Raw genomic sequence first — 72,089 nt, forward strand, 5'->3', positions numbered from 1 at the left:
GCATCTTTTGCCTTCAATATTATGAAAATGTGTATCACCACGATCGAGATCCAACAAACCATTTTCATTGGGTGTATGACCATAGAAGGTTTTATTCATGTAAACAGAACAACAATTATTCTCTAACTTACATGAATAACCGTATTGCAATAAACATGATCCAATCATATTCATGCTCAATGCAAACACTAAATAACATTTATTTTAGGTTTAACACTAATCTCGAAAGTATAGGGAGTGTGCGATGATGATCATATCAATCTTGGAACCATTTCCAATACACATCGTCACTTCACCCTTAGCTAGTCTCTGTTCATTCTGCAACTCCCATTTCGAGTTACTATTCTTAGCAACTGAACTAGTATGAAATACTAAGGGGTTGCTATAAACACTAGTAAAGTACACATCAATAACATGTATATCCAATATACCTTTGTTCACTTCGCCATCCTTCTTATCCGCCAAATACTTGGGGCAGTTCCGCTTCTAGTGACCAGTCCCTTTGTAGTAGAAGCACTCAGTCTCAGGCTTAGGTCCAGACTTGGGCTTCTTCACTTGAGCAGCAACTTGCTTGCCGTTCTTCTTGAAGTTCCCTTTCTTCCCTTTGCCCTTTTTGAAACTAGTTGTCTTTGTCAACCATCAACACTTGATCCTTTTCTTGATTTCTACCTTCGTCGATTTCAGCATCACGAAGAGCTTGGGAATTACTTTTGTCATCCCTTGCATATTATAGTTCATCACTAAGTTCTAGTAACTCGGTGATAGTGACTAGAGAACTTTGTCAATTACTCTCTTATCTGGAAGATTAACTCCCACTTGATTCAAGCAATTGTAGTACTCAGACAATCTGAGCACATGCTCACTGGTTGAGCTATTCTCCTCCATCTTGTAGGCAAAGTACCGTCAGAGGTCTCATACCTCTCGACACGGGCATGAGTATGAAATACCAATTTCAACTCTGGGAACATCTTATATGCCCCATGGCGTTCCAAACGTCTTTGAAGCCCCGATTCTAAGCCGTTAAGCATGATGCACTAAACTATCAAGTAGTCATCATATTGAGCTAGCCAAACGTTCATAACGTCTGCATTTGCTCCTTCAATAGGTTAGTCACCTAGCGGTGCATCAAGGACATAATTCTTCTATGTAGCAATGAGGATAAACCTCAGATCATGGACCCAGTCCGCATCATTGCTACTATCATCTTTCAACTTAGTTTTCTCTAGGAACATATCTAAAATATAGGGAAGCAATAACGCGAGCTATTGATCTACAACATAGATATGCAAATACTACCAGGACTAAGATCATGATAAATTTAAGTTCAATTAATCATATTACTTAAGAACTCCCACTTAGAAAGGCATCCCTCTAATCTTCTAAGTGATCACGTGATCCAAATGAACTAAACCATAACCGATCATCACGTGAAATGGAGTAGTTTTCAATGGTGAACATCACTATGTTGATCATATCTACTATATGATTCACGCTCAACCTTTCGGTCTCAGTGTTCCGAGGCCATATCTGCATATGCTAGGCTTGTCAAGTTTAACCTGAGTATTCTGCGTGTGCAAAACTGGCTTGCACCCGTTGTAGATGGACGTAGAGCTTATCACACCCGATCATCACGTGGTGTCTGGGCACGACGAACTTTGGCAATGGTGCATACTCAGGGAGAACACTTTTATCTTGAAATTTAGTGAGAGATCATCTTATAATGCTACCGTCATAACTAAGCAAAGTAAGATGTATAAAAGATAAACATCACATGCAATCAAAATATGTGACATGATATGGCCATCATCATCTTGTGCCTTTGATCTCTATCTCCAAAGCATCATCATGATCTCCATCGTCACCGGCATGACACCATGATCTCCATCATCTTGATCTATATCAATGTGTCGTCACATGGTCGTCTCGCCAACTATTGCTCTTGCAACTATTGCTATCGCATAGCGATAAAGTAAAGCAATTATTTGGCACTTGCATCTTATGCAATAAAGAGACAACCATAAGGCTTCTGCCAATTGCCATAACTTCAATAAGACATGATCATCTCATACAACAACTTATATCTCATCACGTCTTGACCATATCACATCACAACATGCCCTGCAAAAACAAGTTAGACATCCTCTACTTTGTTGTTGCAAGTTTTACGTGGCTGCTACGGGCTTAGCAAGAACCGTTCTTACCTACGTATCAAAACCACAACGATAGTTTGTCAAGTTGATGCTGTTTTAACCTTCGCAAGGACCGGGCGTAGCCACACTTGGTTCAACTAAAGTTGGAGAAACTGACACCCGCCAGCCACATGTGTGCAAAGCACGTCGGTAGAACCAGTCTCGTGTAAGCGTACGTGTCGTGGGTTTGTCACGGCAGATGTCCTTGTGAAAGGACTTAGTCGTGGAGCCATCGCTACGGGTTAGCTTTAATGGGTTGAACCGGACAAGGGGACACGGGGAATTTTATACTAGTTCGGCCCCTTCAAGGAAGGTAAAAGCCTACGTCTAGTTGTGATTGGTATTGCTAGGGTTTCGAAGGCCAGGGAGTGAATCCGCTTTGTCTGGCTCTCGAGTTGTTATCTGTCCCTAAACCGCTGTCGGGTCTTCCCTTTATATACATAGGTCGACGCCCGCCGGTTTACAGAGTCCCGAAGCCGGATCATAAACGTATCCAGTTCGATCTCTATCCTTCCTATCTTACAATACAAGTTACACAACTAAGCCGGTTTACATTTACAGGCTTTAACCTACCTTCGGGCCTTGGGCCTCCATGAAGCGCCATCATCCTTGCATCTTTGTGGGCTTCTAATCTTCAAGGAGTCAACCCGGCTACATAAGGCCGGTTTACCTCCAGTAGTAATATCCCCAACATTAGGCCCCAGATTGGTTTGAACTCATTCATGTCAATCTTCAATAATTAGAAAAATTCTTCCTCATATCTTCACCTCGATCTTGTAAACCGCCGTGACGTCATACTTTAAGATTATGATAAACCGTCCTGATGTCATCCACCCGTTGATGTCAAAGATTACCTTCATTTAATATGTCTTCAGCCATCGAGGCGACACCCTTATTAACTTATCCATTTTTGGGCTCCTCGATTCCCGCACTTGCCGTTTCATCTCTTCACCTTATAAATAGGGACAGCGAACCCCTTTTCTTTTCTTTCCGCTACCCATTCATCTCTTCTTCTTCCTCTCGACGACCTCGCACCTGAGCGCCGCCGCCATCTTCGAACTCCGCCTCTGCTCCGCCGTTGGCCGCTGCATCAACCTATTTGCATCAGAGTTCCACAGCGCCCTTCCGCTGCTTCCGCCGTCACAGTAATTCTTTTCCCCTTTCTTTCTTAGATCCATTAGGGTTTGCTTGTTCTTCGCTGTTCTTGAGGTTCATCAGAGCTTTCAGTGTTTCTCTTTCATGGCCTTTAGGTGAATACTTCATATCTGACATACTCCTTGTCGTAGCTAACCTTCCCTTGTCACCACAAACCCTTATGCGCAAAGAACTGATCTAGTCCTTCATAAGTTGCTTCGGTTCTACACCCCTTCTAGATCCAATTATTTTTACTTTTATGTCTTATCTTAGATCCGAAAATTTCATACGTCACTGTGAGATCTGTTTCTATGTCCCTGTGAGATCTGTTTCTCCTTGAACCAATCATAGGCGGTTTAACCTTGTATAAGCAGTCTATGCCATTAGCCCTCTGATAAACCGAAGGAGCATTTTACCTTCATAATTATGCTCCGGTTTAACAGTGTCTGAGTAATCCTGTGCTAGTATTACCTTTTTTCCTTATTGCATTAGTCTCCGGTTTACACCATTTCACATATCAGTATGTTTCTTACTCCCTTATCTCTTTCATATAATCATGCGTAATTTATAAACCGGCCTTTCATTTTCAGCTTGTTTGTTTCGCAATGGCCAAACAATTCACTGCCTGCAACTGGGCTCGTTCCCGGGTTACTGAGACTCAGTTGAATGAGATGGTTAGCATCGGTTCCCTGCCTAAGAAAACTGAAATCAAATGGCGAGTTCCAGGAATAGAAAATCCTCCAACCCCAAGGCAGGGCGAGGTGGTGGTCTTTGTTGATCATATAGGCCGTGGCTTCAAACCGCCAGGGTCAAAGTTTTATCAAGATGTGCTCGCCAGCTTCCAACTTCATCCGCAAGATATTGGTCCCAACTCCGTTTCCAACTTATGCAACTTCCAGGTCTTCTGTGAAGTATATTTACAAGAAGAACCAACTGCAGAACTGTTCCGGGATTTCTTTCACTTAAATCGGCGCACAGAGTTTGTAAATGGGCCGAACACAGAACTTGGTGGTGTCTCGATTCAAAAGCGGAAAGAAGTTGAATTTCCTGATGCCAAACATCATAGCTGTTGGGGATATTACTGCTGGGCGTAAACCAGCCTATCTGGGCCGGGTCAACTTCATCAGTAGTTCAAGAGTGCTAAAGCCCAAGAAGACAGATGAGGGCCTAAGGCCTGTAGTCGGTTTAAGACTTGTAGCTGTAAACCGGTATTTGTATATAAACTTGTATTGTAAGTTAGGAATAAGGAGAGACCAACCCGGATACGAATATGGGCCGGTGTTGGGACTTTGTGAACCGACGGGCGTCACCCATGTATATAAGGGGGCGACCCAGCGGCGGTTCAAGGACAACAGACAACAACTTGAGACTTAGGCGAAGCCTGTTTGCTCCCTAGTCATCGAAACCCCATCAATTCCATCACAACTAGACGTAGGATTTTACCTTCATCGAAGGGGCCGAACTAGTATAAACTCTCTTGCGTCCCTGTGTCCGCTTTAACCCCTTCAAGCTAACCCGTCGCGATGGCTCCACGACTAAGTCCTTTCTCTAGGACATCTGCCGTGACAAAACCACGACAGTTGGCGCCCACCGTGGGGCTATCACATGATGGTTTCAAGTTCTTGGAGGGCCGCTTTGAAGGACTCAAGTCCTACACCGTAGGCCGGATGACTAAGAGTCGTCGCGGCAAGCTCTACATCGACGATGCAGGCTGGGGCCCCGAGGCCGGCTCAGTTGAGTACGGGTACCGGGTCCCCTTTGGTGGCATTCACGTTTTCATTGGCAAGATCGGTGAACCGGGCCCTGAGCCGGACATCTGCACCGACCTCATCGAGACAGCTCAGCATGCGCGATCCGCCCGGGTTAAACCGGCCATTAAGCATGCCTTCGTGGGAGTCATCCATGGAGGAAGTTATGAGGATGGATCGGAATCTCACAGCGAGACCGTCGTTTGTTCCGATGACGAGTCATCGACCGGGGAAACCGAATCTCTTTATCAGCTACAAGATGGCCGGATTGGGGGTTGTTCCGATGGCGACAGTATTCCGGACCCCTCTGATCTGCCCAACCGAGTTGGAATATTCATGGCCGGCACACAAGCAGCGCTTCATTCTTTGACTGATGCGGCAACAACCTCCGGTTCAGCAGCGGTAATGGCTGCCGGGGCAGGAGGCCCTGTGCGCCCGCCGGCTCAAGTTCTATCAGAGCTATTTGATGCATTGGCTGTGCTTATGGCGGAAGCTAATCCGGCGGATCAGGACGTCCACAACACGGAGATTGCAAAGATAAAGGAACAGATCACCCAGGCCAAGGCGGATCTGGCAGCTGAGGACACCAGGATGGCCACAGAGCGGGTCGCTTTAGACGCACAAGCCTACAGGCTCATGTTGGACCAGAGCGCGTCGCAGGAAGTCATGAGGAGGAAGTACCGATCCCGTTTGCCTCCGGTTTTTGAGGCCAGAGACCTTTTCAACACCCCAAGAGCAGGAACCAGCAATCTGCTGGAGGGAAACCGAGCGGAAGCTCCTGGGACCGGTGCACCGGTTCAGCCTCGTCAGATGGACCTGCCTCGTCAAAACGCCGTTATACCTCAGGCTGTTTTAACACCTCCGGGTCACTACTCCAACCCAATGGACAATCTCGTCGCCGCTGCTGCACGGCTGGAGGCCATTCCAATTGAAGGTGACTCGCCGCAGGCAGTAGAAACGCAATGGGTCAAGGAGCTTCTGAGGATAGATTTGGTCCAACAGGAAGCATACTCGTACAGCCGCGATCGGATCCACTCGACCCCCCGTCCAAGACGGCACTATAGCATACATATGGATGAACCGGCAGTGTCGAGTAATGAACGACGTGGATCACCCCGTGGCAACAACCCGGCAGGTGGTGCTGATAACGCTCAGGAAGTGGTGGACCGGGCCCGAGCACGCAGGGAGGCCGAGTTAGCCGCACAACATCAGGCTCGGCAGCTCACGCCGGTTCGTCTAACTATCTCGATCGAACCTGGTGTTACTTCTAGTTCTTTGGGGGTGCCTTGCCTTGTCCCCGCTTTACGCAATGTGCGCCTGCCCAAGGATTTCAAAGGCCCGCGCAAAGTACCAAATTACACGGCGGATCAACCTCCAGAGACATGGGTGGAGAGCTATGAGATGGCCGTGGAGATGCTTGATGTGGATGACGCGGCGTGTGTGAAATACTTCACCATGATGCTTGAAGGAACGACCCGTACTTGGTTAAAAAGCTTGCTGGCTAATTCTATCAGTTCATGGGCCCAGTTACGATCCCGGTTTATCAGCAATTTCAAGGATACATGTAAACAGCCTATGTCGATAGTGGACTTAGCTGCCTGCGTCCAAGAGGAAGGAGAATCGACGACTCATTGGGTGCGCCAGGTTTCACAAGTGTTGCATTCATTAGACCGCATCAACGCTGACACCGCTGTATTAACCCTAGAAGGCAACTGTCGGTTTGTGCCCCTAAAGCTGAAGTTGGGACGGATGAAGCGTCATTGCACTGACATGGGAACCCTCATGGCTGCTTTGGTAAAGTATGCTGATTCTGATAGTACCAAGGATCCCGAATCTGATGATGACAAGGCAGGGAAGGGAAAGAGGAACAACAACTCCAAAGGTCAGCGGCATCACTAGGCAGGCAATGGTGGTGGAGGCAAGCATAAAGCGGATGGTAACATGGACTTTGTGGCTAATACCAACACGCGGGACAATGGCCAGCGACGCAAGGGTAAACCGAAAAATTGCAATGGGGCGCCCAACCCTAACCCGGACCGCCTAAACTATCTACTGAGCCAGCCCTGTCCAAGACATGGGACGAAGGAGGCGCCAGCAAACCACCTTTGGAAGGATTGCTTCATTATGCAGGAGTTCAAGAATTCTAATGCTTTCCCGTATGATCACGGCTCCGGCGGTGGCTCAGGGTCCGGGCCGGGTTACGGTGGAGGAAATTCTGGTTCAGGATTTAATGGTAATCCGGGCGGACATAATAATCAAAATAGTCAGAACAACCAGGGTGGTTACAACCAACAGCAGCAACAGTCAGGTTACCAGAGCAACCCAAAGCAGTTGAGCAGTGGGCAGTACCATGTCTTCACCACTAGCTTGGACAAGCGAGACCGGAAGGTTCAGAGGCGGGCGGTCAACTCTGTTGAACCGGCCATACCCCGTTATCTACGCTGGTCTGAATAGCCAATCATATGGAGCAGAGAGGATCACCCTCCCCAGGTTGATAATCCGGGTCAGTTGGCTCTGGTGGTGGCGCCTCAGGTGGGAGGTTACAAGTTCACCAAGGTGCTCATGGATGGAGGGAGCAGCATTAATATCTTATACTATGAGACCTTCCGTCGTATGGGACTAACAGATAAAAATCTCAAACCGTCCAATACGGTGTTCCACGGTGTAGTACCTGGCAAATCAGCATATCCTGTTGGTAAGATAGCTTTGGAAGTGGCCTTTGGGGATGATCATGATTCCAGGTCGGAGACATTGACGTTTGAAGTGGTGAAAATCCAAAGTCCATATCACGCCCTATTTGGGCGACCGGCCTACGCCAAGTTTATGGCACGACCCTGTTATGTGTATTTGCAGCTCAAGATGCCGGGTCACAAGGGGACAATAACGGTTCACGGAAGCCGCAAAATCGCTTTGGAGTGCGAGGAAGGAGATGCGGCCTATGCAGAGTCGGTTTGTGCCACCGAGGAGCTGAAGTATTATAAGGACCATGTTGATCCGGCAGACATGACTCCATTAAAGAAGCCAACTACGGAGCATGATCCGGCCCTGAAGTTCAAATCGGCAGCAGAAACTAAGCTTGTTGACTTCGTACCTGGCGATTCGTCCAAGCAGTTCAGCATCAGTGCCAACTTGGATCCGAAATAGGAAAGCGCGCTCATCGAGTTCATCCGTGAGAATCGGGACATTTTTGCATGGAAGCCCTCTGACATGCCAGGTGTACCGAGGCAACTCGCTGAGCACACCCTTAATGTGGATCCTAAATACAAACCGGTGAAACAGTTCCTCCGCCGGTTTAACGAAGAAAGACGCAAGGCGATTGGAGAAGAGGTAGCCAGGCTCTTAGCAGCTGGCTTTATTGTTGAAGTTTTTCACCCTGAGTGGCTTGCCAATCCGGTGCTGGTCCTTAAGAAAAACGGCACCTGGCGCATGTGTGTGGATTACACAGATCTTAATAAAGCTTGTCCAGCAGATCCTTTTGCCCTCCCCCGTATTGATCAAATTATTGATGCTATGGTGGGTTGTGAGCGTTTAAGTTTTTTGGATGCATATTCTGGCTATCATCAGATCAAAATGGCAGTTAAGGACCAGGAGAAGACGGCGTTCATAACTCCCTTTGGAGCCTTCTGCTATGTGTCTATGCCCTTTGGGCTCAAGAGTGCCCAGGCAACTTATCGACGGTGTGTGCAAAATTGTCTTCACAAGCAGATTGGTCGTAATGTACATGCTTACGTGGATGATATCGTGGTTAAATCCAGGGAGAAGGAGACTCTGATTGATGTTTGAACGAAACCTTTGATAACCTGAGGACATACAAGATGATGCTTAATCCGGACAAGTGTGTCTTTGGTGTACCAGCGGGCAAGTTATTGGGTTTTCTGGTGTCCAATAGGGGAATTGAGGCTAATCCGGAGAAGATCACAGCCATCACCTCCCTGGCTAAACCGAAGTGTATCAATGATGTTCAACGCCTGGCAGGCCGGATTGCCACGTTAAGCCGGTTTATCAGTCGTCTTGGTGAGAAGGCAATCCCTTTGTATCAGATGTTGAAGAAGACGGATCAGTTTGTTTGGAGTTCCGCTGCTGATGAAGCATTTGAGGACTTAAAGCGGTAGTTGGCCAATCCGCCTGTGCTCGCCGCTCCCATTGACAAGGAGCCGTTACTGCTGTATGTTGCTGCTAATGCTCGGGCAGTCAGCGTGGCTATTGTGGTGGAGCGAAAGGAGGAAGGTAAGGAGCATCCGGTTCAACGTCTGGTCTATTATATCAGCGAGGTACTCATTGAGTCCAAGCAAAGGTATCCACATTGGCAGAAGCTGGTGTATGGAGTTTTTATGGCAAGCCGGAAGCTTAAACAATACTTCCAAGGGCACCCAATTACGATGGTCAGTTCTGCTCCTTTGGGGGATATCATCCAGAACCGGGAAGCAACTGGCCGGATTGCCAAGTGGGCTATAGAGCTTGGGCCGCACGGTTTGAAGTATGTGCGTCGGACGACGGTTAAGTCTCAAGCACTTGTTGATTTCATCAATGATTGGACGGAAATGCAAGCACCTGAAGAAAAGCCGGATCACACATATTGGACCATCCATTTTGATGGATCCAGGCAATTGGAAGGCTCGGGGGCTGGAGTCGTATTAACTTCTCCACGAGGTGATAAGTTTTGTTACGTTCTCCGCTTAATGTTCCTTTGTACTAACAATGCAACTGAGTATGAAGCCTTGCTCCATGGTCTCCGGATGGCTAAGGAGATGAATCTAAGTCGAGTTAAATGCTTCGGTGACTCGGACCTCGTGGCTCAGCAAGTGTCTGGCACTTGGGACTCCAAGGACCCACTCATGGCAGCATATCGTTGTGAGGTGGACCACGTGGACCGGCGGAAAAATGAAGCGACGGACGCCTTAAGCCAGCTGGGCTCTCGGCGCAAACCGGTCCCGCCCAATGTTTTTCTGGATGTGCTGCACAACCCGTTGGTCAAGATCCCTGGTGAAGCGGATTTGGCTATTCCTGATCCGGAGGCTCAATTGGTGGCAGCTCTTCATGTTATTCCGGATTGGACACTTCCTTACCTGCCGTACTGTGAGGCCCCAAGACCGGAGCTTCAGATGCCTTCCATGTTTCCGGGTTTCGTCGTGTGATTTGTTTGGTTCTTTGCATTCATCATTGCATCATGTGCATTGCATCATGTCATCATGCCATCATGTCATTTCTTTTCTTAACTCAACTAAATAAATTGTGTGGATCTTCGATCCATTTAAATCGAGGGAACTCACTTGGTGGTTTCTCTTTATAACCTATCCTCCCGATAGTAGGGAGCTATATTCAATATTTCTTTAATTTGATATTCACCATAACACACGTGCGAAAATAATCCTCATGCCTATTTCCACTTCGAGTTTGACCTTCACATCTTGTCCACAATTCTGTATCTCTTTTATCGAGGTTCCTCTAAAAACCGAACATTTTTGGACCTTCCAAACCTCCACTTCCTATTCACCCATTTGAATTTAATTCAAATGTGTTTGAATCTAAACCTTGCATCCATGCCCACTCCTATTTTCTTGGATTAGACTCATTTTTTATGAGTTTGAGAATATATTCTTTCTCCTGCCATCTTCTTTTCTCTCTTTTCTTTCTTTCTTTCTTGATTTTTTTCTTCTCTATTTTTTTCGTTCTAGAGTGACAGAGAGAGAGCCCAGCCTAGATCTCAGGGTGGCCCATCCTTTTTCCCCTAAGGCCTGGCTACAGCCTTAGGCCGGCCGGCCCAAGAACTAGCCAAGGCCCGACCGAACCCTAGCCTCCCTGTTTCCTCCCCCTTGCTCCCTCCTCGTCCCTCAACGCTGCCAGAGGGGATCAGTACGCACGCGCTGCACCCCTTTGCTCCCTCGCCGCCGCTCTCTCCCTCAATGCCCTTTCAGCGCCGCCGCTTGCCCGTTTCCCCTCGTCCTCCCTCCAGCATCGCGCTAGCACACGCCATGGCGCCTCCATCTTCGCGTCGCCTCTCTCCCTTTCCTCCCGTCGCCGTCTTCGGTGGGAGAAGGAGCTCCCTTCTGTTGCTCCGGCCGGCAGAGTCCAAGCCGCCGAGGAGCCGCGCCGCTCCTTCCCGTCCTCACACGTGCCAGGGGCCGAGCTCCTCTCGCTGCGCCTCTGTTGGCTTCGACATCGACCAGATGCGCCCGACAAGCTCCCCGAGCGAGCTCACCCACGGCCCCTGCGTTCCTCGCGACTCCACTGCCGCTCCGTCCTAACCTCGCAGGACTCCATCTGCAGCAGACGCCGTCCAGGGCCCTTGCTGATGTGCCCGCCTGGATCCTTCACCGGCGGCTAGAATCCGCTCGTCCGGCGCCTGCCTCGTCTGTCCCCGCCTCATGTTGCCCGTCTCGCCTCTGCCTCCTGTTTCTCTACATCGAAGCAGTGCAGAGGAGAACAAGCTCTTCGTCGCCTGCCTTCCTGCGTTGACCACCAAGACCCGAGTCTTTCGTGTTGCTTCATTTGGATGCGTCAAGTTCCTCTACTACCTGTGTACGACTACGGGGTTTCTCCAACTACGCCACCGGCAAGACCGACGCCTAAACGACTTCATACCGAAACGACAAGTCCTCTCCGAATGTGTGTACGACTACCGTAGCACTGAAGACTTTGGATGCTTGAACGAGTACCGAACGAAACACCAAGTACCACTATCGCCGAGTACGACTACTTCCGCGATGATACGAGAACAACTACCGTTGACCCTTGAAGCCTCCGTAGATGTCAAGTCCCTCGCCGTGATCCCGAACATCTACGGAAAATCGTGCAACTAAGAACGTGAACGACTACCACCGCCAATATCACGAGTACCTCTACCGTCGTCTTGTCCCCCTACTTCCACTACCGAGCGTCCCAAGAATGTCTACTTCCCCTGCACCGCATCGAACCCAAACCCCTCCGATAACGCACGCTTCAAAGGTATAACCGCTGAGATGACCTTCCAAGAATGAATGCATGTTGTATGAGATGCTCATGTTCGAACCGTGTCCGAGTTGTCATTGCACGTTCCTCCTCGGTTGCCATGCCGTCGACCCATGGGAAACCCGGTATCCAGGATCACCCCACCATCCTCGCATGATCCGTTCAACCACATTTTCTCTTGCACCGACATCTCAATGAGTTGTCGTGGCACCCCTTTTGTTCTGCCATGGTGACCAAATGCTTCATAATGCTCTTGTCAAACTTTTAATAAAAATTGCATAAACTTGCACATGTCATCCGCATCATGATAACAACTTCAAGATTGGTTAAAATTGTTGTTGCATTAAATTCCTAATGCATATGGGGTTTTACCGGAATTGTTGGTTGATGTTTCCGTCCCCATTTAAATTGTTTAGATGGTGTAGTTTTGTTATGCCTCACCTCTTGCCATGTTAACCAACATTTAATTTTGGTGGATACATAACCGAGAGAGAACTAAATAATGGACATGGTGTTTCGTCAATATGCAACTCGTTGCATATTGAGCTCCACTTAATTTGTAGTTTTGGTTGTTGCACTTTGCCATGTCTTGCATATTTAAACCGGACATGCATCATACTTGATCGTGCATCATGCCATGATTATGTGATGGTTGTTTACTAGGTTGTTTGCTCTTTTCCGGTGTTGCTTCTTCGGGTTGGTTCCGATAACGTCGCGTTTGTGAGGAACCGTTCGACTACGTCCGTTTGTCTTCTTCAGGGACTCGTTCTTCTTCCTTGCGGGATTTCAAGCAAGATGACCATACCCTCGAAATCACTTCTATCTTTGCCTGCTTAGTTGCTTGCTCTTTTGCTATGCCTATGCTGCGATACCTACCACTTGCTTATCATGCCTCCCATATTGTTGAACCAAGCCTCTAACCCACCTTGTCCTAGCAAACCGTTGTTTGGCTATGTTGCCGCTTTGCTCAGCCCCTCTTATAGCGTTGTTAGTTGCAGGTGAAGATTGGAGCTTGTTGCATGTTTGGAACATGGATATTTTGTTGGGATATCACAATATCTCTTATTTAATTAATGCATCTATATACTTGGTAAAGGGTGGAAGGCTCGACCTTATGCCTGGTGTTTTGTTCCACTCTTGCCGCCCTAGTTTCCGCCATATCGGTGTTATGTTCCCGGATTTTGCGTTCCATACGCGGTTGGGTAATAATGGGAACCCCTTGACAGTTTGCCTTGAATAAAACTCCTCCAGCATGGCCCAACATTTGTTTTACCATTCGCCACCTAGCCTTTTCTTTCCCTTGGGTTCTGCAGACTCAAGGGTCATCTTTAGTTTAACCCCCCCGGGCCAGTGCTCCTCTGAGTGTTGGTCCAAATTGAGCGATGTCCGAAGCTACCAGGGGCAACTCTGGGCTGGCCCACCCGACGTCTGGCTCATCTGGTGTGCCCTGAGAACGAGATATGTGCAGCTCCTATCGGGATTTGTTGGCACATCTGGGTGGCTTTGCTGGTCTTGTTTTACCATTGTCGAAATGTCTTGTAACCGGGATTCCGAGTCTGATCGGGTCTTCCCGCTAGAAGGAATATCCTTCGTTGACCGTGAGAGCTTGTGATGGGATAAGTTGGGACACCCCTGTAGGGATTTGAACTTTCAAAAGCCGTGCCCGCGGTTATGGGCAGATGGGAATTTGTTAATGTCCGGTTGTAGAAAACCTGAAGTTGACCTTAATTAAAATACATCAACCGCGTGTGTTACCGTGATGGTCTCTTTCCGGCGGAGTCCGGGAAGTGAACACGGTGTTGGAGTTATGCTTGACGTAGGTTGTTCTAGGATCACTTCTTGATCATAGTTTTATCGACCGTGCCTTGCCTTCTCTTCTCGCTCTCATTTGCGTATGTTTAGCCACCATATATGCTAGTCGCTTGCTGCAGCTCCACCTCATACCTTTACCTTACCCATAAGCTTAAATAGTCTTGATCGCGAGGGTGCGAGATTGCTGAGTCCCCGTGACTCACAGATACTTCCAAAACCAGCTTGCAGGTGCCGTTGAACCATGCAGATGACGCAACCAAGCTCAAGGAGGAGCTCGATGAAGATCTTGCCCTTTGTGTTGTTTCATTCTAGTTGATCAGTAGTGGAGCCCAGTCGGGACGATCGGAGATCTGTGTAGCATTTGGGGTAGTCTTCTTTTATTTTGGTTCCGTAGTCGGACCTTGATTGTATCTGGATGATGTAATGCTTTATTCATGTATTTGTGTGAAGTGGCGATTGTAAGCCAACTATGTATCTCTTTCCCTTATGTATTACATGGGTTGTGTGAAGATTACCTCACTTGCGACATTGCTTTCAATGCAGTTATGCCTCTAAGTCGTGCTTCGACACGTGGGAGATATAGCCGCATCGAGGCCGTTACAAGTTGGTAATCATAGCCTTCCCCGACCTTAGGAGCCCCCACTGCTTGATCATTTTTAGCAGCTGTTGTTGAGTCTAGAAAAATGTTTTGAGTCATTTAGGATTTTATATATCGGAAAGTTTAGGAATTCTTTTACTCCCCAGTCCCCTCATCGCTCTGGTAAGGCATCCCGACATAGAGTTTTGACTCTTCTCTTCTCAAATTTCACTTAAATTTTTTTAGGATCACGCGGGTATCTTGGAATCGTTCTGATGGTTTTGTGACGAGAACATTGTTCTTGGTGCCTCCTGTCACTTAGGGGTTGTGGCAGTGTCCCGGGGAGTTGAGCTCCGAGGTGTTGTCGTCACAATCTTATGGTTGCAGTTCTGGAATACCTGAGGTTAGTTTCGCCGACATCGAAAATCTCTTTTATGCAGTTGTTGGTGAGATAACCTCGACGCCACCCAGTACTGGGGCGGGAGTTCGGGAGTATTGCCATAACTCGTATGACGGATGCTTTTCGAAGGTTGAGGTAGACGATTTCCGAAGGTTTCTTGGTTATGTGTTGAAGGATGGATATAGCTGGATGTAGGATTTGTTAGTTTTGGGTGAGATATTATGCTTCCCTTGTATCCCCAACACCCGATTGCATAACCAGAAAGTTTCGGGAGTTTATAAGTGGGAATTCAAGTAGCTCTTAGGATATCTTTCCGTCAGATGTATGATATGGAATTGGGGTTCGACGTCTAGTGGTCCGCCTATTCACGGTTGGTTTTACAGTGGTCTCGTTGTGTCTTAAAGAGTCCTTGGCTATGCCGACTCGGGGATGCTTCGTATGTCATGTGCACTGCCTTGTACATGATGGTGCTGTACGATCGAGCCCGTGTAGGCCCCACCACGAAAACTTCCGACGAAATCTCTATCATATGTTTGTTCTGGCTTATTCTGCAAGCCAATCCTTTGTTTTTGTTTTTGAGTTGTGGTATTCGAGTTGCTTCAATGTCAAGTGTTGATTCGATACCTTCCCCAAATGGTGTTCTCATACTCCGATGTGAGTACTAATCCTTCTCGGTCATCGAGATTGTGCTGTCAATCCTTTTCAACCGGCGTGTTTTCTCTTCAAGTGGATCCGAACATTTCAACATCCGCAAGATCAAGTATCAGTTCTTCTCAACGGTGTTTGTTTCATCTGTCTCAAAGTTGCCTTTGTTTTTTCCCGCCCACCCACCCCCTTTTCTTTGAGGACTCGGATTTCTTTATCAAGTATCCTTTTTGTGAAGTCTCTCCATCCTTTTTCCGTCAATATTCTTAGCCGGTGATCATGAAGATACTAACAGAGTCTCAAGTTAATCATTCTTCATTCTTTTCTTCTCCGGTGGACCAATTTAAACTTTTGGTGTTGATCATATCCCTTTTTCCCCGTTTCAAATACCCTCTCTTGCTGGTGCACCTCTTTATCATTCACTTCGCACTATTCTTTTGTTCCAGAGTGCTAAAGATATCTCAGAAGATTCGTGTTTCCACTCTTAATCCGTTCAAGCTATTTTGAGGATGTTATCTCATTCAAGCCTTTTAATTCAACCGGTGCAATCTCTCTTTTTAACCATTCTAACGGTGTTTTCTCTTGAGTGGCCCCTAACCCACAGGTCTTTTCCCAGGATCTTACCTGACTCTTCTTATTCTCCCGGAGTTAGTCTCAAATTCATTTCAAAGTTTGACGTAAGAATGAATTATCATTAATCAAATGTCTTTCTCCAAGATCTTTCAAATTCTTTTCATCGTTGGCTCAACCTTTACATTCTTCATTCCAGATTGCCTCAACAATTCATGGTGGTGTTTCTCATCATCATTCTCAGATTTTGAAGACCGAAGAAGAGTTTTTCCTCCATATCTTGCTTCATTCTCTTCAAGATTTGTGGCTCTAGTTTGTTGCCATCCTCTCATAATATTTTCGATTGTGAGATTTCTTTCCACCCATCCGGAGTAATTCAGGAGTCTTTTCAGTTTGATTATCCGGAGCCCACCATCTAAGATTTATTCATTCCAGCTTTCAGCTCTCATACTCTAAATCTTACCGGTGCTTCGTTCAAGTGATCTCTAATCGACTCATGATCCCTTCGTTCTCATGTGTCTAAATCCTCTCAAGCATCTTCGTTCATTTTATAATTCTTCCCAGCGATTTGTGCCTTTTTCCAATTCCATCTTCAAATTCTTACCGGTGATTCACCCCTTTTACTTCATTCGTTTTCAATTCTTACCGGTGGCTCGTTCAAGATTTCTCTTCCTTTGTTATTATATCGATTCATTTGTTATTTCTATCCTACCGGTGGTTCGTTCAATACCTTCTCAAGTTGGCGCTATATCTCTCTTAATCTTTTCTAAGAGAATAAGTAGTATGCCAAATCCGTTTGCTCGTCATCAATTTAATTGGTGAAGGTTAAGCATAATGTAATTCTTATTCCTGTTTCATCCAAGTGATCTAATTTCTTCTTTCCGGAGTGGTTCATCATATCACATTCTCGGTTCGAGATGCTTTATCTTTTCTTTCCTGGAGTTCCAAGCTCTAATTATCATGGAGATCCATCTAAATCATTACAAGGTTTCACCTTGTGTTTCCAACTTCTCTTTATTTTCGTTATTCTTTTGTTTACCAGAGTTCTTCATGAAGGTTCTACATGATGGTTCATCAAGGATTTATATCCCTTCTCCAAGTGTTCAGTGAGATTCTTTTCTAAGGAGCTCAAGCATTCTTCATCTTGCTATCCGGAGTGCAATTCTTTCTTCCGTATTATTGGAGGTGGTATTATGTCATTCTTGATAATTGAGTTCATGTTTTCATGATTCACATGTTGTCAAGAATGAGATATCTTAAATCCATCAATCTCTTCATTGGAGTTATCTTGGGTTATTTTTTCACCTTAAGCTTTCCCTAAGGATTGTTGCTATTTATGGTGCTCATAAATGACCCAAGTTCTTCATTTATCCTCACGGTGAAGTAAGTTTCTCGTCTCCTTGTTGATATCTATCCAATCTTTGGTTTTGCTAGTGGCAGGTTGTCACCTCATAATTTGGGATGTATTCCATAAGACCATATCAAGCTTATTCTTCTCATTGTTGGTTTTCCAACAATTCCGTTTGACCCTTCCCCTGAAGATGCCTCTTCAAGCTCTTTTGTGGCAGAAGTTGGCATTTTCTTCTCAATTCCGCTTCAAGCTTATATGTATCTCAACTTTTGCCAAGCCAACTTCACGCTCAACGATGGCAGGTATTATGTATCTCAAAATTTTGGTCATATACTTAAAAAATTTCGGATGTTTTGATTTCATGTATGCAGACATCATATTCCGCCTGACGGTACAACCGCAGTGGCACTTTAAGATTTTTTATTACAGAAAGTACTTTGGAAAGTTCATCACCCAAAGAAAGAGCAAGTTGCAGTAATTATGCACGAAGGCATATCAGCATCAAAAGTATCATCTAGCCTATTACAAGGCAACATGGTGCCCACAATAAGATCATTGTTTTTCGCAAGGAAGAAGCAGTTTTAAACCGGCTTCCGGTTCAAGCTTGGCCATCACCCTGGCCTGATGGTTGTGGATCATCCCGCGCCGCTTCAGCTTCAGTTTCTCTATCCAGCGGCTGGAAATCAACAGTTGTCTAGTCGATTCCCATTAATGCTTGAAAGACAGCTTCATCATGGATCAACAATGACGGGTCAATATCGGGAGCGTAAGTATGCTTACGGATTGGAGGGATAAGATTTTCCGATTCATGAATTGGTGCAGCTATTCGCTTGTTCTGATTGTCATATTGGGCTTGATAATGAGACAAGTCTGCTTCTTCAGCCAATTGACAAGCTAGCGAACGCACCTCCCGGTTTATTGCTCACAGATCCGCTTCACCAAACTCTGACCCGTCTTCCTTCAAGCTGGGATAGCCCTGAGCCACTTCAATAGGATCAAAATCTGGCACCCAAGCTTTTGCCCGGATTAAGGCATTGATCGCACCAGTTCGAGCAGCAAATTTCTTCAGTTCTTCAACCCGGGCAAGAAGCACCGACAATTTCATCAGAGTGTCTTGAATCAAAGTGGGCGCCGGTTTGTTGTGGGATGCAGTACAGATGATACACTGTGCACCAGTGTACAGTTGTTCGATCAATGTATAGGCGGCTTTCAATTTCTTCCGCACATCTGACCCCAAGTGACCAATGCGTGTCCCTGAAATATCATAAAGGGTTAACAAACCGGCAGCTCTGTAAGAAGGCAGAATCAATTTAGAAGACAAACTGGCTTACCAAAGATAGCAGTGGTCATGGCATGCACGTGCCACTTTATGCTGGTCAGTTCACCCGCCACCAGTTTTAGTGCAGCCTCGGCATCCTCTGCTCGTTTGATTAAAGCGGACTTTTCAGTGGCCCAATCCGCCCGCTTCTTCTTGAAGCTCTCCTTAAGCTGTTCCATGGCGCTTAAAGCGCTGGCTAATTCCTCTTTTCTTTGGAGGCTTCAGCTTGTTGGGATTTCAGGTTTTCTTGGAGATCGGCGACTTGGCTTTCTTTCGTCTTCAGCTCAGCCTGCATGCAGACAGTTATATGCTTCAACAAAACGGTACAAGGATTGAAGTACCAACCACATAACAAGTTATGCACTTGGTACTTGGGGGCTAATGCATATTCGATCTTCATCTTTCAATTGCTTACAAAGTCCCCAGATCAATACAAGTATTCAACTTGGCACTTGGGGGCTAATGGCTATTTGCTCGTATATATTCTGATGCGGCAATCTCAATTACTTAAAGTACCGGTTTAACTACGCTAAGTTGAACCGGCCCTTGGGGGCTACATCAGCGAATTTCAAAGCATTAAGATTTATATTAGTAAGTCCCGGTTTGAAAGAAGGTTACAAACCGGCCCTTGGGGGCTAGGAGAGTCAGCAAGAATTGAAGCATACAAGCAGGAAAGAGCATATGGAAGTTACCTCATATTTATCTTTCATCATGTTAACCAGACCGGCTTCATAGTCACGACTAGTATATAGTCGGTTCAGGTAGCCGGAATGGATATCTTGGGCGTTCAGAGCAGCGTAAGTCGCCAGATCAGCATTCCACTTGCCTTTGCCAAAGGCAGCAAATTCTTCCTTGGCAGAATGTGTGGACAAAGCGACAGGATTGCTTGGCTCTGTATGGCCAATGCTAGTAATGACAACCTCATCATCCTTGGTATCGCCGGTTTGCACTGGGGCTGTTGGTTGTCAGTAGGCTTTGCTGGACCGGTGGATTTCTCAATCCGGATGGAGCTTGTGGGCTGATTGACAGGATTTGAGGTATCAATAGGTCTCTCTTCAGCAATAAGATCGTCGTCTTGCTGCGGTGGATCATTGGGTATATCCTCAGGAATAGCCGCTTCAAGATCTGGTGTCTTGCCCGGTTCAAGGACGGCATCTTCTTCGGCCGCTTTGTCCAGGCGAGCCTTCTTGCTTGGCCTAGGTTTGGCCCTGAAAGGAATAACAAAATCAAATACAGGACATGTTCCAAGGCGATGTGCTGCAAATATTATGATAAGTATAGCTTACCCAAGCACCGTTTTGAGCGGTGGCAGCTGAGTAGCCGATGACTCGCTAGAGGATGAGTGGGAAGTAACCTGGTAATCGGAGTCAGATGGATTAAGAGGTTGACGAAAGCAGCCCGCTTTAGGACAAGCACTGACAAGCAAATTTGAAAGTGCAACTATCCCTAGGTGGTTTTGGTAATTCATAACAACATATAGCTCATTGAGCTAATGCTATTCCGAGATGATTATTTCAGGAAAGCTCAATGATTGGCATGGCATGGATGTGAAAGTGGAACCCTCAAAATGCTAAGGACAAAGGATTGGCTCAAGCTCAAAATCTCAAGACTCTTCATTTTATATTTTAGTGATCCAAGATCACATTGAGTCTTTAGGAAAAGCCAATACTATCAAGGAGGGATGAGGTGTTGCTTAATGAGCCTCTTGCTTCATGTGCTTAGTGATATGCTCCAAAACCCTCAACTACTTTCCCATATCCACATATGACCTAAACCCTAAGCCAAACTCGGTCCTACCGATTCTTCCTATCCGGCGCCACCGAGTTTCACTTGTCATAAGCCACTGCCAAACCCTAGCATTTCGGTTCTACCGATAGGGATCTCGGTCTCACCGAGATGGGGTTGCAAACTCTCTGTTTCCCTTTCGTAACTTTTCGGTCTCACTGAAAGAGCGAATCGGTCCCACCGAGATTGCAATGTAAATTTAGTGTTTCCCCTTTGTAACTTTCGGTCTCACCGAAAGAGCAAATCGGTCCCACCGAGTTTGCCTGACCAACTCTCTGGTTAGCTAATTACCAAATTCGGTCTCACCGAGTTTGTGTAATCGGTCTCACCGAGATTACGTTATGCCCAAACCCTAACCATATCGGTTCCACCGAGTTGCATGTCAGTCCCACCGAAAATCTCTAACGGTCACTAGGTTTACATTTTCGGTCCGACCGAGTTTGTTGATTCGGTCCCACCAAGATTGGAAAACTGTGTGTAATGGTTGGATTTTGTGTGGAGGCTATATATACCCCTCCACCTCCTCTTCATTCGTGTGAGAGCTAGTGGAGAGAGCCATCAGAACACATACACCATTCCAACTCATATGTTCTGAGAGAGAACCACCTACTCATGTGTTGAGACCAAGACATTCCATTCCTACCATATGAATCTTGATCTCTAGCCTCTCCAAGTTGCTTTCCACTCAAATCTTCTTTCTACCAAATCCAATCCTATGAGAGAGAGTTGAGTGTTGGGGAGACTATCATTTGAAGCACAAGAGCAAGGAGTTCATTACCTACACACCATTTGTTACTTCTTGGAGAGTGGTGTCTCCTAGATTGGCTAGGTGTCACTTGGGAGCCTCCGACAAGATTGTGGAGTTGAACCAAGAAGTTTATAAGGGCAAGGAGATCGCCTACTTCGTGAAGATCTACCGCTAGTGAGGCAAGTCCTGTGTGGGTGATGGCCATGGTGGGATAGACAAGGTTGCTACTTCGTGGACCCTTTGTGGGTGGTTGCTTCTTCGTGGACCCTTCGTGGGTGGAGCCCTCCATGGACTCGCGCAACCGTGACCCTTCGTGGGTGGAGCCCTGTGTGGACTCCCGCAACCGTTACCCTTCGTGGGTTGAAGTCTCCATCAATGTGGATGTAGGATAGCACCACCTATCCGAACCACGGGAAAAACATCCGTGTCTCCAATTGCGTTTGAAATCTCCAAACCCTTCCCTTTACATTCTTGCAAGTTGCATGCTTTACTTTCCGCTGCCAATATACTCTTTGCATGCTTGCTTGAATTGTGTGATGATTGCTTAACTTGTCCTAAAATAGCTAAAATCTGCCAAGAACTAAAATTGGGAAAAGGTTAAGTTTTTATTTGGTCAAGTAGTCTAATCACCCCCCTCTAGACATACTTTCGATCCTACAAGTGGTATCAGAGCTTTGGTCTCCATTTGCTTTGATCTCCATAGCTTTTGGTGGTCATAGCCTTGGTTTCACAACCTAGGAGAGTATGGCGTCTAGCGAGGGAAATTATCACCGTAGAGGTCCTTACTTTGATGGTACTAATTTTGCTAGTTGGAAGCATAAAATGAAAATGCATATTCTTGGACATAACCCCGCCGTTTGGGCTATTGTGTGTGTTGGTTTGCAAGGTGACTTCTTTGATGGGAGAGAACCAAACCGTGAAGCTACCGCGGATGAGTTGAAGATGTTGCAATACAATGCTCAAGCTTGTGATATTCTCTTCAACGGATTGTGCCCCGAAGAATTCAACAAAATCAGCCGTCTTGAGAATGCAAAGGAAATTTGGGACACTTTGATTGATATGCACGAAGGTACCGACTCCGTCAAGGAATCCAAGTTGGATGTGCTCCAAAGCCAACTTGACAAGTTCAAGATGAAGGATGGTGAAGGTGTCGCTGAAATGTACTCTAGGCTTGCTCTCATCACAAATGAGATTGCCGGCTTAGGAAGTGAAGAGATGACCGATAGATTCATCATCAAGAAGATTCTAAGAGCCTTGGATGGAAAATATGATACCGTGTGCACATTGATCCAAATGATGCCCAATTACAAAGATCTCAAGCCAACGGAGGTGATTGGAAGAATTGTTGCTCATGAGATGTCACTTAAGGATAAAGAGGAACTTCACAACAAATCAAGTGGTGCCTATAAAGCCTCATGTGAAGCCCCTACATCTCGAGTGAGAAACAAGACTTCAATGAAGAATTGAGCTTAATGGTGAAGAACTTCAACAAGTTCTACAAGAGTAGAAGCAAAGATAGAAGCTTCAAGTCAAGGTCCTACAATGACAAAAGATCTTCTAGTCGAGAGCGAAACTGCTACAACTGTGGAAGACCCGGACACTTCTCCAATGAGTGTACGGCTCCCTACAAGAGAAGAGAAGATTCTCCAAAAAGAAGAAGCAAAGAATCATCACCAAGAGAGAGAAGGAGTAGAGATGATCGTTATGAACGAAGATACTCACGGAGAAGCAAGGATTCGGAAAGTAAGGAAAAATCATCAAGAAGCTACACAAGACGAAGACATCAAGCTCGTGTTGGTGAATGGGTATCTGGCTCCGACTCCGACAGCCACTCCGAGAGAAGTTATCACTCCGACTCCGAAGATACTCAAGATGAAGGTGTTACCGGTCTACCACTTGAGTCAACCAACTCCTACAACATATTTGACTCACCAAATGAAGGAATTGGAAGATGCTTCATGGCCAAAGGTCCTTAGGTAACACACCCCGAGTATGTTGATTTCAATAGTGATGAAGATGACTTGTTAGGAGATGATTTGCTTGTTGACAACTCTAGTGATGAATACTATGATGAAACGTCAATTAAACATGCTAATCAAGATAAAACGAATGACAATGATAAGGAGAAGATTGAGGCTCTAACTAAAGAACTAAACACTCTTAAGTTAGCTCATGAAACCATCTTCGAAGATCATCGAGAACTTTTAAGAGCTCATGAGAAATTACGCTTTGAAAAGCTCAATCTTGAGCAAGAGCATGAGTTCTTAAAAGCAATCAATGATGATCTCCGTAAGAAAAGTTCTTCTTACATTGCCAAGCGTTTACTCTTATCTACTTACATGCCTCAAGTCAAGTCTAGTAACAAGAACAAGAAAGATTCTTCCTCTAGTAGTAACAATGATCATGCTAAATCCAATATTGTTGCTTCTAGTAGTTCTCTTGATTTCACTAATGATTCTCTTAGCCAAGTTACACTTGAGCAAGAAAATAGTTTATTGAAGGGAATTATAGAGAAAGGAGTGTACAAAAGCCTTGCCGGGAGTAAGCAATTCGAGGAAATTGTGCGCAAGCAAGGAATGCACCGGAAGAATCAAGGTGTTGGTTTTGAACGAAAGGTCAATGCCAATGGAGTTGAGTGGGAAGAAGATCAATACCCCAAGACAAAGTTTGTCCCTCAACAAGAGAAGTATGATACTTCTTTCAAGGGGACACAAGCTCAAGATGATCTTCCACCACAAGACTACAAGCAAAAAGGCAAGGACAAGCTTCAAGAGGAAATCGACGCATTTGAAGAAGCTCCTAAGACCTTAGTCAAGTGGATTCCCAAGACTACTTCAAGTTCCACTTCATCAAGTACGACTACAACTCCAAGGATTCCCATCAAGATGATGGGGATCCAAAAGAAGAAGAACTAGAGAGTTCTTGAGGGTGACTCCGCCAACATACTTCACTCTTATCATTTTGGCGAGAACAAGTGCAATCAACTTCCACATCTTGCACTAGTACAAGGAGTCACAAACCCTCTTGTTGGTAAGACAAGGGACAAGGTAACCTAAAAGTCTTCATGGACATCATCTTGTGTGTGCATCACTCTATGTCTATGGATATCCTTGTTTGTTCCTTGTGGGACTAACCCATGTAGGTATTGAAAGTGGAATTCACTCAAATGGATAGCTCCAAGTGATCTACATCAACATTGAGCATCCACATCTTCAACATCTACATGAAGTCATCATCGACAAAACCCAAGGTTAGTTCATCCCTCTTAGGGGGGATATCACATCTAGGGGGAGCTTTACTCTAAGACTTGAGCTAAAGCAACTCTAAAGATGTGAACACAACAATGCTTTATGTAAAAGTGGTAACCCCACTTGAGCTTAAACGATGAGTATGACCTATGATCAAGTGTTGTCACTTGACTCCTAAGTCAATATACTCATATATAGATGACCTAGTCATCGCAAATTGCTTGATAGATGCTAGAATTGGTTGTGCATGCCTTGCCACATATTTCATTTTCCATCTTATTGTGTGAGCATGCTGGTTGCATATTTTACTCATTCGAGGACATCCACTTGTTGTTTTGATTGTTCGGTTTTATTTCTTTTTGCCAAGTGGATGGACAAGAATGCCTAAGAACCTCCTCTAGCTATCTATGCTTTTCTCGTCTCAAATTCTATTCATGCTGCATCACAAAATTTGATCAAGTCAGATTCGAACCACTCTGTGTGAGGAGCGCTCAGAGTCCCCGATTCGTCATAGACTTAAACTTCCAAAACCTCTTTATGATTCTCGGTCTGACCGATACCCTACTTCGGTCCTACCGAGATCATTAAGTTGATCTAGGTTTTCGATCTCGGTGCAACCGATTTGAACATTTCGGTCACACCGAGTTTCAGTAACTGCACGCAGTTATGAATCTCGGCGCCACCGAGTTGTTCCACTCGGTTACACCGACAGGGTCGGGCTATATATAGTCACGAGCAAAATTTTGGAAATTTCTCCGAACCCCTTCGCCCGCGCGATAGCCTGCTCTGCCTTCGTGGTCTCCGGATCGTCTTCTCGCCGCCAGCCGCCTCCAGTAGCTGGTCTTCGTCGCTGTCAACGGGAATTCTGCCCCCGCCGTTGCCACCGTAGCGAGTCTCCGCCGAACTAGGGTATGGACTCGATCACAGTGCTATTCCTCGTCCAATTCCTAGCACATTGTGTTCTTCATGTTTCTTGCCACGATTGAAACACTTCTATCCAGTCAAAATGCTTATAGATTAGGTTTGATTCAAAAATTTTAGGGTTAGGTTTCCGTCGAAACCATCTCGGACCCACCGAGTTGAAAAACTCGGTCCCACCGATTTGGCTTATGCCATTGCACAAGTGAGACTCGGTCTGACCGAGAATTACTTATCGGTGTGACCGATTTTGGAACTCAGTGAAACCCTAGCAGTCTCGGTGCCACCGAACTGTGACTCGGTCCAACCGAGTTCACTAGTTTAGGTTCCAAAACTGTTTCGGTATCATCGAGTTTGAAAATCGGTAGATCCGAGATTATTTCAGTGGGAAACTAAAACTAAGTTTTTGGATCATTCTTTTGCAAAAATCTCTGCATTTTGTGATGCTCATCCACTCTATCTCATCTATAATCTGTTCACAGGGTCAGCAGTCAGCTTGCAGCATGTCTGATCAAAGTGATAGCCAAAGTGATATGAAATTGGGGTTCAACGTCTAGTGGTCCGCCTATTCACAGTTGGTTTTACAGTGGTCTCGTTGTGTCTTAAAGAGTCCTTGGCTATGCCGACTCGGGGACGCTTCGTATGTCATGTGCACTGGCTTGTACATGATGGTGTTGTACGATCGAGCCCGTGTAGGCCCCACCACGAAAACTTCGGATGAAATCTCTATCATATGTTTGTTCTGGCTTATTCTGCAATCCAATCCTTTGTTTTTGTTTTTGAGTTGTGGTATTCGAGTTGCTTCAATGTCAAGTGTTGATTCCATACCTTCCCCAAATGGTGTTCTCATACTCCGATGTGAGTACTAATCCTTCTTGGTCATCGAGATTGTGCTGTCAATCCTTTTCAACCGGCGTGTTTTCTATTCAAGTGGATTCAAACATTTCAACATCCGCAAGATCAAGTATCAGTTCTTCTCGACGGTGTTTGTTTCATTTGTCTCAAAGTTGCCTTTGTTTTTTCCCGCCCACCCACCCCCTTTTCTTCGAGGACTCGGATTTCTTTATCAAGTATCCTTTTTGTGAAGTCTCTCCATCCTTTTTCCGTCAATATTCTTATCCGGTGATTCTCATGAAGATACTAACAGAGTCTCAAGTTAATCATTCTTCATTCTTTTCTTCTCCGGTGGACCAATTCAAACTTTTGGTGTTGATCATATCCCTTTTTCCTCGTTTCAAATACCCTCTCTTGCTGGTGCACCTCTTTATCATTCACTTCGCACTATTCTTTTGTTCCAGAGTGCTAAAGATATCTCAGAAGATTCGTGTTTCCACTCTTAATCCGTTCAAGCTATTTTGAGGATGTTATCTCATTCAAGCCTTTTAATTCAACTGGTGAAATCTCTCTTTTTAACCATTCTAATGGTGTTTTCTCTTGAGTGGCCCCTAACCCACAGGTCTTTTCCCAGGATCTTACCTGACTCTTCTTATTCTCCCGGAGTTAGTCTCAAATTCATTTCAAAGTTTGACGTAAGAATGAATTATCGTCAATCAAATGTATTTCTCCAAGATCTTTCAAATTCTTTTCATCGTTGGCTCAACCTTTACATTCTTCATTCCGGAGTGCCTCAACAATTCATGGTGGTGTTTCTCATCATCATTCTCAGATTTTGAAGACCGAAGAAGAGTTTTTCCTCCATATCTTGCTTCATTCTCTTCAAGATTCGTGGCTCTAGTTTGTTGCCATCCTCTCATAATATTTTCGATTGTGAGATTTCTTTCCACCCATCCGGAGTAATTCAGGAGTCTTTTCAGTTTGATTATCCGGAGCCCACCATCTAAGATTTATTCATTCCAGCTTTCAGCTCTCATACTCTAAATCTTACCGGTGCTTCGTTCAAGTGATCTCTAATCGGCTCGTGATCCCTTCGTTCTCATGTGTCTAAATCCTCTCAAGCATCTTCCTTCATTTTATAATTCTTCCCAGCGATTTGTGCCTTTTTCCAATTCCATCTTCAAATTCTTACCGGTGATTCACCCCTTTTACTTCATTCGTTTTCAATTCTTACCGGTGGCTCGTTCAAGATTTCTCTTCCTTTGTTATTGTATCGATTCATTTGTTATTTCTATCCTACCGGTGGTTCGTTCAATACCTTCTCAAGTTGGCGCTATATCTCTCTTAATCTTTTCTAAGAGAATAAGTAGTATGCCAAATCCGTTTGCTCGTCATCAATTTAATTGGTGAAGGTTAAGCATAATGTAATTCTTATTCTTGTTTCATCCAAGTGATCTAATTTCTTCTTTCCAGAGTGGTTCATCATATCACATTCTCGGTTCGAGATGCTTTATCTTTTCTTTCCTGGAGTTCCAAGCTCTAATTATCATGGAGATCCATCTAAATCATTACAAGGTTTCACCTTGTGTTTCCAACTTCTCTTTATTTTCGTTATTCTTTTGTTTACCGGAGTTCTTCATGAAGGTTCTACATGATGGTTCATCAAGGATTTATATCCCTTCTCCAAGTGTTCAGTGAGATTCTTTTCTAAGGAGCTCAAGCATTCTTCATCTTGCTATCCGGAGTGCAATTCTTTCTTCCGTATTATTGGAGGTGGTATTATGTCATTCTTGATAATTGAGTTCATGTTTTCATGATTCATATGTTGTCAAGAATGAGATATCTTAAATCCATCAATCTCTTCATTGGAGTTATCTTGGGTTATTTTTTCACCTTAAGCTTTCCCTAAGGATTGTTGCTATTTATGGTGCTCATAAATGACCCAAGTTCTTCATTTATCCTCACGGTGAAGTAAGTTTCTCGTCTCCTTGTTGATATCTATCCAATCTTTGGTTTTGCTAGTGGCAGGTTGTCACCTCATAATTTGGGATGTATTCCATAAGACCATATCAAGCTTATTCTTCTCATTGTTGGTTTTCCAACAATTCCGTTTGACCCTTCCCCTGAAGATGCCTCTTCAAGCTCTTTTGTGGCAGAAGTTGGCATTTTCTTCTCAATTCCGCTTCAAGCTTATATGTATCTCAACTTTTGCCAAGCCAACTTCACGCTCAACGATGGCAGGTATTATGTATCTCAAAATTTTGGTCATATACTTAAAAATTTTCGGATGTTTTGATTTCATGTATGCAGACATCATATTCCGCCTGACGGTACAACCGCAGTGGCACTTTAAGATTTTTTATTACAGAAAGTACTTTGGAAAGTTCATCACCCAAAGGAAGAGCAAGTTGCAGTAATTATGCACGAAGGCATATCAGCATCAAAAGTATCATCTAGCCTATTACAAGGCAACATGGTGCCCACAATAAGATCATTGTTTTTCGCAAGGAAGAAGCAGTTTTAAACCGGCTTCCGGTTCAAGCTTGGCCATCACCCTGGCCTGATGGTTGTGGATCATCCCGCGCCGCTTCAGCTTCAGTTTCTCTACCCAGCGGCTGGAAATCAACAGTTGTCCAGTCGATTCCCATTAATGCTTGAAAGACAGCTTCATCATGGATCAGCAATGACGGGTCAATATCAGTAGCGTAAGTATGCTTACGGATTGGAGGGATAAGATTTTTCGATTCATGAATTGGTGCAGCTATTCGCTTGTTCTGATTGTCATATTGGGCTTGATAATGAGACAAGTCTGCTTCTTCAGCCAATTGACAAGCTAGCGGACGCACCTCCCGGTTTATTGCTCGCAGATCCGCTTCACCAAACTCTGACCCGTCTTCTTTCAAGCTGGGATAGCCCTGAGCCGCTTCAATAGGATCAAAATCCGGCACCCAAGCTTTTGCCCGGATTAAGGCATTGATCGCACCGGTTCGAGCAGCAGATTTCTTCAGTTCTTCAACCCGGGCAGGAAGCACCGACAGTTTCATCAGAGTGTCTTGAATCAAAGTGGGCGCCGGTTTGTTGTGGGATGCAGTACAGATGATACGCTGTGCACCAGTGTACAGTTGTTCGATCAACGTATAGGCGGCTTTCAATTTCTTCCGCACATCTGACCCCAAGTGACCAATGCGTGTCCCTGAAATATCATAAAGGGTTAACAAACCGGCAGCTCTGTAAGAAGGCAGAATCAATTTAGAAGACAAACTGGCTTACCAAAGATAGCAGTGGTCATGGCATGCACGTGCCGCTTTATGCTGGTCAGTTCATCCGCCACCGATTTTAGTGCAGCCTCGGCATCCTCTGCTCGTTTGATTAAAGCGGACTTTTCAGTGGCCCAATCCGCCCGCTTCTTCTTGAAGCTCTCCTTAAGCTGTTCCATGGCGCTTAAAGCGCTGGCTAATTCCTCTTTTTCTTTGGAGGCTTCAGCTTGTTGGGATTTCAGGTTTTCTTGGAGATCGGCGACTTGGCTTTCTTTCGTCTTCAGCTCAGCCTGCATGCAGACAGTTATATGCTTCAACAAAACGGTACAAGGATTGAAGTACCAACCACATAACAAGTTATGCACTTGGTACTTGGGGGCTAATGCATATTCGATCTTCATCTTTCAATTGCTTACAAAGTCCCCAGATCAATACAAGTATTCAACTTGGCACTTGGGGGCTAATGGCTATTTGCTCGTATATATTCTGATGCGGCAATCTCAATTACTTAAAGTACCGGTTTAACTACGCTAAGTTGAACCGGCCCTTGGGGGCTACATCAGCGAATTTCAAAGCATTAAGATTTATATTAGTAAGTCCCGGTTTGAAAGAAGGTTACAAACCGGCCCTTGGGGGCTAGGAGAGTCAGCAAGAATTGAAGCATACAAGCAGGAAAGAGCATATGGAAGTTACCTCATATTTATCTTTCATCATGTTAACCAGACCGGCTTCATAGTCACGACTGGTATACAGTCGGTTCAGGTAGTCGGAATGGATATCTTGGGCGTTCAGAGCAGCGTAAGTCGCCAGATCAGCATTCCACTTGCCTTTGCAAAAGGCAGCAAATTCTTCCTTGGCAGAATGTTTGGACAAAGCGACAGGATTGCTTGGCTCTGTATGGCCAATGCCAGTAATGACAACCTCATCATCCTTGGTATCGCCGGTTTGCACTGGGGCTGTTGGCTTGTCAGTAGGCTTTGCTGGACCGGTGGATTTCTCAATCCGGATGGAGCTTGTGGGCTGATTGACAGGATTTGTGGTATCAATAGGTCTCTCTTCAGCAATAAGATCGTCGTCTTGCTGCGGTGGATCATTGGGTATATCCTCAGGAATAGCCGCTTCAAGATCTGGTGTCTTGCCCGGTTCAAGGACGGCATCTTCTTCGGCCGCTTTGTCCAGGCGAGCCTTCTTGCTTGGCCTAGGTTTGGCCCTGAAAGGAATAACAAAATCAAATACAGGATATGTTCCAAGGCGATGTGCTGCAAATATTATGATAAGTATAGCTTACCCAAGCACCGTTTTGAGCGGTGGCAGCTGAGTAGCCGATGACTCGCTAGAGGATGAGTGGGAAGTAACCTGGTAATCGGAGTCAGATGGATTAAGAGGTTGACGAAAGCAGCCCACTTTAGGGCAAGCACTGACAAGCAAATTAGAGACCTCTGAGCGGCATTTCCGAACCGGACTGTTCGGTAAACCGGCGGAGGTAACTACCTGGCCGCTGTGCCGAGTGGTGCAACGAGCTTCGTGCTGTTGGGTCTTCATAAGAAATTTGGGATCCAAATAAGCAAGAGTATGAGAAAATTTAACTTTCCGTTTTGCCTGACGGATTTTTAGTGAAGGCAAAGGTTCTGAATCGGAAGAGAGAATAATTACCTCTGCAGCATCAGCATGGCTGGCTTCGGCATCATCCTGACAAATATCATCATCAATAAGACACATGAAAAATAAGCCAAGTGAGTCAAGCCCTACCTCAAGGTCCGGATTATCCACATCATCATCAGGGGCCGGATTAGAGGATGCAGTGGTTCTTTTCTTGTGGGCAGTCTTCTTCACAGCTTTAGTCTTTTGCCGGGTTGCTCTTTCCGGTTTGTCTGGTTTTTCTGGTTTCTCCTGCGACAGTTTCTTGCTCCAAAACGGATCATTGCCCTGATTACACAAACACTGATATTAAACAATGACCAGATATATCAATAACAGATTCAGCAAAAAGAAAAACCAAAGTCTTACAGTTGGCGGTTTGTTGGTGGCACAGAAGGGAAGCAGGCCATTTTTAGCACAGATGTGTTTTGGTTCATTCAACATCTTATTCACAGCCTCTGTGATTTCTTCATGGTGAGCTGGATGTTGGAATGTCGCAGTGGGTCATCAACACTGCCAGTATACTCGCACATCAAACCAGAGTGCTGACTAAGAGGCAGTATGCTCCATGATATCCAACAGTGAGCGAGATCAACCCCTGTTAAACCATTGGCCATAAAGGCTCTGAGCTTCGACAGTTGAGGAGCATATTTGCTTCTCTCCTGAGCAGTCAACCTTTGCGGAAAGGGGTGTGTATTGCTGAGCTGCTCCGGACGAAAGCCAGGCAAGGGATTCTCACCAGCAGGGGAGGTGTCTTTGCAATAGAACCATGTCTGATTCCACTCTTTGGGGTGGCTGTGCAGTTTGGCGTGAGGGTATGTGACCTCTTTCCTTTTCTGAATCGCCACGCCACCCAACTCCGTATTGGAGCCGTCAGTAAACTCAGTACGGCGGTTTAGATGGAAAAGGTCTCTGAACAATTCCACTGTGGGCTCCTCTTGAAAGAACGCCTCACAGAGCACTTGGAAGTGACACATATTTGTGACAGAGTTGGGGCCAGTGTCTTGTGGATGGAGTTGGAAATCGGCTAAAACATCCCGGTAAAATTTAGAACCGGGCGGCTTAAAGCCCCGGGCTAAGTGATCTACGAAAACAACGACCTCTCCTTCTTGAGGTGTAGGAGGGCATTCTTTGCCAGGAGCCCTCCAATGGATGGTATCTTTGCTGCCTAAAGCGCCGATCAGGACTAAATCGTCCAGTTGAGCCTCTGTGACGCGAGAAGGAACCCAATTGCACTCATATACTTGCTTGGCCATGATGAAATCTACAAGGTAGAAGATCCCGGTTCAAAAATGCATTGATCAAGGTACATTGGTATGTGCAATGTTAAACCGGAGACAGATCTATCTAAACCGGAGTTTTATGAAGCAACAACATCTGGCGGTTCAACAAGGGGACTAATGGTATATACCGGTTTGGCAATTTTTTCTACAAGGTTAAACCGCCTGATCTAAGCATTGAAACAGCTGAGATTGCGGATGGATAAGTATGCAGAAACAGATTTCACAAGATTTCTCTACAGCGTTGGATCTGAAGCAAGTTCAGAAAATAAGAAAAATATTCAAAAGCTCAAAGCAGAACAGTATTGAATCAATGGGCAGAAATATATGTGAGATCTATGGTCTTGGGCATGAAACTAAAGGCGGATACTAAAAGCTACCGCTACACAGAGCAGGGGTTCACACATGCATACAGGAGCTAGTATATGAATAGGAACAGGTGATGAACACTGCAAGAACATGAAACCCTAGAACAGATCTGTGTTGAGAAGAGCAGAAGGCTTACCAGAGTTGAGGAAGACGCGGAAGGTTGCCGCGGTGCTCTAGTGCATTCAGGTTGATGCAGCGGCCAAGGTTGGTGCAGAAGTTGACGGCGGCGGCGGAGCTCCGAGGCTGGCGACGCGAGGAAGACAAAGAAGAAAGGCACGAAGGGGAGAAAAGAAATGACCCTTCGGTCCTATTTATAAGGCAAAAGGACATGTGTCAGGCGCGATAATCAAGGGGCCACGAAATGGAGTTGTCGCCTCGATTTCCGCAGATCTATTAAACAAGGAAGCATAATGGATAGCTTCGTTATGACAGGTGACGTCACTCCGGCTTACAACAATCAGAGAAGATGACATCATGGCGGTTTACCAATTTAAGAGAAGATGTTGAAGATGAAGTTTTTGTTAAAAGGATTGACATGAACCCGTTCAAATCAATCTGGGGCCTAATGTTGGGGATATTACTGCTGGGCGTAAACCGGCCTATCTGGGCCGGGTCAACTTCATCAGTAGTTCAAGAGTGCTAAAGCCCAAGAAGACAGATGAGGGCCTAAGGCCCGTAGTCGGTTTAAGACTTGGAGCTGTAAATCAGTATTTGTATATAAACTTGTATTGTAAGTTAGGAATAAGGAGAGACCAACCCAGATACGAATATGGACCGGTGTTGGGACTTTGTGAACCGACGGGCGTCACCCGTGTATATAAGGGGACGACCCGGCGGCGGTTCAAGGACAACAGACAACAACTTGAGACTTAGGCAAAGCTTGTTTGCTCCCTAGTCATCGAAACCCCATCAATTCCATCACAACTAGACGTAGGCTTTTACCTTCATCGAAGGGGCCGAACTAGTATAAACTCTCTTGCGTCCCTGTGTCCGCTTTAAGCCCTTCAAGCTAACCCGTCGCGATGGCTCCATGACTAAGTCCTTTCTCTAGGACATCTGCCGTGACAAAACCATGACAATAGCCATCCAAATGAATGGAATCAAACTTGGTTTTATTGCAGAGACACTTCCCCTGAAGATGAAAATCCCCTCCCCGACTTTCGTGATCACAGACTATCCAATACTCACCCCATGCCACAACGCCTGAGCTCTTCAGAAAGGGAGAAATACGCTCCTCAACTCGCCAAACTCCAGGCCTTTATGGCAAACGGTTTAATAGGCGTGGACTTTGTGCGCTGTTGGATATCCTGGAGTATCTTACCGCTAAGCCGGCGTCCCGGTTTAATGTGTGAATATACCGGTGAGGTTGACGACCCTCAACGCCATTGCAACATCCAATTATCTGAGGAAGAAGTCACTGAAGGTGTAAAGAAGATTCTGAATGAGTCAGAACTGATCTGTAGTCAAACCGGTCTGAGTCGCTTCTATGCCAAGAACAAACCGCCTGTTGTAAGCATTATACTTCCTCTTCATCTCTAATATATTTAACTTATGCAACTTGTAACCCTTCTTTTTTTTATGTAGGGTGATGACCCCTTCTGGAAATGGAAAACCTTAGAGAAAGCGGCAAAGCCGACTGGAGACAAAGCGGTCAAGCCATCCCGCCCAAAGACCAAAGCCGTAAAACGGATGTCAAAACTGAAAACGGCTGACCGGATTAATATGGAGCTTGATGATGATACTGATGATCCAGAAGTTGAGGTAGAACTTGACTCACTTGGCTCTCTTTTCATGCATCTCATTAACAATGATCTTCCTCAGGAGGACGCTGAAGCTAGTCAAGCTGATGACGTAGAGGTAATTACCCTTTCCTCCGGTTCAGACTCTATGCCAACACAAAAAACTCGCCAAGCAGTCCGGAAAGTAAGCTTTTCTCATCCTCTTGCTCACTTGGATCCAACATTTATTTTGAAGACTCAGCATCATGAAGCTCGCCAGACAACCCGACACAGTGGCCAACATGTCACTTCAGCCAGTTTATGTGATACTCCGGTTCGGAAGCGCCGGTCTGAGGTCTCTCCTACTTCTGACCATTCTTACCCCAGGACATGTTATTTCAGACAGCCTCTTAATCTGTCCGATTCAAATTATTAGGTGACACCTCCTTCATCTTCCGGTGAATCGACAGCAACTCAACCCCCCCTTTAAAAACTATGGCCGGGTGAGTTGTAAAAACCTTTCCTGTCAATGCGCCATAAATCCTTTGAATAGAAAGTTAATCTTCTTTTATTCTGTTTGCAGGGCCAAAGCCATACCCAGCAAGAAAGCTCGGGTCACCAATCCGCCAGAAGATCCTGTCGCCGAAGAAGAAGAACCAAGAGGTGAACCGGAACAGACTGGTGAACCGGAAGGCCCTCATCCTGAGGCTACTTTTGATGATCCACCCCTTGAAGGCCAACATACCGATGAACCAACATATGATGAGCCTGCCGCACCCGATACTGAACCGGCAGAACCAAACCGGGCTAGTTCGGTGAAAGACACTGAAATTCCAGTATCATCAACCAAAAATCCTGAAGGCCAAGGTGATGATGTTATTATTACTGGAATGGGCCACAGCTCTCCTGGCCATCCTGTCGTTTTGGCTCAGCATAGTGCCAAAGAGGAGCAAGCTGCCCGGGATAAAGGTAAATGGAGCAGCGACTTATCAAGCTATGCTCATCTTAACGCTGATGAGCTTCATTCTGGCTTCTTGAACCGTCTGCACTCAAACCGGAATTATGAAGCCGGTTTGGTGAACTTGATGAAAGAACGATATGAGGTAAATTCCTCTCCCTTTGTTGATTGATTTACAACTGAATTACTATCCCAAGTAGCCCCAAGGGCCGTTTATATGATTATTAATCATAAACCGGGTCTTTGTGACACTTTACACTTCTCATCATTGATCCTTGCAATGGCAGGTCTCTAATAAGAGATAAAACTCATCTTGAAATAATTAGATAATGTTCTGCGGCATAGCCCCCAAAGGCCGGTTTAACTTAGAAGGTTAATCCGGATTTTAATCTGCACCTCCGCTTTAGAATCGACGCACATTAGCCCCCAAGTGTCAAGGATAATGCTTGCATTCTCCTGGAGACTTGTACAAATTTTAGCATTTTTAGAACAAATAGGCATTAGCCCCCAAGTATGAAGTGTATAACTTGTTATATGCTTTATACTTAGCACATATATATGTTGTTTGTTGAATATACCGTCAATGTTGCAGGCTGAACTGAGAAGCAAATATGCCCAAAATTCTGACTTGCAAGAAAATGTGAAGTCTCAACAAGCCGAGGCTGCAAAAGCCAAAGAGGAGCTGGCCCAGGCCCTGGCCGGAATGGAAAAGCTGAAAGAATCCTTCAACCAAGAGAGTGCTGAATGGGAAGCCGAGAAATCCAGTTTAACTAAAAGAGCTGTAGAAGCCGAGGCAGCCCTGAAAGCAGTGGTTGAAGAACTAGCCGGTTTGAATCGCCAAATCAATGCTATGACCTCTGCTATCGTTGGTAAGTGTCTGCTTATGTGTGTTGCGCCAGTCAATGAATCTTATAACTGACCAAAATGTTGATAAAATCTTTAGCAGGCACTCGGATCGCTCATCTTGGTACATATATGCGGATGAAGCTCAAAGCGGCATATACATTGGTTGAACAGCTATACTCTGGGTCTCAGCGGGTTATTAGCACGGCAGCTTATAACAAACCGGCTCCAACTTTGATTAAGGAGACCCTTGAGAAGTTGGGCATGTTACCAGCCCGTATTGCCGAGTTGAAGAGAGCAGCTGCCAGAGAAGGAGCTTTAACCGCCCTTATTCGAGCCAAAGCCTGGATTCCAGACCTTGAAGCGGAGGATATCATTAAAGGATACCCGGGTGTTAAAGAAGACGGTTCAAACTTCAACAATGATGATCTTCGATGGCTGACCAAACAGATGCGAACAGCAGCCAGCAAGTTGGCTGATGATACCGATTTGTCCCATTTTCAACCGTTTTATGATGCAGAAGGGAAAAGACAGTCGGCCGACATCCATGAAGTCGAAGAACTTGTGCCCCGATTCGTAAGCACACTTACACCCCTAACATTAACCCTTCCAATCTTATCCATGAGGAAGAAGTGTTCCAAGCGTTAACTGGAATCGATTGGTCAACGGCTGATTTCCAGCGTCTGGGGAGGGATGAAGAAGTGCCTACACCAACTGACCCTCGACCGTCAAACCGTCACAATGAAGAATCCTGATCCGGTCGCCGGTTTATATGGCTACTGTGAAAAACAATGATACTATTTGAGCCGCTTTGAAGCTTCATGTAATAGGATATCTGAAACTCCGTTATCTGCCATGCCATCGAGCATGTTTCGTAATACTTTGTGACAATCTGTGCCGCCCTTTGGGATATATTTATGCATAACCCATGATGAATTGCGTTCCTGGGTACAACAACTTAAAAGTATCTAGCGGTTTACCGCTAGACGTGTTATGATGTCCAAGAAGTATATAGTACCTAGATGAATAATCAAGTGTTTGTACAAAAAGTAATGTACAGAACATACCTCATTGGTTGACCAAACGTGTATACGGCAAAGGTGTTAATACCAATCCGGAACGTTGATAACTCCATCTTCATAATGCCGGTCTATATATTAAACCGGACCGGGATAACCACCGGATTTTCTTTATAACACTGGCGATTTTGTCAAACCAGACCAGGTTAATGAACACCGGTTTATAATTGATCATGTGCCCACAACTTGTAGTTGAAAAGCAAGCCGGGTCAAGGACGCCGGTTTATCAAAAAATATTTATGATTTTCCACAAACAAAATTCAAATAGGAAAATATGCAAGGCTTTTTACGAGCTGCCAGGCTCCAAATCGAGGCTTTTCATGGGCTGCCAGGCCTCTGAGTTAAACCATTTAACAAAGCCTTTTAAGATGGGCCTCCAATTAACCAATCATCATTTTAACTGTGACAAGTTTAGGGTATGTGAAAGATTGACTTGTCAAACGTTCGATGGGTCATACCAGGATTACCTGGACAGGAGTGGCTTACTTGATGAAGGCAGGTTAACCCGGGTTTTTAGGTGAATACACCAGGCTTCCAAGCCGTGGCTTGATAGCCAATTACGAGGGTCCTTTCAAACTCTTTGTTGCTTTGCAAAAAGAGCCCCCAAGTAACTTTGTGAGCGGTGCTCAGTGTGTGCCCATGTTTGAGGTTGTACTGTGTACAACACTCTCTTTGGCTCCACAAATTTTTTCCCTTGTGGCTTAAATGCCTATCAAGAGGTGTAGCTATGGTGTGAGGACAACCAAGCCCCCTAGTGATATCCCTTCGTGGTTTAAAAACCGATCAAGAGGTGTAGCTGTAGTTCAAATATGACCAAGCCCCCTAGTGATTTTCTTGATATCTATGCAGCTGCTAAAGCCGGATTAACAAAAACTCCGCTTTGCCAGTTGACTTGTAAAAGCGCACACAAGATATAAAAAGAACAGATACAGTCATAAATATGTACAGATGAAGAGCCTATGGCTTCAAGTATAGTAAGGCCGAAGGAGAGCTATGTTCCATGGCCGCTTGGTCTCCTCCTCTGATTGACGTGAGTCTTCATGCTCTCGAACATCAATGAGGTAGTAAGATCCGTTGTGCAGATTTTTGCTGACCACAAAGGGTCCTTCCCAAGGTGGGGATAACTTGTGCATATCAGTCTGATCCTGGATGAGCCGGAGCACCAAATCACCTTCTTGAAAGGTTCTGGTTTTAACCCGGCGGTTGTGATAACGTCGGAGATCTTGTTGATAAATCGCCGATCGTGATGATGCAAGATCATGCTCTTTATCCAATAGGTCCAGTGAATCCTGACGTGCCTTCTCATTATCAGCTTCAACATAAGCTGCCACATGGGGAGAATCATGACGGATGTCTCTAGGAAGAACCGCCTCCGCTCCATAGACCATGAAGAAAGGTGTGTAACCCGTAGACCTATTGGGTGTGGTGTTGATGCTCCATAACACAGAAGGTAGCTCCTCAACCCAACAACCCGGTGTCCGCTTTAAGGGGACCATATGCCTTGGTTTGATACCCCGTAGAATTTCTTGATTTGCCCTTTCTGCTTGACCATTTGATTGGGGGTGAGCCACCGACGCTAGATCAAGCCGGATGTGCTCACGTTGACAGAATTCTTCCATCTCCCCTTTTGACAGATTGGTACCATTATCTGTTATAATGCTGTGTGGAAAACCAAACCGGAATATCACCTTCTTGATGAATTGAAACGCCGTGGCTGCATCACACTTGCTGACTGGCTCTGCCTCCACCCATTTAGTGAATTTATCAACTGCTACTAACAGGTGGGTCTTTTTGTCCTTAGAACGCTTGAAGGGTCCAACCATATCAAGCCCCCAAGTTGCAAACGGCCACGTAATTGGAATCATCCGCAACTCTTGAGCCGGAACATGCGCACGGCGGGCAAATTTTTGACATCCATCACATCTCTTGACTAAATCCTCTACATCAGCATGTGCCATCAACCAGTAAAAACCGTGGCGAAAAGCTTTGGCAACCAACGACTTTGAACCGGCGTGGTGACCGCAATCCCCTTCATGGATTTCTCGCAAAATCTCACAACCTTCTTGAGGAGAAACACAACGCTGAATTGCTCCTGAAATACTGTAACGATATAACTCCCCGTTGAGTATGGTCATGGACTTGGAACGCCGGATTATCTGTCGAGCCAATGTTTCATCGTCTGGTAACTCGCCCCGGTTCATGTAAGCCAGATATGGGATCGTCCAATCCGGTATGGCATGCAGAGCTACCACCAACTGAGCCTCCGGATCAGGAACATCCAAGTCTTCTTTGGCACTTTGATTGATGGATTATGCAACACATCAAGAAAGACATTAGGCGGGACGGGTTTACGTTGAGAACCAAGACAACTTAAAGCGTCCGCTTATTCATTCTTCCGCTGGTCTATATGGTCCACCTGATAACCTTTAAAGTGACCAGCCACTGCATCCACCTCTCGCCGATATGCAACCATGAGTGGGTCCTTAGAATCCCAAGTGCCAGACACCTGCCGAGCCACTAGATCTGAATCGCCGAAGCACTTAACCCGGCTCAAATTCATCTCCTTAGCCATCCGAAGACAGTGGAGTAAAGCCTCATATTCAGCTGCATTGTTAGTACAAGGGAACATTAAACAGAGGACATAACAAAACTTGTCACCTCATGGGGAAGTTAGTATGACTCCAACCCCCAAGCCCTCCAACTATCTGGATCCATCAAAATGAAGAGTCCAATATGTATTATCTGGTTTCTCTTTAGGTGCCTGTAACTCTGTCCAATCGTTGATGAAATCCACGCGTGCCTGGGATTTGATCGCTGTGCGGGGTATATATTTGAGTCCATGAGGTCTAAGCTCAATAGCGCACTTGGCAATCCGGCCAGTTGCTTCTCTGTTTTGAATGATGTCGCCCAGAGGAGCTGAACTGACCACTGTGATAGGATGGCCCTAAAAATAATGTTTAAGCTTCCGGCTTGCCATAAACACCCCATACACCAGCTTCTGCCAATGCGGATACCTCTGCTTTGACTCAATGAGCACCTCACTGATATGATAAACTGACCGTTGAACCGTATATTCCTTGCCAAGCTCCCTGTGCTCTACCACAATGGCTACGCTAACAGCCCGGGCATTACCAGCCACATATAATAATAATGGCTCTTTATCGATCGGCGCTGCAAGCACGGGCGGTTCAGCTAGCTGCCTCTTTAGATCCTCGAACGCTTTATCAGCTGCCTCGCTCTAGACAAAGTTATCTGTTTTCTTGAGCATCTGATATAAAGGGATGGCCTTCTCGCCAAGGCGACTGATAAACCGGCTCAAGGCTGTAATCCGGCCAGCCAAACGTTGAACATCGTTAATACACACCGGTTTAGCCAAGGATGTAATTGCTGCAATCTTTTCCGGATTAGCCTCAATGCCTCTGTTTGATACCAGAAAGCCTAAGAGCTTGCCCACCGGGACACCGAAGACACACTTCTCTGGATTGAGCATCATCTTGTAAACCCGGAGATTGTCAAAGGTTTCTCGTAGATCATCTATCAATGTCTCTTCCTTTCTGGACTTGACTACAATATCATCCACATATGCATGAACATTGCGCCCAATTTGTTTATGAAGGCAATTCTGAACACATCGCTGGTAAGTTGCCTGGGCACTCTTGAGTCCAAAAGGCATGGAAACATAGCAGAAGGCTCCAAAGGGAGTTATGAAAGATGTCTTCTCCTGGTCCTTAACCGCCATTTTGATCCGATGATAACCAGAGTAAGCATCCACAAAACACAAACGGTCACAACCCGCCGTAGCATCAATTATCTGATCAATGCGAGGGAGAGCAAAGGGGTCTGCAGGGCAAGCCTTGTTTAAATCTGTGTAGTCCACACACATGCGCCAAGTGCCGTTTTTCTTAAGAACCAGCACCGGATTAGTTAACCACTCTGGATGAAAAACTTTGACAATAAACCCTGCGGCCAACAGACGGGCTACCTCTTCACCTATAGCCTTACGTCTCTCTTCATTGAAACGGCGGAGGAACTGCCAGACCGGTTTAAACTTATGATCAATGTTGAGTGTGTGCTCAGCGAGTTCCCTCGGTACACCTGGCATGTCAGAAGGTTTCCATGCAAAGATGTCCCGATTCTCACGGATGAACTCGAAGAGCGCGCTTTCCTATTTGGGATCCAGGTTAGCGCTGATGCTGAACTGTTTGGATGAATAGCCAGGAACAAAGTCAACCATCTTAGTGTCTGTAGCTGATTTGAACTTCAACGCTTGATCATGTTCTATAGTTGGCTTTTTCAAAGAGGTCATGTCTGCCGGATCAACTTGCTCCTTATAGAATTTCAACTCCTCCATGGCACAAACCGACTCAGCATAAGCCGCATCACCTTCTTCACACTCCAAAGCAATCTTTCTACTTCCATGTACTGTGATAGTCCCTTTATGACCTGACATTTTAAGCTGTAGATAAACATAACATGGCCTTGCCATAAACTTAGCATAAGCCGGCCTCCCAAACAAGGCGTGGTATGGACTTTTGATCTTTACCACCTCAAATGTCAATGTTTCCGACCTTGAATCATAGTCATCTCCAAAAGCCACCTCCAGAGCTATCTTGCCAACAGGATATGCAGACTTACCAGGCACCACACCTTGAAAGACCGTATTTGACGGTTTAAGATCCTTATCTGTCAACCCCATACGGCGGAATGTATCATAATACAAAATATTGATACTACTTCCTCCATCCATGAGTACTTTGGTAAACTTGTATCCCCCAACTTGAGGGGCCACCACCAGGGCCAAGTGACCTGGATTATCAACCCGGGGTGGGTGATCATCTCTACTCCACAAAATAGGCTACTTAGACCGGCGTAAATACTGAGGTACTGCTGGCTCAACAGAGTTTACTGCCCTTTTGTGAAGCTTCTGATCACGTTTGCACAAACTAGTAGTGACACTAGTGCAGAACCGGGCAATAGCACTGGTTCGTAAGGCCCTTTAGTGCCGGTTCCATAACCGGCACTAAAGTGTGGTCACTAAAGCCCCCCCCTTTAGTACCGGTTCAGCACGAACCGGTGCTAAAGGGCAACCACGTGGCATGAGCCAGCTCCGGGGGCCGGGAGCCCTTTGGTACCGGTTGGTAACACCAACCGGTACTAAAATGTTTGGGGGGGGGGTTTTGGTTTTATGATTTCTTTTTCATTTAATTTTGTGTTTTCCATTTTAATTCTTTTTCGTTTGCTGGTATTTTACGATACTACACATTGTACACGTTATGCATATATATATATATATATATATATATATAAATAGAATTTCTAGTAGAACCAATCATATATATATCATCACAATGTCTCACAAACCACCATATTAATTCACACATACACACATGTATAGCTATATACAATTTCTCCTACATATGCATGTTGCCTTCGGAGCTAGTGGCATTAGCCTAATTGGTGCCTTCGGAGCACGATGACAATTGGAAGTGGTTCATGACCTGGTCGATGGGGGCGGTAGCGGGTAATAGTATTCTCCCTTCGGATTTATGACCTGGTCGAGCAAAAATCCCGCTATTTCCTCTTGAAGTGCTTCTACGCGCTCCGTTTCTAGGAGCTTGTCCCGCACCTCTTTGAACTGTTAAGAAGGAGATCAATATGCATGTGTATTAGTTGTGTGACTAGATATCGATAATGGTGTAAAAATTGTGAATAGTGTTCTGACAAGCGTACCCATTCCTGTCTTTGAGATCTGCTCCTTTCGGACGCCATCATGCGAATGTTCTCGCAAACGCAGAATGCACACAGATCAGTCCCCTGCGCCTGCTTCAGGGCCTTTATTACGAGAATGGAATTTAATTTGATCAGATAATAATTAATCAAGCATGATAATTAAAGAGATGGCAGCTAGCTAGCTAGCTAGTACTACTTAATTACTTACCTTGGGTCGAAACCATTTCAGCTGTCGTTTCCATTCGCCTTCCGTGACGCTGATGAACCTTGCCCAAGCCCTGCCCGCCGACAAAGAAAATGAATAAAGGGGTTATTAAATAGTTCATATCATGAAATGACGAACTAAATAGGCCGAGATATATAGTTAATAATGATTGAAATTACCTGTTGACTATCCCAAACAAGATGTTATAGTCACTATTTGCTTTGAGTAGTGAGTCCAGTATTTGAACTGTTCCGGCGTCAACTTTAATGATACACAAGATCCAGTGAAATCTGCATGCACACACGTTTGCATGTCTTAATTAAGCGGGCATATGTAAGCAAAAACATGTAGCTAGCTAGTAGGCAAAAACAGAGAATTTGTAGTACAAGAAAGTGTGACTCACTGGAAGTTGTAAGGAAGTAGTATATCTTCATTGTATTTGAGGCGCTTCAAGAACTCTAGCATGCTGTCCTCTACCTGCTTTTCATAATGCTTGTTTATTTTCCATGTGTATTCATTAACGGTGTTTGGGTCAATGAACCCAATGCCATAGCGTCCACCTTTTCTCATTTCATACATCTTCATCCTGCATAATACCACAGAAAAGAATATAGTGAGGATAATTACAGGTAATGATTGATCAAAAGGATCACTACAGCTAGCTTGAGACTTAAATTACAGAAAGAAATCACTTACAGACAATAGCAACTGACGATAGATTTGTCGAGTGCGTCTTGATTGTATAACTGAAATAGTTCAGAATACTCAACGGTCACAGCATCCTCATGGTAGTAATGATCCTTCTTGACTTGCACCATGAGGGACTCTTGATCGGATCTCTTGGTAATGTCCATGTACCATTGATGCAATTCATACATTCTCGTTGGGAGCTTCTTGACCTCTTCTGGCTTGACCAAAGGTTGGCCCCGGGCATATTTCTGTTTTATTTCCTCCTTTGTAAGCACAGGCATGTCCTCGATCTCGAGGAGTTGTCCAACAGTGATGTTGAGAGTTTCAGCCTGCATTATATGCTCCTGGGTTATTACCACATCGCCCACCTCGGGAACGTAAACTGTTTGCCCACAATAATATTGGGCGCGCGTACTATCACGTGTTGTTCGCGGCACAACAAGCGGGGGGATCGATTGCGCCGCCTGTTCTCCCAGCTGGGCAACGGTTTTCCCGCATTTTTGACAGCTGCTTGTTGTTTGCTCGAGCTCGAGCTCGCCTTCTTCTGTAGACGTTGTCGATGTAACTTCCTGATGTGGCGCTCATAGTCTGTGTCAACAGGCTTAGGAGCTGGTGGTTGAGCCATACCAATGAAGTGGTCAACTACTTCCACAGGCACTTTCTCCCTTGGCAGCGGTGGCAGTTTCGGTCCAAAATGGGCATCGACTTCTGCCCGCACTATGCTATTGGTTTGCTCCTCGGTCCTGTCGTAAGCCCTCTCAGGAAGAGGAGTAGTGAGGTTTGGACCATATTTATATCGCTTGCCTCTGCCTGTACTTCCTGTACTATGACCTCGACTCGTACCGCTACGCACCATAGCTGTGGGTGTCTCTTCTGCGATTGCTAAGGCGGCGGAGACGGCTGACGGGGCTGAGTTGGACGAGGAGGAGCGGCCTGAAGCTGTGCCGGACTTGCAGTGGCCTGAGGTTGTGCCGGACTTGGAGGAGGAGTGGACGTCTGACGCTGTGTCGGACTTGGAGGAGGAGTGGCCTGACACTTTGCCGGACTTGGAGGAGGAGGAGTGGCCTCACGCGTTGGTGGACTTGGAGGAGCGGGAGTCTGCTGACTCGGTGGTGGACTTCGACGAGGAGTCGGGTGACGCGGTGTCGGTGGCCTTCGAAAGATGATGCAATCCTTTCTCCATAGGATGATACGATGTTTGGCATCTCCGAGTGTGTGCTCCTCGTCACCTCCAGGAATGTCAAGCTCTAGCCCCGAATATTGGTCCACCACCTCATCAACCACGACACGAGCATAGCCTGCTGGAATCGGGTTGCAATGGAAGGTTGCATCGGGGGAATTTGTATAAGCAACGCCGTCCGCCACCTTCAAGGATATGTTCTTAATTTTGAAGTGTAGCTCGCAGTTAGTGTTCTCCGCGATATCATCCACGGGGTATCTATCCAGCATTGCGTCAAACGGGGCGGAACCCACGCTGCTTCTCGGCATGGATGGGGCGGTGGTATCCAATGCTGGATCATCCGCTAGCTGCTGCAGCTGCTGAGACCCCCTTTGCTGGCTAAGTGAGTCGATCTGCTCCTGCTGCCGCTGGAATTTGATTGCCAAGTCCGCGTGCGCTGATTCTAGGCCTTGAAGGCGTTCATAGTCGAGCTTCCTCTGCTCCTCCTCCATCTTCCTCTTCTTCTCCTCCGCAATCTTCTTTCTCGCACGGGTTCTGTAGTCGGCGTTCCAGTCCGAAAACCCCTCATACCACGGAATAGCGCCCATGCCTCGTGTTCTTCCCGGGTGTTCAGGATTTCCCAGGGCACGCGTAAGCTCGTCGTTCTCTCTGTTGGGCTCGAACAACCCGGATCGAGCCTCTTCTATTGCAACAAGTAGCTTATCTTCGGCTCCGTCCAGACATGCCTTCTTGGAAACTTTGCCTGTCTTCGGGTCCAACTCCCCCCATGCGCATAGAACCAAGTCCTGCACCTGGGGGGCCAGCTCAATGTTTCTGGAGTGACACTTGCATCCAGCATCTCTTTCTCAGACTTATCCCACTTAGGCATTCCCACCGCATAGCCACCTGGCCCCAGCTTATGGAACTTATCCTTTTTTGCGGCATTGGCCTTGTTTATTCTTGACCGTTCCTTAGATAATTCTGAATCCTTGAATTTCACGAAATCGTCCCAATGAGCACTTTGATTCTCTAGTGTTCCCTCGAATACTGGAGTCTTCCTTCCTCCCTTGACGTACTTGTCCCATTCACGATTCTTGTAGTTCTTGAATGCAACCACCATCTTCCTAAGAGCAGCGCCCTTGACTTTCTGCACATCTGCTTTTGTGAAATGATCTGGTAGGGTGAAATGTTCCATGAGAGTATCCCAAAGCAGACTTTTTTGTCTGTCGTCGACAAAAGTAAGATCTGGACGTGGCTTTGCTGGCTCTCTCCATTCTTGAAGGGAGATCGGGAGTTGGTCCTTCACAAGAACTGTGCACTGACGAACGAACTTGTCCGCAATCTTCTTAGGCGCTAATGGTTCGCCATTAGGTTTGATTGCCTCAATATTATACTTTACGCCCTCCTTCAACTTTTTGTTCGGGCCTCGTTTCGCCCTATTGCCTAAAGATTTGCTCGATCCGGATGGCTGAAAGAAGAAAGATCGATTCGTTAATATATCTTCAACTCATTTAAAACATGTGATGATCACCAGATGCCTGCTTATATAAATATATATACCTCTCCGGTGTTGTCATAATCGTAGTTCATGACTTCATCAATTCGGTCGTCACGATCGAATATCATATCACCCTCTCCGGTGTTGTTTAGAAATTCGGAGCAGTCATAATCTTCTTCATTCTGATCATCATCTGGCCCGCGTATTATATCGAACATGGTCTGTTCTCCCTCTCTGTTGGTATTGTCCGCTATAGCTTTTATTTAACTATGCCAAAAGAAATATAAAACAATTTAGTATTCAAATTACATCGTCTCGAATAATAGATATAATCTCGAATACATCGTATCGAATAATAGATATAATCTCGAATACATCGTCTCGAATAATAGATATAATCTCGAATACATCGTCTCGAATAATAGATATAATCTCGAATACATCATCTTGAATAATATATAATCTCGAATACATCATCTTGAATATTATATATCAAGTACATCACTGGCTAGGCGCGGGCGGTGGACACCCAAAGAGAAGGAACCCTCACAGGATCATAGCTGAAGTGAGATCCCTGAAGAAACTGCCAGGTATTGGAGAACCTGCCGCCCTCTAACACAACCATGTAGCGATGGACCTGCTCGTCCTTCTCCCTAACACGGCGACGTACCACCTCCGGCGGGGCCGGCTCCCTCCGCACCGAAACTGGCCCACACGAACGCCACCAAATGAGATCAGGGTCGACGACGGGACCCGGGGTCGGGTTCCTCATCAAGCGGCGCGCCCCTCCAGGCAGCACCTCCCAGTGCCAGCCCGGCAGAGCCCAGTCCCGGACATGGGTCAGTCGGACGTCGTCGCGGACGGGTCGACGGCGAGGATGCGGGCCGGGCATCGTCGAGAACAAATACTAGCTATATGCCCGCAAAAAGTAACATTTTTTTAATGATTGGATTTTGATAACTAAAATTTCTAACATTTCTATATAACTAACATTTCTATAACATTTCTAATATTTCTAGAACTAAAAAAAGAAAAATTTCTAACTTTTTTATAACTATTTCTATAACTAAAAAACAGAAAAATTTCTAACAATTCTAACTTTTTTATAACTATTTCTATAACTAAAAAACAGAAAAATTTCTTACAATTCTAAGATTTCTAACTATTCTAACAATTCTAACATTTCTAACAATTTCTAAAAAACAGAAAAATTTCTAACAATTCTAACTTTTTTATAACTATTTCTATAACTAAAAAACAGAAAAATTTCTAACAATTCTAACATTTCTAACTATTCTAACAATTCTAACATTTCTAACTATTCTAACAATTCTAACATTTCTAACTATTTCTAAAAAATAGAAAAATTTCTAACAATTTCTAAAAAACAAAAAAAATTCTAACTATTTGTATAACTAAAAAACAAAAAATGTATGTGTGTCTATGTGTGTGTGTGCACTCACCGGCGAGGCGAGAGGCGACGGGGGGCGGAGACAGGGACGGCGACGGGCGCGGCGACGACGGGGATGACGATGACGGGGACAGGGACGGGGCGGCGATGACGGGGACGGGGACGTACAGGCCGGGGCGGCGACGACGACGGGGACGTACGGCGCGGCGACGACGGGGACGGGGACGACGAGGGACGGGACGGGGCGGCGGTGACGACGGGGACGACGGGGCGGCGACGACGGGGACGGGGCGGCGACGAGGGATGGAGACGTACGGGGGGCGCGGCGGGCGATGGTACAGAGGAGAAGAAGCAGATGAGAAACTGAAATTTTTGTAAGTGTTGTTTATATAGGAGGGGCCTTTAGTACCGGTTGGAGCCACCAACCGGTACTAAAGGCCTGTTTTGGCCAAGCCAAGCGGCGGGAAGCGACCCCCTTTAGTACCGAGTGGTGGCTCCAACCGGTACTAAAGCCCCCCCCCCTTTAGTACCGGTTGGTGCGATGACCCGGTACTAAAGGTCGTGCGCTGGCGCAGGTGCAGTGCGGCAAGTTTAGTCCCACCTCGCTAGCCGAGGGGTGACCGCACTGGTTTATAAACCCCCGTGCGGTAGCTCTCTCGAGCTCCTCTCCAAAGCAGGCCTACTGGGCCTACATGTTCTGTGCTGCCCTGTTGGCCTACTGGGCCTTTGCGGGCCTGCATCCTGGCCCAACAACAGGTTGGGTTTCTAGTCGTATGCCGGCCGCTTTGGCCTAGTAGGCGAGCTTTTTTTTTAATTTTTTTGCTCTATTTATTTTTGAGTTGTTTTTTGTGTATTTAGAGTTTCTTTGTGAATATTTTTGCTTTAGGTACAAAAAATTACAAACTTTCTGTTAGTGCCCGTAGTTTTCAAATTTGAATAGTTTAAATTTTGAATTATTTGAAATTAGTGTGAATCACTAGTTTGTGAATAACTTAACTTTAAAAATCAGTAAAGGCATGAAAGAATTTGTTTGCACATAAAATTTCTTCGCGTTTCAAATGCCAAAACACATAATTAACTACCCTAACTATTACAGAGATTCCCTTCTGGGTGTGAAACACAGAAGAAAGTGATGATAGTGAAGCCGATCACATCCCAGATCTTTGGGTGTGAAACTTTTTCTTCGCGTGTGTCCCTTTGCGCCGTAACCATGGAAAATCTTCATCATTTAACGGGATGCTCGGGTCAATATTCACTGTGAATGGAGCAATTTCATCAAACTTTTCATAATCTTCTGACTTGTCTGTCTTGTCATCCACTCCCACGATGTTTCTCTTCCCAGAAAGAACTATGTGCCGCTTTGGCTCATCGTACGATGCATTCGCTTCCTTATCTTTTCTTTTTCTTGGCTTGGTAGACATGTCCTTCACATAGAAAACCTGTGCCACATCATTGGCTAGGACGAATGGTTCGTCTGCATACGCAAGATTGTTGAGATCCACTGTTGTCATTCCGTACTGCGGGTCTTCCGTTACCCCGCCTCGTGTCATATTGACCCATTTGCACCGAAACAAAGGGACCTTCAAACCACGTCGATAGTCAAGTTCCCATATGTCCTGTATATAACCATAATATGTTTCCTTTCCCGTCTTGGTTTCTGCATCAAAGCGGACACCACTGTTTTGGTTGGTGCTCTTCTTATCTTGGGCGATCGTGTAAAATGTATTACCATTTATCTCGTACCCTTTGAAAGTCATTATATTCGAAGATGGTAACTGGGACAGCAAGTACAGGTCATCTTCAATAGAGGTGTCATGCATGGTACGTGTCTGCAACCAGCTGGCGAAACTCCTGGTTTGTTCACGTGTAATCCAGTCATCAGACCGCTCCGGGTGTTTGGAGCGTAGCAAATTCTTGTGTTCATCCATATACGGAGCCACCAAGGCGGAATTCTGTAGAACTGTGTAGTGTGCTTCAGTGAGAGAATGTCCGTCCATACATATTATTTGTTCCCCTCCTAGCGTGCCTTTTCCATCCAGTCTGCCCTTATGCCGCGATTCAGGAACACCAATCGGCTTAAGGTCAGGAATAAAGTCAATACAAAACTCAATGACCTCCTCATTTTGACGGCCCTTGGAGATGCTTCCTTCTGGCCTAGCACGGTTATGAACATATTTCTTTAAGACTCCCATGAACCTCTCAAAGGGGAACATATTGTGTAGAAATACAGGACCCAAAACGTTAATCTCTTCGCATAGGTGAACTAGGACGTGCGTCATGATGTTGAAGAAGGATGGTGGGAACACCAACTCGAAACTGACAAGACATTGCACCAAATCATTCTCTAACCTTGGTATGATTTCTGGATCGATTACCTTCTGAGAGATTGCATTGAGAAATGCACATAGCTTCACAATGGCTAATCGAACGTTTTCCGGTAGAAGCCCCCTCAATGCAACCGGAAGCAGTTGCGTCATAATCACGTGGCAGTCATGAGACTTTAGGTTCTGGAATTTTTTCTCTGCCATGTTTATTATTCCCTTTATATTCGACGAGAAGCCAGACGGTACCTTAATACTGAGCAGGCATTCAAAGAAGATTTCCTTCTCTTCTTTGGTAAGAGCGTAGCTTGCATGACCCTGATGTATGCCGTCTTTTCCGTGCATACGTTGCTGGTCCTCTCGTGCCTCAGGTGTATCTTTTGTCTTCCCATACACGCCCAAGAAGCCAAGCAGGGTCACACAAAGATTCTTCGTCACGTGCATCACGTCGATTGCGGAGCGGACCTCTAGGTCTTTCCAATAGGGCAGGTCCCAAAATATAGATTTCTTCTTCCACATGGGTGCGCGTCCGTCAGCGTCATTCGGAACAGGTTGTCCACCAGGACCCTTTCCAAAGACCACCTTCAAATCCTTGACCATATCATGTACATCAGCACCAGTACGGTGGCGAGGCTTCGTCCGGTGATCCGCCTCACCTTTGAAATGCTTGCCTTTCTTTCTTACGGGATGCCTGCTCGGAAGAAATCGACGATGTCCCAGGTACACATTCTTCTTACAATTAGCCAAATATATACTGTCGGTATCGTCCAAACAGTGCGTGCATGCGCGGTATCCCTTGTTTGTCTGTCCTGAAAGGTTACTGAGAGCAGGCCAATCATTGATGGTCACGAACAGCAACGCCTTTAGGTCAAATTCTTCCCCCATGTGCTCATCCCACGCACGTACACCTGTTCCATTCCACAGTTGTAAGAGTTCTTCAACTAATGGCCTTAGGTACACATCAATGTCGTTGCCGGGTTGCTTAGGGCCTTGGATGAGCACTGGCATCATAATGAACTTCCGCTTCATGCACAACCAAGGAGGAAGGTTATACAAACATAGAGTCACAGGCCAGGTGCTATGGTTGCTGCTCTGCTCCCCAAAAGGATTAATGCCATCTGCGCTTAGACCAAACCATACGCTCCTTGCGTCATCTGCAAACTCCTTCCCGTACTTTCTTTCGATTTTTCTCCACTGCGACCCGTCAGCGGGTACTCTCAACTTTCCGTCTTTCTTACGGTCTTCTCTGTGCCATCGCATCGCCTTGGCATGCTCTTTGTTTTGGAACAAACGTTTCAACCGTGGTATTATAGGAGCATACCACATCACCTTGGCAGGAATCTTCTTCCTGGGGCGCTCGCCCTCGACATCACCAGGGTCATCGCGGCTGATCTTATAGCGCAATGCACCACATACCGGGCAAGCGTTCAAATCCTCGTACTCACCGCGGTAGAGGATGCAATCATTAGGGCATGCATGTATCTTCTGCACCTCTAACCCTAGAGGGCAGACAGCCTTCTTTGCTTCGTACGTACTCTCGGGCAATTCGTTGTCCTTTGGAAGCATATCCTTTATCATTACCAGCAACTTTCCAAATCCCTTGTCAGATACACCATTCTCTGCCTTCCATTGCAGCAATTCCAGTGTGGTGCCCAGCTTTTTCTTGTCACCTACGCAATTCGGGTACAACAATTTTTTGTGATCCTCTAACATGCGCTGCAACTTCTTCTTCTCCAAATCACTTGCGCAGTTTCTCTTTGCATCGGCAATGGCCCGACCTAGATCATCAACGGGCTCATCTGATGCCTCTTCTTCAGCTTCTTCCCGCATTGCCGGCTCAGCTTCTTCCCGCATTACCGGCTCAGCTTCTTCCCCCATTGTTGTATCATCGTATTCAGGGAACCCATGGCCAGGATAGCTGTCGTCGTCCTCTTCTTCTTCATTGTCTTCCATCATAACCCCTCTTTCTCCGTGCTTGGTCCAAACATTATAGTGGGGCATGAAACCGGACTTAAACAGGTGGACGTGAATGGTTCTTGACGTAGAGTAATTGTGACCATTCTTACAGCGAGCACATGGACAAGGCATAAAACCATCCGCCCGCTTGTTTGCCTCAGCCGCAAGCAGAAAAGTATGCACGCCCTCAACGAACTGGGGAGAGCATCGGTCATCGTACATCCATTGCCGGCTCATCTTCATTACACAACACCGAATAGACCAAATTAATACAAGTTCATACATAAAGTTCATACAACACTTAAATGCAACAAACAAATAACTCTCTAGCTAAAGCATTTAAATGCAACAACAAATACGATCAAGATCGCAACTAAGGTAACAATGGATCCAACAGCATAATGATACCAAGCCTCACTATCGATGGCATATTTTCTAATCTTTCTAATCTTCAAGCGCATTTTCTCCATCTTGATCTTGTGATCATCGACGACATCGGCAACATGCAACTCCAATTCCATCTTCTCCCCCTCAATTCTTTTCAATTTTTCTTTCAAGTACTCGTTTTCTCTTTCAACTAAATTTAACCTCTCGACAATAGGGTCGGTTGGAATTTCCGGTTCACATACCTCCTAGAAAAAATTTCTATGTCAACTTGATGGGCATAATTTGTCATAAACACGAAATGCAACTAGTTTTAAAAGAGAATATATATACCACATCCGAATCATAACAAGGACGAGGGCCGACGGGGACGGATATCAAAACCATGGCACTATATGTATAACAAACAACGTACGGGTAAGATAATTATACGAGTAACTATATATCCAAATCACACAAACATCAATTTTTATATAAAATTTCATGAACAAGAGGCTCACCACAAGGTGGTGCCGGCGACGGGACGGTGCGGGCGATCGACGGTGGTTACGACGGAGATTTAGAAGGCACTAAGTAAACCACACCTACATATGCAAACTAAGTGTTATTTTTGACCTCAAATTGCATATAAATCAAATACTAGCACATATATATATATATCCTCCCAAATTACTAAACTCACAAATTAATCACTATATAAAGCATTGCAAGAGCTAATCTAGCAATGAGAGATGAAAGGACAAAGTTGCTAACCTTTGTGATCATTTGAATGGACGGGGGCCTTCAAATCTTGACAAATTTTGGGCAAAATGTGTGATGAGCTTGAGAGGAAGAGGGGAAGAACAGAGAGGAGAGGGGAAAGGGGAAGAACAGAGTGAGCTCGGGTGGACGAAGGGTTTATGTAGGACGACCTTTAGTACCGGTTCGTGCCAAGAACCGGTACTAAAGGGGCTGGAGGGGCCCCAGTCTGACAACATCCTGCCACCACTCTCATTAGTACCGGTTCGTGGCACGAACCGGTGCTAAAGGTTCGCCACGAACCAGTACTAATGAAAGCGGCCTGGCTAGCCGTTGGAACCGGCACTAATGTATACATTAGTGCCGGCTCAAATACAAACCGGCACTAATGTGCTTCACGTTTGACCCTTTTTCTACTAGTGTGAAGACATGATATTGCCCGCTGTTCAGCTGTTTGGGATTGCTCTGGTAACCTGACTGCTGCTGCTGCTAATTCCCCTGATGGTTGTAACCTCCCTGGTTGCCTTGGTGCCCTTGATTGACGTGTCCGGTTTGGCTGCCTTGAAACCCTAAACCGAAACCACCACCTCCGTAACCCGGTCCATGGAAACCTCCTCCTGAACCGCCGGGCGGGCCATTGTCATATTGGAACATATTGGAATTCTTAAAATCCCGCATGATATAACAGTCCTTCCAAAGATGTGATGCCGGCTTCTCCTTCGATCCATGCTTTGGACATGGCTGATTTAACAAGCGCTCCAAATTGGGGCCTGAATGTAACGCCCTCGATGCGACTATATCTCCCACGTGCTGAGGCACGACTTAGAGGCATAATCGTAAATAAGGCATATGTCGCAAGTTAGGCAATCTTCACAACATCCCATGTAATATAGATAATAAAGGGGAGATAACATAGTTGGCTTACACTCGCCATGTCAATCAAGTACATAAATAACATTACATCATCCAAACACTCATGGCCCGACTACGGTGCCAAAATAAAAGATAACCCAACAGGCGACACAGTCCCGATCACCCCAACTGGGCACCACTACCGATCATCAGGGAAAGACACATAGTATCGTTGAGAGTCCTCGTCGAACTCCCACTTGAGCTCAAGCGCGTCACCTGGAGCGGAATCATCAGGCCCTACATCTGGTGTAATAGTAATCTGTGAGCCACAGGGACTCATCAATCTCGCACCCTCGCGATCAAGACTATTTAAGCTTAATAGGTATGGCAAGGTAAATATATGTGGAGCTGCAACAAGCGACTAGCATATATGGTGGCTATCCTGTTTGCCAAAAGAGAGCGAGAAGAGGAGGCAAAGCGCGAACGAATAACTAGAGAGCAACCTGTGCAAACATTACTCCAACACCGTGTCCACTTCCCGGACTCTGCCGAGAAGAGACCATCACGGTAACTCACACTGTTGATTCATGTTAATTAAGTTAAGGTTCAAGTTATCTACAACCGGACATTAACAAATTCCCATCTGCCCATAACCGCGGGCATGGCTTTCGAAAGTTCAAATCCCTGTAGGGGAGTCCCAACTTAGCCCATGACAAGCTCTCACGGTCAACGAAGGAATAGACCTCCTCCCGAGACGTTCCGATCAGACTCGGTACCTCGGTTCTTCAAGACACTTCAACAGGTTAAAAACTAATCCAGCAACACCGCTCGAATGTGCCGACAAATTCCAATAGGAGCTGCACATATCTTGTTCTCAGGGCACACTCAGATGAACACTACGTACAACTAAAACCAACCCTCGAGTTGCCCCGGGGTGGCGCTGCAAGTGGCTCTATTTGGACCAACACTCAGAGGAGCACTGGCCCGGGGGGGGGGGGGGTTAAATAAGATGACCCTCGGGCTCCGGAAACCCAAGGGAAAAAGAGGCTAGGTGGCAAATGGTAAAACCAAGGTTGCGCATTGCTGGAAAAGCTTTAATCAAGGTGAACTATCAAGGGGTTCCCATTATAACCGAACCGCGTAAGGAATGCAAAAATCCGGGAACATAACACCGATATGACGGAAACTAGGGCGGCAAGAGTGGAACAAAACACTAGGAGAGAGGCCGAGCCTTCCACCCTTTACCAAGTATATAGATGCATTAAGATAACATGGCAATATAATAATATCCCAACAAGTAAATAATGTTCCAACATGGAACGGCCTCCAATCTTCACCTGCAACTAGAAACGCTATAAGAGGGGCTGAGCAAAACGGTAACATAGCCAATCAACGGTTTGCTAGGACATGGTGGGTTAGAGGTTTGACATGGCAATTTGGGAGGCTTGAAAGCAAGTGGTAGGCATCGTAGCATGGCATAGCAAAAGAGCGAGCAATCTAGCATAGCAAAGATAGTAGTGATTTTGAGGGTATGATCATCTTGCCTGCAAAGTTGTCAGAGTTGACTGGATCCTTGAAAGCAAACTCAACGGGCTCCTCATTAGCAAACTCGTCTCCCGGCTCTACCCAAACAAGACAAACAAGCAAACGGAACACAATCAACCACATGCAAAGCTCAAACAACATGATGCAAGGATGGTATGCTATGCGAGATGCGATGCGGGATGCATATGCAAGATTTAACAAGGAACGCAAGAACCTGGCCTCAACTTGGGAATCCAAGTGTGCCACTGGAAAGATGAGATGAAATTGCTTGAAAACGATATAAAGAACGCCGGAATCGGAGTTACGGTTTGGAAATGGCAAGCAAGTCAAATATGATCACGTTCTGCGATTTACAGCAAGTAGCCATCTAAATGCAATGAGATGAACAAGCTACAGCACCCAAACATGGCAACAAAATACATGGCAGGAATGCATTCATGATGCTTAACAAAAGTCTAGCACTGACCTACGGCCAATTCATCCATTAATAGGTTCAAACAAGCATGGCAAAAATGCATATGGTAAACAGATCTCAGACTTAGTGAAATTAACACTTGTCTGGAATTTCAGATCAGATAGCACTCTTCGGAGCAACAAAACTACATGCTACAGGACCTGAACAGGGCAAAGTAAAGCATGGCATGGAGCTACTCAAAGAGCTTAACATAAGTCCCTTAGTGACCTTGAGCCAAAAGGGATCAGAAAATACATTTGCAAGCATGTGAACCTGGCAAAAACATAATCAGTTCTCACACTTAGTGAAAACTGGAACATGCTGAAACAGATATCAAGTAGGCATGTTTACGAGCTCGATGCACTCACTACGGAGCAACTCATGAAAAGCTTAGCATACATCCATCAAGAATACACAAAATGCAAGCTAGACATGGCAAGCACAATAGCATAGCATGCACGGATCAACTACAACATCCTCAGCAAAATCGCTAACAAGTAGACAATCTGCCCAGATTCACGAAGTAGCAAAAGTAGAGCTCGATTGACTCAAGCTAGGGTGCTCCATAATTGCAAACAAAGACATGGATGGATAGAGCACTACAAGATTAACAAAACATCCTTACTGACCATCCTCAAAAAAGGCACGGATCACTAGGAAACAACATGAACATATGGCCATATGAGATAACAACTCAAGGACTTAGTGGAAATGCTAAGTCCCTGAAATCAACATTACCAAGTGCCTCACTTTGCAAGCTTGTGCTAGTCACCACACACATCACAAAAAAACATGGGTTGCACCTCTGGAGAGATGGCAAAACCCTTAACAAAACATATGTAGAGCTCATGGGCATAACATGCACACAACAATCATGGCAAAAATGACAAATATCTAAATGGAGCAGCAGATCTGACAATTATCTCAAGTAGAACTCTTATAACAGCATTTCGGGCATCAAGATGAACTCAAATGAAAATGATGCAATGGAATGAAATGATGTGCTCTCCGAAACGAACATTTTGATATGCTATATGCTCAAAACGGATCTACGGATGCAAAGTTACGATGCGATGAACATGGCAATATGAACTAGGGTTTCGGGCAAAAAGTCGACCCTCGAGATTTTTGGATCCAGATCTGCACAGACTTCGAGGAGCTCACCGGAAACACCATTGGCCGGAGTTGGGATCGCCGGGGAAGGAGAGGAAGCCCGGGGCGGAGCGAGGAGGCGCGGGCCGAAGACGGCGTGGTCGGGCGCGGCGAGGGGCGGCGAGGGGCGGCCCGGTGGTGGTGCGGTGACCGGCGGGCGTCGACGGCGACCGGATGCGGCGGCTCGCCGGCGTCGAGGCGGAGGAAGGCGGCGGCGCGGCGTACGGTGGCGCGGGGGCCGGCTCGGGTCACCCGCGGCATTGGAGAGGCGCGGCCGGGCCGGGGAGGGCCCCGCGCGGGCTAAGCGGGCCGTCGGCGGTGACGTGGGCACGCCCGCCACGTGGCGCGACGGGAGTGGGCGGCGGCGATGTCTGGCGCACGGACGGACGTGTCCGGCGCGCAGATGAGGAGCGGGGCTAGGTTTAGGGTGGTTTGGATCCAGAATTTCGGGGAGGGGATATTTATAGAGGTAGGAGGAGCTAGGAAGCTCCAAATGAGGTGCGGTTTTCGGCCACGCGATCGTGATCGAACGCTCTAGATGATGGAGAGGGTTTTGGTGGGTTTTGGGCCAACTTGGAGGGGTGTTGGGCTGAAACACACACGAGGCCTTTTCGGTCCCTCGGTTAACCGTTGGAGCATCAAATGAAGTCCAAATGGTACGAAACTTGACAGGCGGTCTACCGGTAGTAAACCAAGGCCGCTTGGCAAGTCTCGGTACAATCCGGAAATGTTTAATCCCCACACACGAAAGAAAGGTAGAAATGACCACCGGAGGAGAACGAAGCGCCGGAATGCAAAACGGACAACGGGGAAAATGCTCGAATGCATGAGATGAACACGTATGCGAATGCAATGCACATAATGACATGATATGAGATGCATGACAATGACAACAACACACGGAGACAAAAACCCGAACCCGAGAAAATAAAATAATTTAAGGCCGGAAACGGCAAGAGTTGGAATACATATTGGGAAAATTATATCTGGGGTGTTACACTGAACCTCCACCCCTCTGAGGTAAACTTGTATCCCCCAACTTGAGGGGCCACCACCAGGGCCAAGTGACCTGGATTATCAACCCGGGGTGGGTGATCATCTCTACTCCACAAAATAGGCTGCTCAGACCAGCGTAAATACTGAGGTACTGCTGGCTCAACAGAGTTTACTGCCCTTTTGTGAAGCTTCTGATCACGTTTGCACAAACTAGTAGTGAAGACATGATATTGCCCACTGTTCAGCTGTTTGGGATTGCTCTGATAACCCAACTGCTGCTGATGCTGCTGATTCCCCTGATGGTTGTAACCTCCCTGGTTGCCTTGGTGCCCTTGATTGACGTGTCCGGTTTGGCTGCCTTGAAACCCTAAACGGGAACCACCACCTCCGTAACCCGGTCCATGGAAACCTCCTCCTGAACCGCCGGGCGGGCCGCTGTCATATTGGAACATATTGGAACATACTGAACCTTCTCCTTCGATCTATGCTTTGGACAGGGCTGATTTAACAAGCGCTCCAAATTGGGGCCTGAACCTCCACCCCTTTGGGGCTGCTTGCCCTTACGGCGCTGGCCATTCTCCTGTGCATTGGTATTTGCAACAAAGTCCAAGCTACTGTCCGCCTTGCACTTACCACCGTTTCCATGGCCTGCCGGATTATGCTGTTGGCCCTTGGCATTGTCGTTCTTCTTACCTTTCTCCGGTTTGTCCTCCTCTGAATCCAGATCCTTGGTATTACCTAAATCGGCGTATTTAACCAAAGCGGCCATGAGTGTTGACATATCATTGCAGTGGCGTTTGAGCCTTCCTAATTTCTGTTTTAACGGTTTGAAACGACAATTGCCCTCTAATGTTAACACCGCAGTGTCTGCATTGATACGATCTGATGAATGCAAAATTGCTGAGACCCGTTTGACCCAATGGGTCGTGGATTCCCCTTCCTCTTGGACACAAGCGGCCAGATCCATGATTGACATCGGCTGCTTACATGTATCCTTGAAGTTCTCGATAAACCGGTGCTTCAATTCGGCCCATGATCCAACAAAGTTGGTTGGCAAGCTCTTCAACCAAGCGCGAGCTGTTCCTTCCAACATCATGGTGAAATATTTAGCACATACTGTCTCATCCACATCTAACATCTCCATTGCCATCTCATAGCTCTCCACCCACGCCTCTGGTTGCAAATCGGTGGTGTAATTTGGTACCTTACGAGGTCCCTTGAAATCCCTGGGCAGTCTCACATTACGCAAAGCGGGGGTTAGACACAGCACCCCTAAGGAACTGAACATCACTCCTGGCTCCATGGAGGCCGTGGGGTGAACCGGAGTATGCTGTCGTGCTCCGTGTCAAACCGCCAACTCGGCCTCCCGACGTGCGCGGCCATGATCCACAACATCTTGCGCATTAGCGCCTCCCCCGGTCGGGTTGTTCCCCCATGGTGTATTTCGGTGGCGTGCACTACTGGACACGGCCGGTTCATCCTCCACGTGTGTGCTATAGCTCTGGCTTGGATGGGGAGTGGAATGAATCCTATCACGACTGTGTGAATACGCCTGTTGTTGATTTGGTGCTATTTGAAGGAGATCCCTGGCCCGATGTGCTTCCACTGCAACTGGTGACTCGCCATCGGTTGGGAGGGCCGCCAGGCATGAAGCGGCAGCCACAATGTTGTCCAACGGGTTGGAATAATGCCCGGGCGGTGTTGGTACATACTATGGTACAACATTGTTCTGGTGAGGCGGGTCCGTCGTGCGCGGTTGAACCGGCGCTCCTGTTCCCGGTTTGTTCGGTTTGATTTTCCGTATTGCTGTGGTCCGGCAGTAGTTCGCCCTGCTCCAATGCTGGGTCTGTCTGATCGTTATTTCTGCCGAGGCAGGATTTGGGGCGGCGCTTACGCCACCGCTTTGACTGCTTCTCGAGGGGACAAGCCTTCGTTGCGTCCTTCCGTTCCTCGTTGTCGTCTTCTTTTGGTGTGTCCACCATGTATACGTCATATGATGAGGTGGACATCCAGTGCCCTGTGGGCGGTGGTTCCTCTTCGCCTCCCGCATCGTCGTCCATTCCATCGATGTCTTCGGAGTCGAAGTCGAGCATGTCGGTTAAATCATCAACAGTGGCTACGAAGTGGGTGGTGGGTGGGTGTCGAATTTCTCCATCGTCCGCATCCCAATCTTGTTGACAGAATTGGTTTGTTCGGTTTGATTTTTCGTATTGTCATGGTCCGGCAGTAGTTCGCCCTGCTCCAATGCTGGGTCTGTATGATCGTTATTTCTGCCGAGGCGGGATTTGGGGCAGCGCTTATGCCGCCGCTTTGACTGCTTCTCGAGGGGACAAGCCTTCGTTGCGTCCTTCCGTTCCTCCTCCTCGTCTTCTTTTGGTGTGTCCACCATGTATACATCATATGATGAGGTGGACGTCCAGCGCCCTGTGGGTGGTGGTTCCTCTTCGCCTCCCGCATCGTCGTCCATACCGTCGATGTCTTCGGAGTCGAAGTCGAGCATGTCGGTTAAATCATCGACAGTGGCTACGAAGTGGGTGGTGGGTGGGCGTTGAATTTCTCCATCGTCCGCATCCCAATCTTGTTGGCCATAGTATGGCCAGGGCTCTCCTGACAAAGAGAGAGACCTTAGTGAATTCAGAATGTCGCCGAAGGGCGAGTGCTGAAAGATATCCGCGGTGGTGAATTCCATGATCGGCGCCCAATCGGATTTGATTGGCAGGGGCGCGGACGGTTCAGAGTCCAGAAAAGAGTCCGGCACCTTGGAGTCACGGGCTTCGCAGAGGATTACGCTAGTGTTCGGCTCGATCGCCGTTGAGACTACAACCCCTGAGGCGGTGTCTAGCCACCCATCCTCGATTGGCGCAGTTGGCTCCGAGCTAAGGGTCGGAGCTGATGCGGGCGCGGCCTATGGGGTACTGTTTGGCGGCAGAGCTAGGTCATACCCGTCATGACAGTGCGGCGCGCCCGGCTTTGGCTTGAATCCGTCGAAGATCAAGTCTCCACGGATGTCGGCCGTGTAGTTCAAACTTCCAAATCTGACCTGACGGCCAGGGGCGTAGCTTTCAATCTGCTCCAGATGGCCAAGCGAATTAGCCCGCAGTGCAAAGCCGCCGAATACGAAGATCTGTCCGGGGAGAAAAGTCTCGCCCTGGACCGCATCGCTATTGATGATAGTAGGAGCCATCAAGCCTAACAACGACGACACAGAGGAACTCTCAATGAAAGCACCAATGTCGGTGTCAAAACCGGTGGATCTCGGGTAGGGGGTCCCGAACTGTGCGTCTAGGCCGGATGGTAACAGGAGGCAGGGGACACAATGTTTTACCCAGGTTCGGGCCCTCTTGATGGAGGTAAAACCCTACGTCCTGCTTGATTGATATTGATGATATGGGTAGTACAAGAGTAGATCTAGCACGAGATCAGAGAGGCTAAACCCTAGAAGCTAGCCTATGGTATGATTGTATGTTGTGGTTGTTGTCCTACGGACTAAAACCCTTCGGTTTATATAGACACCGGAGAGGGTTAGGGTTACACAAGCTTGGTTACAAAGGAGGAGATATCCATATCCGTATTGCCTAGCTTGCCTTCCACGCTAAGTAGAGTCCCATCCAGACACGAGACGAAGTCTTCAATCTTGTATCTTCATAGTCTAACAGTCCGGCCAATGGAGATAGTACGGCTGTCCGGAGACCCCCTAATCCAGGACTCCCTCAGTAGCCCCTGAACCAGGCTTCAATGACGATGAGTCCGGCGTGCAGTATTGTCTTCGGGATTGCAAGGCGGGTTCCTTCTCTGAATACATCACAGAAGAATTTGAATACGAGGATAGTGTCCGACCCTGCAAAATAAGTTCCACATACCGCCGTAGAGAGAATAATATTTTCACAAATCCAATTTTCTGACTTGTTTTGGCAGCATGACGTTATGTCATGGCCCGGTGATTATTCGAACCGTTTTTCTTCAACCAGCTCCACACATAACGCGAGGCGGTTTCTTGACACGTCTGGTCAAAGCAGAGATCGTGTTCCCCCAATTACGGGATTCTCATTAATGCGGTCGTGGGTAACCCAACCGTGTCTAGGACTCCCAGGTTATAGGCAAGTCCTAAATGGCTACGGAGAGGATGCTTGATATTCACCCTCTTTATATAGGGATAAGGTTTTTGCTTTTTCCCTCTCGTGCTCAATCAAACCCTTCCCCGCCTCGAGTTCCAACACCCAAAGCCCAGGTTAGGTGCTCCGGATCTTTAATCATGTCTGGATCCAGCCTTCAAGGCCGATGGATGCCCTCCTCCGTGACGGAAGAGGACATCAAGAAGTTGAGGGAGGCCAGATACCTGACCGCCGAGGTTTCGCATCGGCTACCTGCTCGAGGGCAGGTCGTCCCTACTCCCGAACCCAACGAGAACGTCGTGTTCGTCTCCCACTTCATTCGAGTCCTAGGCCTCACTCTGGATCCCTTTGTCAGGGGTTTGATATTCTATTACGGGCTAGATTTCCATGATCTAGCTCCAGACTCCTTTCTCCACATCTCGACATTTATTGTCGTGTGTGAGGCCTTCCTCCACATTACCGCTCACTTCGGCCTGTGGCTCAAGACCTTTGAAGTGAAGCCGAAGATGATCGTGGGGCAACATGCAGCGTGCGGAGGTGCATCAATAGGCAAGATGGCAGGAGCTCCATGGCCGAAAGGTTCCTTTCCAGAGGTGTCCGAATTATGGCAACGGGAGTGGTTTTACGTCACGGCTCCCAGAAGTGCCAAGTGGGCGGCTGCCCCCGCTTTCCGCTCGGGCCCCCCACCACAACTAATGTCATGGATTAGTAGAGGTATGAGCTGGGGTCCAGCCAAGGACGTGCCTATACTGCAAAGCCGCATTCAAGATCTCTTTGTGGGAGATTTTAATTTGGTCGTGGTAATACAAGTTATGCTGGTTCGTCAAGTCCAGCCTTGCAAACGCCGGCCCCTTCGCTTGTGGGAGTTCAACCCAGAAGGACTGCGTGCCATTCAAAGTTTCCTTGGCCTGACGCACGAGGAGATGTACAAGTCATTCTTCGGACCTCAAATAGAGTGTCCGGATACTACCGAGGACGTGGGCCTGAGCAATAACCGCGCCGCCGAACAAGTAAGAAATCCTCTAGCCGAACACACTGTCTTTTATTCATCATGAAGTTATTTCTGAGGGTTCGCTCTTTGACCAGGACTGGCTAACAAAGGCGAAGATGATTCGGTGTTTGCCCCCCCCTCCCTGAGGGTTTGGAAAATCTGGTATTGGAAAAGATGCTCGAGCTCGCACCTTGCCCGAAGCCCTCGAAGGAAGATACGGGGGGGGGGGGGATAATACGGGCGGACGCGGGCCCCCATCGCTGCCAGTTCCAACCGAGGGAATGAGCGTCTCCATGAAGGAGGATAACCGGGGGAGGAAAAGGACTGCTTCAGAGGATCCAGAAGCCGAGGCCTCCAAATGGGAGAAGAAGTCTCCCACAGATGGTCCTGCCTCGGGGGGTGCTTTTGCCGCACAAAGTCCTCGGGGGGATCAGCCCTCCAATGAGTCGCAAGTGATCCAAAATACTTTAATAGTGAAGGTATACTATCTTTTTTCTGAGAAAATAACCACCGCATATATCTTGCAGTTCGGGCCTTAGCCCCTCTCAGCTGAGCTCGTCTTCGAGAGATCTTCTTCCAGAGATGATGGAGAGGGAAACGGCTCCCCCGGACTCCTCCGCTCAAGAAGCGGGCGACCCTGAAGTGTCGTCACGGAGGGCCACTCCGGATCCGGTGAGGCCAGAAGATAATCCCATAGACCCCCGAAGTCCCCAGCGTCCGGCTCCCGAAGAGAGCAAACAAAAGAGTCCGGCGCCGTCTGGTATGCGGTCAGACGTTCTGAGGGAGCTGGTGGGGCGAGCGGCCATCTCAGAAGAACACCGTCCGCTGATGGGTACGGTGATGGAGAGAATTTTGTCCGCCGAAAGTGGATTGCATGAAGCCTTTATGAGTCTACTGACAGGCTTTGAGGTACGTGAGATAATATGTGATAGTACCACACATGTTAGGTGTGCCCTGTGTAGATAGTAGCCCCTGAGACTCTGGTTGTCGTCAAGAACGGCGGCGAACAGAGGATCATAGTCCCAGGCAATAACCAGACTGCCCTTATGTGCAGGTGGTGGAAGCTCCGGTGGCTAGCCGGACTAGTGAGTTTGCCGAATTAAAACGGCAACTGGATGCGGCAGACACCGACATCGAGCTTGTTAACAAGAGGCTTGACGAGGCACAGGGTAAGTGTTATTATCTGGTGAACACAACATAGTAAGAGCAGCATGATGCCAGTATCTTTAATATGTTGTGACTGCAGATGGAGCTGCCACCGTGGAAACCTTGCGGGCAGAACTTTCCCAAGCCAAGGAACAAGCGAGGATTAGTAATGCGGCTGCTTTGAAGGCGACCGAAGAGTTGAAAGCCGAGAAGGCCGCACATTGCGAGAGCCAAGAGAAGATGGCCGAGATGGCCGTAGAATTAAAAGACACTGCCGACCGTTGCCGGCTCCTTGAAAAAGAAAACCGAGCAAAGGCAACGGACCTTGAGAAGGCCACGATTGCGGACAAAGACACCCGCTCTGCTATGAGAGCGAAGGAGGAGCTGCGGGAAGCCAGGGATATTGCAGCTGGGAATCCCTTCATGCTACGGAGGAAGTTCGAAGATCCACGGTATGCCCCTCTGGATCGGCTATGGAGTTCAGCAGATGCGTATATGGACTTGGCGGAGAGCGCTGCCGATGCGGCCAAATACTTCCAAGGTCAAATAGATCGTGAAGTGAACAAGCTGTTCTGGTCGCAATTCAACATTCCAGAGCATCCGCTTCCATTGACTGATCAACTAGCTGAATAGGCCGGACTAAATAGGTTGTCCAGACTCGCCATGAGGTCTGTCGTGGATCAGCTATGGCCGGAAAAGCCAAAGCCGAACAGCTATTTCAGTTTAGTGCAGCGGTTCCTTGGTGCGGTGTCGCGCATTAATGCGATGAAGAGGTCGGCGTGCATAGAAGGCTTGTGGATGGCCCTTGCCCGTGTTAAAGCATACTGGGCGGAGATGGACGCTACCACTGTTGCGGCGCAGGGTTCGGCCATAGGCCGAGTGGCTGCCGAGCACTATTTCGAGGAGGTTCTCGGGGGTGCTCGTTTGATAGAGGCCCAATGCTCGAAGAATATTATGTTTGAGTGATATGTATTCTCATTGTAAACACAATGCTTTTATGAAATTTTTATAAGGTTATGTTTATACTTTTGCCTAAAAGTAGTATGATGCCTCCTGTGCGGCCGTTTATGTATACATGTGTATAACCTGAAAGATTGCAGTCGTCGGCTTCAACCCTCACGCATATAATGTGGAGGTGCTTGCGAAAAACGCGTGTTCACACTTAACCCAACGTCTTGGTCCTATTAAGGAGGTAATAGCGTAGCGAACGAGGCAACTGGACTATAATGCTTTAACACTTTCACTTAGCCATAGCAGTTTGACAGTGGGGCTACTAGATAGCCCCTGGTGGCTCTGCACTCTCCCGATCTCGGGGTGTGTACATGTCTGGCCAAAACGGCCCTTCGTTAAGGCGGAGGAATTCTAACATTCCGATAGGTCATCGAGTGGTTGACCAGTCTCACGCTATATCATGACTGTCAGTTTTCGGCTTTCTCTACTGAGGTGCTTGTCCGGATGAACTAGGGCACAATCGCAGTAGTTCTCCTGGTGCTACCTTAGCCGATAAAGCGGAACGTAAGGCACCAAAACACAGGAGCCGGGCAAACCCAACATTTGACCAAAGACAATGATTCGGAGCTGATGCATATAAGGCATAACTCGCGACGCCGAACACTCCCTAAGGTATTTGGTCTTTGTGGTATAAACCGGGCCTAAATAGTGCCCTTTGTAAGGAGCCCCTTGTGTCCAGGTACGTGCATTATTCTGACGTGGCCACATGCCAAGACGTCAGCATCCTTCTCAATTGTGCTGAGAATTCGATGGATGTGTATCAACAAGAGACAGTAACAAAGGTTTACATAGGGTCTTAATCTAAAAAGAATCCTTGGAGCGGGTCCCTGCTGCACATCTGCGCCTGTGTCTCAGTTGTGTCGTATCCTGGACGGGTGTAGCACGATGGTCATCTGTAAAAGAGAGGAACTTAGGTGAAAAAGTTGTCGTGCAAAAAGATAGTTTTTAAAGAAACCATGTATAATTCAAGATGAGTAAAAATTGCCACTTGTCTGCATGCGTTGAGCCCCTTGTAATTGTAATAGGGGCGTGACCGGTATGAATTACATATAGCTGCACCGGACTCATCTAACCGTGTCCGTGGTCTTGACGACCTGTTAAATGCTTTAGGTGGCGAGGCCGTTTTTAGTGTGCGTCTGCCAAGGCAGTCGCATTCTCTTCGGTGCGCAATGATCGCTTAATACTTCCGTTCACTATAATGATGCCGCGTGGACCGGGCATCTTGAGCGTCAGGGAAGCATAATGTGGTATTGCATTAAAGCGAGCAAAAGCTTCGCGTCCAAGTAGTGCTTGATAACCGCATTGGAATGGAGCAATGTGGAAGGTTAAATGTTCGCTACGGGAGTTATCGGGGAAGCCGAATATAACCTTTAGTAGTAGGGAGCCCGTGCAGTGAGCCCCTGGGCCTGGCATTACTCCTTTAAAGGTAGTGTTGCTATGGCAAATTTTCATTGGGTCTATCCCCATTTCGCGGATTGTATCCTGGTATATCAGGTTTAGACTGCTTCCACCGTCCATCAGGACTCGTGTGAAGTGGTATCCGTCAATTATTGGGTCTAATACTAGGGCAGCCCATCCTGCACGCCGGATACTTGCTGAGTAATCACGATGGTCGAAAGTGATCGGTTGAGACGACCAGTGGCAGGACTCCGCGGTGATAGGCCCTTGGGCATATTTTTCTGGGAGTGCCGTTTTGTTTCTCCCCTTGATCACGTGTAACACGTTTACTGTTTTGACTTCTAGTGGAAATTTCTTTTGTTCCCCAGTGTCTTGCTTGAGAGGCTGATCCTCGTCTTCGCTTGGTGTATCCTCCCCCTTGTGTACGGCGTTGATCTTGCCGGACTGCTTGAAGACCCAACATTCTCTGTGGGTATGATTAGCGGGTTTACCAGGGGTGCTATGGATCTGACATATTTGGTCTAGAATTTTGTTTACGCTGGACAGTTCGTCTCTGGCGCCTTTAGAGGGCGGCTTTCACTGACCTGGCCGAGAGCTTTTGAATCCGGTGATGGGGTCATGTACCTAGGGTAGGGTCACGGACCTGATCTAAGTACCTTGCCCGAGGACGCCCTTAGAAGAGGTCGCCTTCCAGTCGACCAACGAGGGACTCGACCGACTTGAAGGACTCGACCACGAAGACTCACTCGACCACCAGAAGGTCAAGAGGCACTCTGCACTGCAACAGCCTGTAATTAAGTAGACTTTATGATAGTAAAGACACTTTATGTGGGGCGTTACCAGTAACGCCCCGGACTTAACTCACCTTAAACCCTCTCCTACGTGGGCTGGCTGGGGTCCTGGCGCACTCTATATAAGCCACCCCCCTCCACAGGTAGAGGGGTTCGGCACCTTGTAACTCATATACTCATAATCCACTCGACCGCCTCCGGGCTCCGAGATGTAGGGCTATTACTTCTTCCAAGAAGGGCCTGAACTCGTACATCCCTTGTGTTTACAACCTCTCCATAGCTAGGACCTTGCCTCTCCATACCTACCCCCACTCTACTGTCAGGCTTAGAACCACGACAGTTGGCGCCCACCATGGGGCCGGTGTTTTAGCAATTTTGTGGAGAAGTTGCGATTCTTCCGAGTACTTTCATGATGGTGGCTGCTGGAGTTTTGGTCGAGGGTCGAGAGATCCGTCTCGGTGCTCTCACCATCATCGCCGAGGACTCCGCCTGGCTCCAGGAGGCTCCACTCGACGTTGATGCGCTCCCCGTCCGCGGTGCGACGCATTTTCGCGCATGTGTCCGCGGCGTTCTGCTGCGGCAACCGTCGACCCCGTATCAGTCGACTCCTCCATCGTCCACCCTCCCGGTCTCCCGCCAGCGCAAGCGCTCGGGCCGGTCGAGGCTTCAGCGGTGGGTGAGGCACGGGGTGGCTCGCCAGACGGCCACCTCTCATGTTGCGGCAATCGAGCCCGACGAATCTCTCTACGGCATGTTCGATCTGTCGTCTGGCTCCGTAGAGACTGCATCCGAGTGCGATAGCAGTGATCCAGTGGCGGAAATCCTGATGGTCGACGGGCCCCGCAGTCCCCCTGGCTTCGCCCGTGATGGTGGAGCAGGCGACGGAGGCGACCCCGCACGAGACCACGAAGAGTACCAGCCCGAGCCACTCGACTCTCTGCAAAGAGAGGAACTTCGCCGCAGGAACGTGGATGCCCTGCGTACGCCCATCGCAGGAGAAACCCCCGAGGCTCGCGCCTTGGAGGAGGCATGTTTGGCCAACTTGGCTGAACGCACTCGACTGGAGAATCTTCAGCAAGCACTCGACGAGCGCGCGCGGCAACGAGTTCCCGACAACAGTCGACGTCAACTCTTCCCGCCGACTCAGGTATATCGAACCCCAATCCAGAATTTAGCAGCTGCGACCCGTATAGCAGAGTCTATCCAGCCTTCTCAGTCGGAAGCTGGCAGAGGCTTGATGCAGATCAGGGATCTGCTCCGGGCAGCAGGAGATCAGAATTCGGCCGTGTCGCAGTCGCGCAACAGAATTCACAGTCGATCCGTCGCTGCGAATACGGTTCAGTCGGCTCACAACCCCAGATCGCCTCCGCGGCGTGAAGGGCGCGAGAATCAGCGAGACCAATATGGTGACCGACTCGACCGAGATGATAGGCGTCGAGTGCCCAATTCCCCTCCGAGGGGTGGGTCTTACACTCCTCGGCAGCAAGATGACAGGCGTCAGCTCAGTGCGGGGCGAAGAGTTCCAGTCGACCCCAGAGAACCAGGCTTCGACGCGCGGTCCATTATCGTGCAAGGTTTGGTCGACCGGAACAGAGCCCATCGAGGTGGACTCGACAGAGATGCGCCCACAAGCAGTCGAGTGCATGTTTTTGGTCCTGAATGTTTCAGCAGATCTATCAGAGCCGCAGTTATCCCTCCCAATTTCAGGTTGGCAACAGGAGTCAGCAAGTTCACTGGCGAGTCTAAGCCTGAAACTTGGCTCGAGGACTACCGAGTGGCGGTTCAGATTGGTGGTGGAAACGACGAGGTGGCCATGAAGCATTTGCCCCTCATGCTGGAAGGTTCTGCCAGGGCATGGTTGACTCAATTACCTCCTAGCAGCATTTACACTTGGGAAGATCTGTCCTGAGTGTTCATCAGAACATTTGAAGGAACTTGCAAGCGACCAGCTGGACTGACAGAGTTGCAAGTCTGCGTGCAGAAGACCAATGAGACTCTCAGAGAGTATATTCAGAGATGGATCACTTTGCACCATACTGTGGAGAATGTGTCTGATCATCAGGCAGTCTGCGCCTTCAAGGATGGTGTCAAGAACAGAGAATTAAGTTTGAAATTTGGTCGAACCGGTGACATGACCTTGAGTCGGATGATGGAGATTGCTACCAAGTACGCCAACGGCGAAGAAGAAGACCGACTCCGAAGCGGCAAGCACAAGCCGAGCCAGTCGGAAAAGGGAAACACCAGTCGGAAACAAAAGCGGAAGGCTGAACCAGCAGCTCCTGGAGAGGCTCTGGCCATGACTCAGGGAAAGTTTAAGGGGAAACCAAAAGGATCCTGGAACCCTAAGAAGGTAAAGGATAAAGAAGGGAACGACGTAATGGATATGCCATGTCACATCCACACGAAGAAAGACGAAGAGGGGAATATCATCTACCCGAAGCACACCACTCGCCAATGTCGACTCCTGATCCAGCAGTTTCAGGGAAAACAGTCTAAGCACAAGGAGAAGGAGTCGGACAAGGCCGAAGACAAGGAGGACAGTGAGGAAGGATATCCGCATATCAACTCCACTCTGATGATCTTTGCAGATGTGGAAAGCAAGAGTCGATTGAAAGTCATTAACCGAGAGGTGAACATGGTTGCCCCAGCAAAAGCAAATTATCTGAAATGGTCCCAAATACCCATCACATTCAACCAATCTGATCACCCGACTCATATTGCCACCCCTGGGAGGCAAGCCTTGGTGGTCGATCCAGTTGTCGAAGGCACTCGACTGACAAAAGTGCTGATGGACGGTGGAAGCAGGCTGAATTTGTTGTATGCAGACACACTGAAAGGAATGGGCATTCCGATGTCCCGACTGAGCACTAGTAACATGAGCTTTCATGGAGTTATACCAGGGAAGAAAGCCGAGTCACTCGGCCAAATAGCTTTGGACGTGGTGTTTGGTGATTCGAAACATTTTCGCAAAGAAAAGTTGACGTTTGAGGTCGTGGATTTTTAGAGTGCATATCATGCCATTTTGGGGAGACCAGCTTACGCACGGTTCATGGCTCGACCATGTTACGTGTACCTCAAATTGAAGATGCCCGGCCCCAAAGGAGTGATCACTGTCACCGGTGATCAGAAAAAGGCAGAAGAGTGCTTTCAGAAGGGCTCAAAGATTGCCGATTCCCAGGTGACAGCGGTCGAGTTCGAGGAATACAAGCAAAACGCAGATCCCAGTGACTTGCTGCGATCCAAGAAACCCGCCACAGAGTCTGCATTTCAGTCGTCCGGTGAGACGAAGCATGTTCACATTCACCCGACCGACCCCGATGCAGCTCCGACCCGCATCTCCATAACACTCGACCCAAAATAGGAAGAAGCGCTCATCCAGTTCCTCCGTGAGAACTGGGACATTTTTGCATGGAAGCCCACTGACATGCCAGGTGTTCCCAGGGGACTGTTGAGCATCGCCTAAGAGTCGACTCATCTGTAAAACCAGTCAAAGAGCATCTTCGGTGGTCCGCCGTCCAGAAGAGAAAAGCCATTGGTGAGGAAGTGGCTCGACTGTTGGCGGCAGGATTTATCCGAGAGATATACCACTCCGAGTGGCTCGCTAATGTCGTCATGGTTCCTAAGAAGGACAAGTCGCTCCGAATGTGCATTGATTTCAAGCACATCAACCGGGCCTGCCCGAAAGATCATTTTCCTCTCCCTCGCATAGATCAAATTGTTGACTCGACCGCGGGATGCGAGAGATTATCTTTTCTAGATGCCTATTCCGGGTACCACCAGATTCGTCTGTACGGACCCGACGAGGTAAAAACAGCTTTCATCACTCCATTCGGGTGCTTCTGCTATATCACCATGCCGTTCGGCCTCAAGAATGCCGGAGCCACATTTATGCGAATGATTCAGAAGTGTCTACTCACTCAAATCAGTCGGAATGTGGAAGCGTATATGGATGATATCGTTGTCAAGTCACGAAAAGGTTCCGACCTGCTCGCTGATCTCGCCGAAACATTTGCCAACCTCAGAAGGTATGATATCAAGCTCAATCCATCAAAGTGCACATTTGGAGTTCCTGGTGGCAAGTTACTCGGTTTTCTCGTTTCCGAACGGGGAATCGACGCTAATCCAGAGAAGATCGGCACTATTCTCCGAATGAACGCCCTGTGCGAGTGCACGATGTCCAGA

Source organism: Triticum aestivum, chromosome 6A, assembly GCF_018294505.1.
Source record: "Triticum aestivum cultivar Chinese Spring chromosome 6A, IWGSC CS RefSeq v2.1, whole genome shotgun sequence".
Taxonomy (NCBI): domain Eukaryota; kingdom Viridiplantae; phylum Streptophyta; class Magnoliopsida; order Poales; family Poaceae; genus Triticum; species Triticum aestivum.